Source organism: Podarcis pityusensis, assembly GCF_964106645.2.
Source record: "Podarcis pityusensis genome assembly, chromosome: 6".
In the NCBI taxonomy this organism is placed as follows: domain Eukaryota; kingdom Metazoa; phylum Chordata; class Lepidosauria; order Squamata; family Lacertidae; genus Podarcis; species Podarcis pityusensis.
Genome location: NC_138030.1, coordinates 39,006,330 through 39,069,414, shown reverse-complemented (window position 1 = coordinate 39,069,414; position 63,085 = coordinate 39,006,330). Strand labels below are relative to the sequence as shown.

Below are 63,085 nucleotides of genomic sequence, written 5' to 3'. Positions count from 1 at the left end.
CCGCCTGGGATTTCTAGCGGGTCCCCACCTTCGCCGCGGCGGGAAGACCCAGTTTCCACAGAGCCCGTTCCTCCGAATGGAGGAACTCTGCCATTCACCGATGGCGCTGACCCGGAAGTCTCTGATTTTTTTTTGGTTCATTACAATGGTACCCATGCTCAGTGCCTCAATTATAAAACAAATCATTATGACATCTGATAATCATTCAGTAGATACATACTGCAGACCCTCCAAGTGTCCATATTTTCCAGGGACAGTTCCAGATTTACAGAGGCCGTCCCGGTTTCTGATTTGATCCCGGAATGTCCCGCTTTTCCTTAGAACATCCCTATTTTTATCGGAGAAATGTTGGAGGGTATGGAGTTATGTGACCCCCGAGACAAGCAGATAAGTAACTCTGCAAGCTTTAGAAGACATCTGAAGGCAGCCCTGTATAGGGAGGTTTGTTAATGTTTTATTATGTTTTTATATATGTTGGAAGCCACCCAGCATGGCCGGGGCAACCCGGTCAGGTGAGGGGGGTATAAACAATAAAATTATTATTATCATGGAATAGGGTGTCCCTATTTTCATCGGAGAAATATTGGAGGGTATGATACTGTCACCCCATTGCATGACTTACCAAAGCTGTTGTTGTCTTTGTGCCCTTAACTGTACAACTAGGCTGTAGTCTAGTACACATGCTCAAGAAAACATCCCATTTTATCTTAAACAGTAGCTTCTAAGATAGGTTGGATAATGAGCATGGCTCAGTCAGAGAACTTGGCACTACCCCAGGCTTCTTGATTGATTCACTTTTCCAGATAGAGAAGGTTCTTTTCTGTCAGAAGAGACCAGTTGACTGAGCACATGGAAAGCTTAACTCTTCCAATGCAGGAATAGATCCTTCCTTTCAGGGAGGAGCCCAGTTATCATCTAGTAGAGTCTCTGGTTATCTAGCCCCTCTGGCCAGCTTTAAAGTGGGCCTACTACTACTACTACTACTACTACTACTACTACTATAATACTACTACTATTTATAATAATAATAAATTTAATATTTATACCCCGTCTATCTGGCTGGGTTTCCCCAGCGACTCTGGGCATCTCCCAACAGAATATTAAAAAACCGATAAAACATCAAACATTAAAAACTTCCCTAAACAGAACTGCCTTCAGATGTCTTCTAAATGTCAGATAGTTGTTTATTTCCTTGACATCTGATGGGAGGGCATTCCACAGAACAGGCGCCACTACCAAGAAGGCCCTCTGCCTGGTTCCCTGTAACCTCACTTTTTGCAGTGAGGGAACCGCCAGAAGGCCCTCGGCGCTGGACCTCAGTGTCTGGGCTGAACGATGGGGGTGGAGACGCTCCTTCAGGTATACTGGGCCGAGGCCGTTTAGGACTTTAAAGATCAGCACCACCGCTTTGAATTGTGCTTAGAAACGTACTGGGAGCCAATTTCAGAGCAGTGTGCCCTGACACAGAGCAGGGGTTTTGTTTCACAGCAGCCTATAGCAGATGTAACAATATACTGTAGCTTTATATGTGAGAATTCAATTCAATGGGGCTTATTGCCTTCAGCTTGGACTGTTTTAATGCCACTGAGCAGGCAATGCAATCCAAATTCAGGTTTGTAACTGAAATGTTCAGTTTCATCTTCAGACAGATCACCATTGGCTACAACAGAATATAAGGCATTCGGTCACACAAATACACACTGGAATGAATGTAACAGTTTGAGTGTTAGGAGTTTGCCACACAGCATTCCATAGATTGCACACCAAATATTATACAATATACTAGTTCCAAACAGACATGAAAGCACAGATGTTGGAGCTGTAGTATATGGGAATGATAAAGAATAGAAAGTAATTGTCAATGGCCCAAAGTAAGTGAGGAGTTGGTTATACATACCACAGTTTTGTCCATATTAGATTAGTAGCTAAATGTGACTTATCTTCTCTTTTTATTACCCAAAGCTCTGCACATAGCAATAATTTTAAAAATGAAATCTGATTGATCTATATGCTTTATGAAAGAGTAATTATTGCACTGTTATGCACTTTAGTAAGTAAATAGAAGCATGCCTTGTCCTTGCATGTTCCTATTAGTAGAACATAGATATGTTTTGTTTTTTAAATACATCTTCAGTTAAGCAGGTCAGAATTAGTTCAGACCCTGAAAAAAGGACATGCATGAGTGTGTGAAATAGGCTAAACTGGTAGGTTTAAGTGAAGAACTGGCAAACATTTGCCTTCAAATTCTTTATTTGAGGGGGAAATGCCTAGAATTTCTTTCATGTTGCTGTCCAGGTTAAATAGTACAATGCTGGAATCTCATGTTCCAAGGTATTTGCACAATGTTTTTTGATTTGTGAAGTATAATAAAAGCATTCCACTAATGTAACCTTGTTTCTCCCTGTTACTTTCCTGCAATTGTTCATCAAACTGATCTGTTAGAAGGATTCAAGAGCTGCTGCTTTGTTTGCCTTCCATGCCACGCTTCTCCAAACTTGCTCAAATGGAAACACAGGTAGTGGCAGGAGCTGTGAAGCACTGCTTAAATGCTGATAGCAGCTTCATGAAAAGCAGGATGCTGAAGGGAAAGTAGCAGGGAACTAATAAGTAAAAGGGAACAGAGGATGAAGGAATCAAAAGAAGAAAAATTTAACAGGAGGAAAAATGACAGTGAAGGTAGGAGAAAAGCCGGATTGGCTGCAAGTAGAACTAGAGGGAAGAGCAATTCTGGATTGTTAAGCCCTGTGGGTGAGCCAGAAAGAGGCATTATAGTATAGCGTAGGTGGGTGAAAGGAACGACGCTACCGGAAAGGCAATATGACGTGTCTAAGTAGTATGTAACTACACTGCAGAATATAAGACAGAAAAGGGGTCCTGTGATGAAAAAAAAAGATGTCCAAGCCCCAGGGCCAGATTTAGGCTTGATGAGGCCCTCAGCTACTGAAGGTAATGGGGCCCTTTATATGTCCAGCTGTCTTTTGTCAAGAACAAATTGTCACTTTTGTGTGTGTGTTGAATATATGCTATATGGTAATTTATGGACCTAATAGGTATCTAAAGCCATTTTTTATTTGCGCATAACAAATAGGAGCCTACACAACACAAAACACTGTTGCTGTATGTAGGTTTTATTTTATTGTTTTTATCTCATATTTTGGAAATGTACATCCAGGTTTTTTTCCCTTTAATTTTTTTGGGGGCCCCCAAGAGAGTGGGGCCCTAAGCTATAGCTTGCTTAGCTTATACGTAAATCCGGCACTGTCAAGCCCTAGTATTGTGTATGGAACTAAGCATAGGTCCTGGGTGCCTGAGCATCCACAAAATTCCCCATGAAGGGGCCGGGGATCCACGAATCTTGGCGCCAGGGCCATTCACGCTGCATGGCACCCACGGCCCCTGGCACCCAGGTTGCCGGGCCATGTTGGCACTCCTGCAACTAAGGCTGCCATTCCATGTTCGCCTACTGTGGAGCGAATTCAACGATCCATCGCATTCCCTGAGCACATCCAGGACGCCAGAGCGCAAGGCAAGTTGGTTGTTGCAACTGCTAGGAGAGCTCCTGTGAGCAACTTGCTCTGATGAGGGCTAGAATTTTAGGTGGAGAACCGTCGGTCAGCGCTGCTCCTCCCCACACCACCCGCGGGTGACCGCGTCCCAGCGGGGGCTCGCGATCTCTTCCCCCGCGTGATACCGAGCGCACTACGCGGCTCTTCTACTTACGTTTCCCACCAGCCAATCCCGAACGCGCGCCTTTGCCGCCGCCTCCAACCGGCATGCGCGCGGCTCTGGGGCGGTAAGGCCGGGAACCGATAACGGCGGAGACGGCTCCCTCTCTTCGCCCTCCTCCTAGAGTACCTTACCTGAAACCACGCTAGTGCTCACGCCCCTTGGCTGAAAAAAGCGCCGCCGCTCCCTTCCCCTCGAGTTGCTTCCCGGGCCCGCCACGTCGCCTTGCTTTTCCGTTGTGGTGCTTTCTGTTTTTCTGACTCTGGGTTCTCCTTGTTGTGCGATGGCGCCTCTTACAAGTTACTCCAGCGGGCCTTTGTTGTTGGCGTCGCCGCTGATGCTGTTACTGCTGCTGTTTCTCTCGTTTTCCAGAGTTCGAGGTGGGGTGGGGTGTGAGGTAGGGTGAGGGGATTCAATGCATTTCGGTAGTACCCCGCCTTGTTCAGACTGTTGGCATATCTGCCAGATGAGCTGCCGGCCTCTTGTGTTGTTTTGGAAAGCTAAGCGCAAGAAAGCCACTTTCTGTGTATGGACTGAGAGGCCAGTTACTTCAAAACCTGTAAATTTCGCTAAAAGTTAAGGGTGTCCTTTTCTTGTTGCCTTCAAAACTTCATAAAACAGCAAACTGTCAAACGCTGAGGGTAAATGTGGTTGTTGCATATAACCTATCTTCAGATAAGAGGATTATACTTTAATTCTTGAAAAACTGAAGGTCATGGTATGGCAATAATAAATAGTTGTTGGGACCAACCAAAAGGTTACCGGCAAGGTTTCAAATGAGCTAGGATATTTGTTGGGGATGTGCCATGAATGCAATCCAGATTGGAGGAAGACAACATGGACTTTGTATGAATCTGCAAAATTATTTATTAGTTTCATCTACTCAAGTTCCCTCAAGAATACAACACATTCACACAGGCTCTGCAGGGATATAATTATAAAAGGTAGTTGCTCTAACTAGATGGCCAGTCTGCTCACACAAAGGAATGGATAGAGCTGGCCAATGATGGAAGATTCACATTGCTCCTTGGCCTTCTGAACTTTTTGCCCCCAAATGGCCCTACGATTTTTATACTTTAAGAATATTGCCTCTTGGTAACATGCCATATTGGTTCATCTTCCAGCCTTACTTTAAGTAAATAGACATAACTGTCCTAAAATATGGTATTATTCCAAGGAAAGTTCGGCAGTGTCATCTTTCTGGGAATGCTCCTTAATCTGCTATTTTAAATCCTGTTTATTTAAAATAGCCACCATTAATTGGACCTGTTCCCTCTTTGCATCCTTTGCACAGAGCTCCCTCTGTCTCCTGTTAGTCATTAGATGGTGGTAGCAGGTGTGCCACCCATATGGTTCTCACAAGTCTGTTTAGATGAAAAGGCAACCACTTGCGGTATTTTCCATGTGAGTAGCAGGTGGTAAATAAGGCTTCCATCTGAACCTCACTTACCTACAAGCAAGCCCTTTAAAATTTGAGAGAGCTTACATCTGAAGAGACATAGTTATGATTACTCTATAAGTCTTACTGCTGCCAGTCTTCTTCCAGCTGTCCTCTGCACATGAACTCCCAAAATCAATTGGAACATGGTCCTATAGATCCCAGTAGAGGAAAATGTCATAAAGATTTATGAATTATCCAGAGTTCTGCACTACATTGAACCTTGTTTTCTCTCCCATAGCTTCAGAACTTCCTCTGAATTTTTATTTCCAGGTGATTGCTCCTATCTGCATGTAACCAATGCTAGTGTAAGGACTGGGAGTCCAAGAGACAGCTATCCTACTGGGACTGTTTTGCAGTACCGTTGTATCCCAGGTTATGAGCCTATTCCTGGAGAGACTCTTTCTATTACATGTCTTGCCGATTCAAAATGGTCAGTAGAAAATCCTAGGTTTTGTCAAGGTAAGTTTCACTTAATTTTCTGAATATCTAAAACTGTTGAACAGCCACCTTAGATCAGACCAGTTATGTCAGTAACTTGCTTATGAACTGGAGGAGGTCCAAACATTGCAGAAAGTTAGGAAATAATAAAGGAGGCTTTTCTTTTGTAGAACATTGGAGACTTAAATCAGGGAAATGGAATATTCTGAGCATCACGCCCTTGGGTCTGTAGATACAAGGTGCTTCTAAGAAACAAGAAAGAGCAATAACATGTTTGAATGAACCCCAAAGTTTGCAGAAGTACCAGATATTTAAAAGGGAACTAAGGGGGCAAAAACAGCCCAGTGAAGCTTCGCTGCCTTAAACCTTAGGCAGGAGCTCCAGCTGGTCTTGCTGCACCCCCACACACAGGCATGACGTGGCAGCTCCCATAAGCTCTTGGGCAAGAGTGGCGTCCAGCACACTTCCCTGTGCCTCTGAGCCTTCAGACTTCTTCCTGGCTCCAAGCAGAGTATCGCAGCAGTGGTGTGTGCCTTGTGTAGGTGCAATAAATCACAGTACATACGCAACCTTCTTTCTAATCTTAAGAGGCTTTAATGAACAGCATAGCTGGGAGATCGAGCAGCCATCCTCCCGGTTCATCAGCCAAGCCACACCTTAGTAGGCTAGACAATACACAAAACTGTTTAACCCTGTAAGTTCTGATTCTCCTCGCAGAACATAGCTGATGTCCTTCCTGGGAGGTTTTTAAGCAGAGGTTGGATGGCCATCTGTCATGTATGATATAGTTGAGATTCCTGCATTTTAGGGTGTTGGACTTGATGACCCTTAAGTCACACTATACACTATAATATTGTGAAGGTGAGAGGTACCAACACTGTCACCTCTTCTCCAAAAGTAGGTGAGGAGGATGTATTGGAGGTTCTCACCTTAAATAATGACTAGAAGCTGCCCCAGCCTGATTTTTCTCCACCATGGCAGATGAATAGTATGCTTACAAAACTACTGTACTTAAAAGTATAACTGTCTTAAAATTATTTGAACAAATATACCTTTGTTTTACCTATTGTAAAACATACAGGGGTGTGGGAGTACTATTACAACTTTATAGTAAACAAAATAGAGTTTTTAATGATCTCAGATGTCAACTTTTTGATACTGGATAGTGTCAGCAGCAACAGTCCAAAAACTTTGAACATCTATATGCCAGAGGCAACAAAGAAATAAGTGTACATAAAGCAAGAAATGGTCTCTCAACTGCTTTCAACTCATGAAGGAAAAAAGAAAGAACACTTAACGTCTGCATCCATCCCCAAAGATCACATTTTTGTGAACCACCAGTAAAACTGGATATTGAATTATCCTTTAATGAATATAGTATTTCCAAGGACACTTTCAGACTGTCTCTATATTGTAGGAGGGATTCAATTAAATACCAACAAATTCAGGTAGCACAGTTGACATGTATTTGGTTCTCTTGTGCACCAAATCTGATTTAAAAAAAAAAATTGGACATTTTGCAGTAAAGAATGTGACAGGGAATTGCACTGGAGATACTGAGATAATTTTTTTGATACAATGTCGTATAACCTCTCCCCAAACAAATCAGGATGACTGCTCAAACAGATCATCTGGAAGTGGCCTTGGTGTCTGTAGTGTACCCTTTTTATTTTATTTTTAAAGAAATCAAGGCTGCATGTGCTAATGCTTGTTTTGATTTTCCTGTTAGGAAGGCGATGTCCTACTATAAATTTAGAGAATGGCAGAATATTAAAATCAAGCGATATGCGGCTAGGTGATGAAATAACTCTAGGCTGTAATGAGGGGTGAGTTGTAGGTTGCCTTGTACCTACTTGGCTTTGTTTAGAACTCCTGGGAGGGGCTCGTGACAGATACATATTAATTGTTAAAATATTAGGCTAGATTTTTGATGTTAATTCTTATCTAGTTGTGTTGTTATTATACTCCAAATAAATTAATAAACACAAATAAGCAGCACCTAAGAACAGGTCTACCATTTCTGGTTGATTTGGTAACTGAGCAATGGCAACCTCTGGCTTCTGAGAAATGTGTATTCAGGTCTTTCATTTGGTTATTTCTCAGTGTGTAGAACTGTCTTTCAATGCTGGCATCTGGATGTTTTTCCACTCACTGATGAAATCCCCAGTTCTTTCCCTGGCTCCTTTTACTCCTTGCAGCTCTTAATTAAGTGCACTGCTGCTTCAAGCAAGTTCACAGTTCTCTGTTCATTTCTCATAAAATAAAATAAATATGCTAGAATAACTATATTAGAGGGTTTTCATATGCCCCTCTAACTTCCCGTTCTCTCCAGCAAAATATACATAATAATATTTTGCAGAGTTCATGTGATCCACACTTTCTCAACCACAGCTCTGCCCCCTATGATATGGTGTGATAATCATGGATTTTATCTACAATTGTGTTCTACAATCCCTTCTCTCCAGCAAAGTAGACACAATAATATTTTGTGTAATCCACACTCTCTCAGCCAGACACCCTGCGATATGGTGTAATAATAGTGGATTTTGTTTATAATCTCTTTGGGAAAGTAATTTTCTTAATGGCAATAAACTCAAGTGGGGTGGGATGGCATTTTTAATGACATAAGGTCTGTTGGGAAGATCATGAATTCCTGCCTTTACTGCTCCCCTTTGTTTTTGAGGTCACACACTACTCCCCATCATAGCTGAATGTCAGTCCTGGATTAGATACTTGAATTGTGTTTCAAGTACTTCACCTTGAATCGAGGAAGTCCACTACGATGAAATTTGAAAGCCTAGGTTGCTGCTTACAAAGGCACTATGTCCAAGCTACTGGCGTTTTTATGTTGGTGTGACTTTTTATGGACACTCTTTAACAAAGAGATAATTCCTGTATCTGGAATTAAATTAAATTGCTAGCTTGTCTCAACCTCGACTGAGAGCACCCAGAGAAAGGGCTTTTTCAGTTGCCCCACCTTTAGAATCCTCTCCTCAGGAAGTTTCCCCTGGTCTCATTTTCACATTGTTTTAGCAGCAAGGGAAGACCGCTTTACCAGGTCTCATTCAGTGTTGTTTGAACTGGCTTCAATCCTACTGTTATTATATTCTTGCTGCTGTGTTGTTTGCAACTGCTTTTGAACTGGTGGTGGTTGATTTTATTTTTTTTCTGTTTATGTCAACTAGCACAGTGGTGACTCTGTAGAATGGGATATAGTCTAAATAAAGCAAGTGTACTAGATAAGAAATATGCTCTATCTGCACACTTTATGTCCCGTGCATTAAAATACAAGATTTGTCTTTCTCTTTAGGTACAGAATGGTAGGCGTAAATACTCTTCGATGTAGGCTTATAAACAACAATGTTAATTGGAATAGAGACCTTCCACTTTGCCAACGTAAGATGAGCTAGTTTGAATTTATTAAGTGTGAGCTCAATGTGTTACTGTGTTACTTTGTTTATTGCAAAAGTGTAACCAATATACAGAGTTCAAGATATTTTCTGATCATGTACCATATACACACCGTCATGGTTGTTGCCAACTAGCTGACTTCACCTACAGCTTTCCCCAGAGCAGGAAATTGGTGCTCTGAAATAACCCATTTGTTTGCAAAATCACACATAAATGGGAACTGATGGAATTGGTATTAGATCAAGGAGAAGTCGTGTGCATAAGGAATTGCTGAAGTCATTCAAACCGTTGCCATTCCCTACAAATGGATATATTGTTAATCAGGAACCCTACAGAGCCTGTCCATTAAGCCACTTTTCAACGTTTCTTGGAACAGAAACGATTTCTTCCATTTAATTTAGCATTTAAGTTTTAGTGGAAGCATCTTTGCTTCATTGTTCTTATTCAGACAAGAGAATCTAAGGGAGTAAAGCAGTGCAAATAGAACGTGTGCATTGCACTAATCCCACATTGTGCTCACTGAGCCACTGGTGAAAGGGGTTAGTTTGGGGAGCACCAGAAGGTCATAATCTCTGTGGTTTTTCATATGGGAGCAGGGGAGAGAATCATGTATACCACCTTGAACTCATTGGAGGAAAGGTGAGACAAAAATATAATATAATATGAAATGAAATGAATTAAAAAATTAAAAATTAATTTGGCTACAGCAGATTCCATAATGCTTCAACATTTTTTACCTATTTTTTTGGGCTCACCTTTTGGCCTGAGTGCTTAACACTTAACCATGGCCTCTGAGGAGCCTGAATTTGAATCATCCATTGGTTGCCCTATATAACTTGTGGGGACTTACATACTCTTGGAATTAGAGTTTCACCTGTGGGTGGATTGGGGAGCAATTGGGTCAGATCCCCCTGAATTACTGGAAACCTCCTGGAACATCATTTGCCTTTTCATCTAAAGCAGTCTCTTCTGGGCCTCTTTACATACCTTTCAAGTGGTTTTCTGCATGCGGAGGTTCTCTCCCCGCTCCCAGTGGTTTTCAGGGGTTCATCCTTTATTACATCATTTAAAAATACTTTTTATTAATTAAAAAAACTATGGAATTCAGCAAATTTATTTGACCTACAAGCAAATATGGTTGCTAAAGTGAATTAGGGCATTCACATACTCTCATTGCTTTCCCTTGGTATAATAGGGTCCTTGTTTTTGTAACCTTTCCTTGTCTGACCATTCTGTCTATGGTCTATACAGTTTTAGTCACTTCCTTTCATGCATTCACATACCTGTGGTTTATCTATTTTGGTTTTATGTCATGTATGAATTTGTTCGAGAGCGATATGAAATTGTATATGGACTATGTATATTGTCATTAAATCCCATTTGATACCCTGCATTTTGGGGTCAGCCTTTATTATTTTTCTGTGCACAGCTGTGACGGCAGCCCTGTCTCCATAGGCATGCATGAGGGGAAATAAAGGCTAATAGTAAGGAAGCTGAGGCCACAGCCCCCGCCCCCGAGCATTCCTTGCTCTGAAGGTGGCACTGGGGCTTTGACAGCTCCCTCTGTGAAGCTTCAAGGCTAGCTTGCTTCACAGAAGATCTAGTTTGCTTTTGAGGAGGTTGTAATACCTACACACCTAATACCTAAAGTCCACTTTAGTTCAGTGTTTGGGTGACAGCTAAAATGGATGCTCAGGCCTTGAATTATGAGAAGATTACTTCATAAAGTGGAACATCTTTTCCATGAAAATAACTTTAGTCCAAATGCAATGCTAACAGAGATGCTTTTACAGTTGTCGTCCTACTGAACAGTTAATGTTGATTTTGATCCCCAGGAATCCCCTGTTTTCCCCCTCCTAAGATTGCCAATGGTCAACACAGTGAATCAGTCGATGGACATTATGACTATGGCACAACAGTGACGTACACTTGTAATGCTTATTACTCACTTATTGGAAGCCGTACTATTACATGTTTAGTGGCTGCAGATGGTGTAAACGGAGAGTGGCGTCCAGCTGCACCTGAATGTAAAGGTGATGGAAACTAATGTTTGGTACCTTTCCTGTACTATGTTAATGTCCTTTGTGAACAGTGGCAGGAAAAAGTAAATCCTTCTTGGAATTTGCTAACTTTGCAGTCTGCTAAGCACTGTGCTGCTGCTGTTCAGCCTGTGAGGTTTTCAGTGGGATTGCAAGTGATTCAGTGTGGGAGATGCCCACACTGCACTGCCCCCTCAATGAGTTGCTTGTTTTAACCTGAGTCATTTTCAGAGGAGCTTATGGTCTGGTCCAATTAAAATAATCACTATTATGTCCCACTGAGAACAAAGGAACCTAGATTTGGTTGTGAGCTATGTATTTGATTAATTTCATTTGGACTTGATCATTGCCTTTAGGTTGTTTTGCTCAGGGTGCTAGGAAGAATAAAAACAATATAAATATAATGTTTCCTGCAACAAATGGAGGAGTATTAAGTAGTAATTGTTATCCTTTATAGTTTTAGATTTGTTTGGCTTTCTACATTCTAAGAGCTATCTGCGCAGGAATTTTGATAATGCCTGTCTCTGAAGTAGTTTATAGACCTGTAGAAATTTAGTTGGATTGAAATTATATATTTTAATCGGCTTAATTAGTTATTTGAAGTCACCAGAAGTGTGTTCACCTATCCATAAAATAAAATAAAATAAATCCCAAACAGGTGTGCTAAGAATTTACTTCCAAACCACCCCTTAATGGTTCATGCCTAGGTGAAGAAATAACACCTTAAAGCAAAATGCAACCAAGAGAGCTATACAAGCTCAGCATCTGGTAGGGACCCAGTTTATTAGAGGAACCATTGCAGTAGGGAAGCCTCTCTAAACCAGAACCACCAGTTAGGAGAACTGCTTCAAAGGCACATTCTACCAAAGCTTTTACAAGATTTTCCAAACACAATACATTATTAGCCAATAACACTCATACGTAAAGAGAGGTCACAGGTCTTGCTCCTCTATATTATCTTCTTTCATTCATTATCTTGAGTACCCCCATACTCTGGAGCCTCAGGAATCATATTTCATCCACTTATCGTCCATCTTCCATGACAACCAGACCATTAAAATGTCCTTAACATACCATTCCTGTAGCTTCCCATGTTTTGGAAGACTCAAGGTAAGAGCAGCCTATATTCTAAACATCCTAAACATTTGTGCTGATAAACTATGCAAACAATTTTTGAGAGAGAACTATATAGGAAATTTGTAGTTCAGAGGTTCACATAAGGTATCAAGAATACAGGAATTGAACCATTCATTGATACATAGCTTTTACATAGAGAATAAATGCAAAATAAACATACAGTGGTACCTTGGTTCTCAAACTTAATCCGTTCTGGAAGTCTGTTCCAAAACCAAGGCACACTTTCCCATAGAAAGTAATGCAAAATGGATTAATCCGTTCCAGACTTTTAAAAACAACCCCTAAAACAGCAATTTAACATGAATTTTACTATCTAACGAATCCATTGATCCATAAAATGAAAGCAATAATCAACGTACTGTACTATAAAATAAATAAGGCAGTACAGTGGTACCTCGGGTTACATACGCTTCAGGTTATATACGCTTCAGGTTACAGACTCCGCTAACCCAGAAATAGTGCTTCAGATTAAGACCTTTGCTTCAGGATGAGAACAGAAATCGTGCTCCGGCGGAAGCGGGAGGCCCCATTAGCTAAAGTGGTGCTTCAGGTTAAGAACAGTTTCAAGTTAAGTACGGACCTCCGGAACGAATTAAGTACTTAACCTGAGGTACCACTGTATTGTAGATGATAAAAAAAATGTTTTTTAAAAAAATTCTTACCTGCACTGATGATAGTCATTGTTTGGATGGGGGGGGTTATCCATTTCCACAGTCACACAATCAATTAGTAGCTAAACTGGGTTCCACACAATCACAAAAACAAATTAACCGAAAAAGCCACAACAAAAACACAAAATAAATAGCAAAAACAAAAGCGCCTAATTTAATCCGTTTTGGAAGTCCATTTGACTGGTTTGCATAGAACACTAGCCCATGATACAACAAACCACAAGTAAAATTCGAATTTTTCCACAGACAAATAAGCAAACCTTTGTTTTGTTTTCCGGGCGCTGTTCCTTCCTATCTTTGCAGTTTGGCGACTGTCTGAGGTGGGATGGCTAAACAAGCCACGGTTAAGAAAAGGGTGCTGGGTGCACCTGTAATGCAAATCCACAATTTAAATTTTATATGCTAACATCAGACTGTAGTTTATTGGCAATAGTTAAGTCCTTGTGCAAGCTTTAGCAAGCCATAGTTTAAATAACAAGTATATTTCTAAATGCTGTTCTTTTCAGTGGTCGTATGCCGTAGACCTGACATAAAAAATGGAAGAATAACAACTGCATATAAGCCTGCGTACACCTATGGAGATCGTATAATATCTGCATGTAATCGTGGATACACTCTGGTGGGGAATGACAGTAGTGTATGTGGGGCTAACAATGCCTGGCAACCTCCTATTCCAACATGTGTTAGGCGTAAGTATCTTCCTACACTTAAATAGGTTCCTTGGGAAGAATCACAGGGTATAAATTCAATAAATAAATGTCCATAGAAAACGGGAGATACGTAGCCGCTCCAGCAACATATCTCTATTTCCTCACATCCAGAAACGCAAGAAGGGCTTTTACTCTTGCTAGAAGCTCGGTCTTGCCCTCACCAGTTCTGGAAGGCTTCTATAGAAGAATCCTGTACGCACAGAGACTTTGCGCCTGCCCATTAGGGGAAATAGGAAGCCCTGAACATATATTTTTTTAGATGTCCTTTTTATGTTGAGATCTGTAGAGACACCATTGATCCATTGCTGAAGAGGCTCGCCGATCTTTCAGACAAGTCTAAACTTAATTCTCTCCTCTTAGGCAAAGATCACAAGACAACCTGGCTGGTAGCCAGATTCTGTGCCCAGATTTGTAGGCACAGATCATCCTCTAGAATAAAATAGCTCACTAGGGAAATGCTGAAGTTGCCCTTTGGGTCAATTTTTTTATGGTAGTTGTATGGGTGTATGTATATATCTCAATTTTAACTCATGAGTTATTGCTGCAATCTGCTCCGATTGTATATTTTATCTTTATGAACGCTGTTTTTATTGTGTTATGTTACGGGAGCTGGTCTTTGACTGTAATAAAATCTAATCCAATAAATAAATGTCAGAGCTATTGTGTTGCACTTTAAAGCAGATCATCCTTATTTCTTTGCCCCCTCTCTTTTCTGCTAGAATCCACCACCACTGTTGCCACCATCCGTCCAGGTGGAAGTACCAAAAAAACAACTGCTAGCAGACGTGAGTTAGAAAAATGTGACTTAAATATGAGATATTAAATTCAGGATTAGCTTACTCCATGTATGCTAATAGGATATATAAGATTTCATAATTAAACCTCTTGGTGGCAGCATGGATGGGGTTCTGTTGTTTTCCTGACTTCTTGGGTCACAGCCACTTACCAAGATGGGGGAGGAGTGAGGAGAGGGGATTACTGCATCTGGTGGACCTCACACCTCCTCATCCAGTAACAATCCATGATATTGGTTAGTAATTTCGCCCTTTCACCACCTGCTCCACCTGTCTGGGCCAGTGACTCACTCGTTGTTCCTGCTGGGGCCGCCTGCCACCAGGGGGCAGGAAGACCAAGGGGCAGAAGGAGTTTTCTCCTTCATCCCCACCCCCTGCCATATTGACCCACAAAAGAAAGCCCAAGTTTTGAAGTGCAATCTTCCTTCTTTTGGTGGTGGCAGCAATGTGGGCATGGCAGTGACTTCTTCCTGGGCCACTTGCTTGCTTTGCTCACTTCACCAGCCTACTCAGACATTTCTCTCTTTTGTTCTGTCCTGTCTTCCGCATCAGTGGTAGCATCAGTAATGGTAATCCTTGACTGCCCACGTGCACTCTGTTACCTGCCCAATGATGGACAAGTACTAGAGGAAAAATGCAGATAAAATGAGATGTTGAAGAAAAGTTGGCCTATAAAAAATTCAAAATATAAGTAACATCAGATTATTATTATTATTATTTTAAAAAACTATTTTAACTTTCTAAAGCTGATTCCAGAGACTGAGACCATAGAGGACCTGGTGTCCTGAGACCATATGGCACCCTATACGGACCTTTCTGACTCCTAATTCTGAAAGAACACATAAATGCAGAGCAATCAGCACTTGAAAGTTGATATAAATCTCTTTACACAGCTCGTCCAACCACTGGAGGTGGAGGTGGTGGTGGTGGAGGAGGAGGAGGAGGAGGAGGAGGAGGAGATGAAGGAGGAGGAGGAGATGGAGGAGGAGGAGTAGATGATGGAGGAGGAGGAGATGGAGGAGGAGGAGTAGATGATGGAGGAGGAGGAGGAGACGATGGCCTAAACCCAGAAAACGGTAAACAATTGCTTTTCACTGTTATGAGTTGATGTGGAGAGTGACCAAGGAGTAAGCTTATGGATAGAACCAGAGTGGAGGAAATGGACCCTTGTCAAGAACTGGGGGGGCGGGGGCTGGTGCTGTGGTGTTTGTTATTGTAATTATCTGTATTTTTAATAGGTCTCTCTCTCTCTCTCTCTCTCTCTCTCACACACACACACACAGAGAGAGAGAGAATTTAATTGTTTTTACATGACTTTTTAAAGCTGTTACCATTTTATCTATAAGCTGCCTTGACTCCCTGTCTGGGAAAAAAGCATGATATAAATAAATATAAAAATAACAATCCCCCCCCTCTTTTGTATAGGACCTACAAACAAACGACTGACAACTCCCCTCTTTTTTTATAGGACCAGGTCCACAGACAACGCTTCCTCCAGACGATATAGGTACAGCGGAAAGGTGGTAGTGACAGCAAATTTATAAGCTTGTTTTTAGATTCGGTATAACACTTCTAATGAGTGTGGTAGCTTTTTAAAAACAGGAAATGGTTTTGAGCTGAGAATGGGAAGTTGCCTTCCACCCAGACAGTTGGTAGCTTGCTCATTATTGTCAACTCAGACTGGTAGCAAGTCTCCAGGTTTTCAGACAGGGGACATCCTGGGCGCTACCTGGAGATGCTGGGCAGTGAACCTGGGACCTTCCATATATAAATATTCATTCTTATGTATTTATCTGTCTTGTGACTACCCTTCCTCTGCATTGGGGAGGACTCATTAATCTGATCCGCCCCCCTGAGACTTAATGGAATTTGATGGGTTCTTCTGGGGCATTTTGTAGTAGGCAGCCAACAGTCCTCCTGAGACCTTAATCTCACATTGGAATAGGAAGATGCAGCGGGCTTTCAACATAATTGCCCCTGTATGCCTTCTCTGGCACTGTTGAGCCCACTTTGCTGCCTGGCTTTCTGCGGTACTTGCAGCAGTGAAGCAGGCTGGATGACAACTAGAGTGCAGGAGATGTAAGGCTCCATATGAAGTTAACCATTCACATGTTGGGAGTGTATGGCAGTGAAAGCTACAAAGGCTTATTTTTCTGTCTTGTTATTGGCATGTACAGCCCTGAACAACTTGGAACCAGGGAACACCTTACCTTGTATACTGCTGCCTGGACACTTTGACCCTCAGGAGATACACTCTCAGTAGTGCCATGTTCTGCTGAGGTTCATCTTATGTCTAATAAGACCAGGGGCTTTAGTGTGGCAGCACCTGCCCTTTGGATTGCGCTTCAAATGAACATCAGGCAGCCATCTTGTCATTTAGGCAGCTGCTTAAAGCTTGCCTATTCACTCAGCCTTTCCTTGGAAGGTGATTCAGCTGTGTTGCTATATTAACTTTGTCTACAGATTTGTGATACATTTTGTATTTGTTTTATGGGTGTAAGACACTTAAAAATACATTTGTATGCTCAGACTTTTCTGACTAAATATTATTCTACTTAAATTTTATATATATCTCTGACATTGTTTATTGTTTGCTGCTGATTTTATTTTAGTTTGTTTATATTTTAATACCTACTAAAATGTTTAACATGTTTAACATTTTAGTATTGAATTTTATTCTATAAACTGCTTTGGGATGTTTGGAAGGGAAGAGGCTTAAATAAGTAATTAGAATGTGTGTGAATTATTTAAAAGTGGGATACCCATTTCTTGGTTCCAGCGAAATACCTCTATATTCAGTCTTCCATTGTGTACTGGAGTAGATTATTTCCAGTTATTAGTTGTACTATATTTTATTCAGTGTGTGACACACACAAATGCATACTGGCATAGAAAGAGAGAGAGCACACTACGATCTGCCACAATTACATTGCTTCAAATTTTAGCTCACACTTTTTATTTACTTCTTTTCTAGAATCTGACAACACCGCAACAATTATTATCGGTAAGCAATTACAGAGCAAGTTACTTCGCTGCTATTGTACTTTCATGCCTTGTAGTAATGTGTGTTTCCTTTACCTTTTACTCCAGTTTTGGTTTAAATGTTGAAGACTCCTACTTGGAGAAGATGTTGATTCTTTTTCAAATATGCTTAGGGTGCAAACTTTTCTCCAAGATCTGCTGTTTATTTATTTATTTGGTGAGGCCAGCTCTGCTTCCTCCCCTATCTTTGCTCCTGTAATGTACATAGCTGTCTCTAAATTCAGCCCAGACTTCCCCCATGCTGTGACTTCTAATGTTCTTGCACCTGGGTGTGACTGGGGCTTTTAAAAAAATCCTCAGGAGTAAGGGTGTCTTGAGCTCAGGCATGCCAACTCCAGGGGGCCTAGTGTTGAGGTGGCTGTGTATGTGAGACACATCACAGGGCTAATGTGCCAGCTCCTTCAGAGTGCTTGGTCTCCTCCGCTGCACATGCATGACAGGCGATACGTGTGACATCACACACATGCTGGGCCCCCTCAATCTTGGGGGCAACCTGGTGACTCTGCTTCAGCTTTACACACTGCTTGGGTTGGAGAGTTGCTCTTTGATTGTCATTAGGGCCACTAAGTCTGCAGACATCTGTTAGGGGCAGGAAGAACTCTTTGCTGCAATCAATCTCTGAGGACAACGGCACATCTGCCCCAAAAGGGGGTAACTGCAGATGTACAGTGGACTCGCTGCTCAAGGTATATATGTGCCGAGTAACTCATCCACCTGAGTGGCTTTAATGTCCATTGAGCATTACAAGGGAAGAAGAAGAAGAAGAAGAAGAAGAAGAAGAAGAAGAAGAAGAAGAGGAGGAGGAGTTTGGATTTGATATCCCGCCTTTCACTCCCTTTAAGGAGTCTCAAAGCGGTTAATATTCTCCTTTCCCTTCCTCCCCCACAACAAACACTCTGTGAGGTGAGTGGGGCTGAGAGACTTCAAAGAAGTGTGACTAGCCCAAGGTCACCCAGCAGTTGCATGTGGAGGAGTGGAGCCGCGAACCCGGTTCCCCAGATTACGTGTCTATCGCTCTTAACCACTACACCACACTGGCTCTCAACAACTTGTCTTGTGACTTCTATTGATACTATTGCTTTTCCTCAACACAAAAATAATTACTTTGTCTTATTAATTGGTACTACGGCATATCACTGGATTTATTTCTTTTTTCCCTTCAAGGATTGGTCCTGGCTATTTTAGTTGTGCCTTGTCTAATTGTTGCATTTTGGAAATACAGATCGTCCATGAAAACTAGGTGAGCCAGCCCAAGAGCAGCTGTCCCTGATTCTCTGTTGCCTTCTTGGTTGCTGAGTGAGCTACCATATGCTTCTTGACTTCACTTTGCCTTCTACTTTGCTCACACTTTCCGCATACATGTGCTTAGTGTTCAGAAAGGGCTTGCACATTTTTTGTTGAACAGTTGCACTAATCTGCTACCACAGAATAAAAGCACAGTAATTTTTCTAGAATGGGTAGTCAGTATTTTATCCCATTTGGTGTTCTGATGTGACAGAAATGTTCTGTCTCCATTTACATCAGCTGTCCATCCTAATGCTGACTTCACAATGACTATTCTGGCCCTGAAAATCTTGAAATCTGCTATTAAATAAAGTTTTAAAACATTCTGTATTCTACTGGGGCCACCAAGGGTACTTGCAGTTTGCGGTTATTACTTTCAGAAATAGTAAGCAGAGGCGGAGCTAGCTGCTCCAGGACCCGGAGTGGCCCGCAGGGGTGGGGCTAGCCGCCTGCGGAGTTGCGCCTACAGCGGGGAGCGTCCCAGGGGGGTACGCTAGCAGCAGTGCGCGTCCCATGGGGGCGCCACTCATGGCGATGTCACCCCCCTCAGGGATGACACCAGGGGTGGGCTGTACCCACCTTTCTCCGCTACCGATAGTAAGAAAATGGATTTGTTGAATAGTTCTGTCTAAAGGCAGTAATGTTTTTTATTTATTTTCCCCCTAGAAGAATCTACGCCAATGCTATAATCATTCTAAACCAACAATTTGCAGCAATAACTTATTCTGCACATTTCTCTCGCATGGCTTTTTTTCTTTATTTGTATCCAGGGCTTTCCATTTTGTTGTAGCATTGTATGCATGATTTTACTGTTTAGATATGATGCATATATTTTCCCATTGCTTTGTGAGTGCTAATTAAGCTGTTTCCATAGATTAATACAGAAATTATTTACTCATTATGAATATCCAGTGCAATAATTTCTGTCCCAGGTAGGTTACATGTCTTTTAAGTCTTCTGTGGGATTCAGATTTGATACCAAAGCATGCTGATTGTTGTGTCAAAGGCAAGAGTTCTGTTTTATGCAGAGGCAATATCAACCCCAGTAGAGAAAAGGGCAGGCTCATCTAAGAGGAATCTGTTAGTAGTTACTATTTTCTATAGTTAGTGTGTTAGTCTCCCACTCTTATATCTGTTTTGCTTATATAATCCTAATTCACATCATCTGCTTTACTTCTAATATCCTGCAGTTGCCAACAATCAGTGCATTACTTCTGAAACTTCTGAAATTTATTTTCCTGCCCAAGAAGCAACAGCATGGCTACTGTTTCAATGTGAAAGTTACTTACAATACTTTTAAAATTTGAATAACATGAAGTGGAATGTAGATGTATTTGTGTGTTGCTTTTTTCCTTCCTGACAGGAAAACAAAACAAAATGATAGAATGTTTGGAACATAGGTATTAATTTTAAATATTTTATTTTATTTTTACAGAGTACCCGAAGCTCCTTCTAGTCCTGCTCAATTTGACAAGTCGGTATCAAAATCTGGATTGGAAGCCAAAGGTTCTCAATTGAACAAGGTTTCTTCAGTAAACCTGTAATCCAGCACCCTTCCAGTTGATCATTAATTCCTAACAGTTCTAATTTTTATAACAGGAAATGAGAATTAAGGGAAGGACTATGTGAAAAGTCAAAGCCTTTTTCATTAAGAACTGGCCATCCAGCTACTTGAAGCATGAAGCAGTACTGGGCCCCAACACAACTCTCATCATTTGCTCTTACCTTTGCATAGAACTGGGTTCCAGCTTCCCTTGAAGAATGTCTCTTAAATGCCTTAATCAAATACAGAGCCAAGCAGAAATGATTGTGTATCTACCCTGGCAAGGTGCATTATTATTTCTTCAAACCTTGTAAAGATGTAATGGGTTCTGTGTAGGAAATGTGAAATGTTACCATTTGTTTCCTAGAATCTTGTTCATCTCATGAAACGGAGGGGGCAAGTGTAGTTGTTAAAATTTACCAAACTTTTGACTTCCTCAAGACTTTCTCATGCATAATTCTAAAAGCTGCCTTGATTTCCTTACAGGATTTTCAAAAGTGTAAACAACAGTAATATATGCCTAATATGATATGTGCCTGTGTGTGTGTGTGTGTGTGTGTGTGTGTCTACACACACACACACACACACACACACACACACACATATGGTCATAGGCAAACAAAAGCTCTGCATCCTTAACCGAAATATCCAGGAACACTTTTACAACACTTTTACAACACCTTAATTTCAGTGGGAACAAGTTAAGTAAAATAACTCTCCCATTAAAATCAATTAGAGTGAAAAGTGCAGTGCTTCAGATAGCTGAATTAAAGCTTGCTATATTCATGAAGGTATTTTGTTTGTTATACACTGTTTTTAAAAATCTAATTGTGCATCTTTATTTATTTAAATTGATTAAATATGTATAGAGAAGAAAAGTTGTTTATCTTAGAATGCGTGCAAATAAATTTAAATGTTGAATAAAAGACATTAAGTATTATCACTAGCATTTCTACTCCCAATGTGATTATGCAGTACAGCTTGGGTTGATATAGCTAATGCTACATAGCTGTTTCAAATTGATTTCTGGCTACGCATAGATACACAATGCAGTGAAGATACAGTGGTACCTCAAGTTAAAGACACTTCAGGTTACAGACTCCGCTAACCCAGAATTCGTACCTCAGGTTCAGAACTTTGCTTCAGGATGAGAACAGAAATTGTGCGGCGGCAGCGGCGCAGCAGCAGGAGGCCCCATTAGCTAAAATGGTAACTCAGGTTAAGAACAGTTTCAAGTTAAAAATGGACTTCCAGAACGAATTAAGTTCTTAACCCGAGGTACCACTGTAGATGTTTGTGGGCGGGTATTTAACTTCTCCTTTACAGCACCTAGCCAAGCATTTTGTGCACTCTTTTTTCTTATGCAAAGCCTCACGAGATGGTGCCTCGAACAGAAGTGAGTGTTTTCAGTATCTCAGGTGGGCCCTAGTATCTCAAGTGTTGCTGCTGATCAATGCTAGGTCGGTGAATGGCAAAACAGCCATCGAGGAGTTGATCTGGGATGAGCATACTGGCCTGCCTTGTGTTACAGAGACCTGGTTGGATGAACTGGCAGGTAAGTAACCTCTCAGCTTTGGCCACTAGAATTATCTGTACAGCAGGAGGCAAAATCAGTGCGGTGGGGAAGCAGAGCTGCAACCGTCTATCATGATTGAATCTCCCCTGACCAAGTGCCCTTTCTCCCAGTTTGTTGGGTTTAATTGTATGCATCTGAAGATGGGTGGCTGGGACAAAATAGGGATTCTGCTGCTGTACCCTGGGGCTCACAGTCTCCCTCAGCTAGCCAAGGAGGTCTTGGGGTTGGTGCTGGAGTCCCCCAAGGTTGTGCTAGGGAACTTTCATTCATGCGTAGATACCTCTGTCAGAAGCCCGACTCTGTCCCAAGTAATTTCTGGCCCTACTCATGCATCTGGGCGCACTCTGGACTTGGTATTCTGTGAAGAATTGGATGGTGGTGGTCTTAGAGTGCAGGAACATTCTATAGCTCCATTGTCATGGCTGGATCACTACTTTACGGAGTTCAGACTCGCTGAAACTGGATACATTTCAATTTGTACAGCCTAGAGACGTACACAGGATCCTTGAAAATGTGAGAGCTACCACGTGTACCTGTGGTGGGGAACATGTTGTGCACCTTCTGGGATATTTGCCTACCTTTGGTTCCCACTCTGCCCTCAGCTTTCATCTGTGGTTCCTAGAAGCTATCAGCATGTGACATCTACACACCAGGAAATGGCTTCAGCTAGCTGGCTAAACCAGGTGCTTAGGGACTTACCCTGCATCGGAATACAGGCTCTGGCAGATTGAGTGGACAAGACTAATAGTGGTCCAGTGATCAATAAAGCAGTTTCTCCACGTGTTGTAGAAGGAACCTGGGTAGGTAGCCCATCTTAGGATGATTAAATCTGAATCTAACTCTCTCGTTGCCTTGTAAGACTTTGGGAGAAGAAAAGGCCTTTTGTAACCCTACACAAATTCAGAATAGAATCCCAAAGATGGTTGGATGGCTCCTTTCGGCAGCTGCTGCAGCTCAGCTGGAGCCAAACGTATTGCTCTACTTTCCACATCAAAGTGGCCGAAAGGGGTCTTGCCATGCGCAGATCCCGCGATCTCTCCCCTCGGGCGGTGCAGAGAGCAGACCAGGCACCACGCGGCTCTTCTCCCCACGTTTCCCACCCGCCAATCCTGAGCGCGCGCCCTTGCCGCCACCTCCAACCGGCATGCGCGCGGCTCTGGGACGTTAAGGCCGGGAACCGATAACGGCGGAGACGGCTCCCTCTCTTCACCCTCCTCCTGGAGCTCCTGAGCTCAAACCACTAGTGCTCACGCCCCTTGTCTGAAAAAAGCGCCGCCGCTCCCTTCCCCTCGAGTTGCTTCCCGGGCCCGCCACGTCGCGTTGCCTTTCCGTTGTGCTGCTTTCTGTTTTTCTGACTTGCCCCAAAGGGTTCTCCTTTTTGTGCTGCCGCGATGGCCCCTCTCACCTGCTCCTTTGGCGGGCCTTCTTTGTCGCCGTCGCCGCTGCTGCTCCTGCTGCTGTTTCTCTCGTTGTCCAGAGTTCTAGGTGAGGCGGGGTGTGAGGTAGGAATTCCTTTCGGTCATGCCTTGCCTTGCCTAAAAGACGGAAAATCTGGCACCTTAAATGTTGTCTGAGGGCTAAGCAAGGCTTTCTCAGGGATGGGGAGAAGTCCAACTCCTCCCACCACTCAGTGTAGGGCAGTGATGGCCAAACTTGGGACTACAACTCCCATCAATCCTAGCTAACTGGACCAGGGGTCAGGGATGATGGGAATGGTAGTCCCAAAACAGCTGGCGGGTCAGATTTGGCAGCTGCTATCATTATCTATCAGATGAGCTGCCGGCCTCTTGTGTTGTTTTGGAGAGCTTAAGCGCAAGAAAGCCACTTTCTGTGTATAGACTGAGAGGCCAGTTACTTCAAAACATGTAAATTTAGGGCATCAAAATTCACTAAAAGTTAAGGGTGTCCTTTTCTTGTTGCCTTCAAAACTTCCTAAAAGAGTAAAGTGTGCAGCACTGAGGGTAAATGTGGTTGTTGTATATACCACCTATCTTCAGATATGAGGATTATACTTTAATTCTTGAAAAGCTGAAGGCCGTAATATGGCAAAATATACATTTGTTAGGGCCAACCAAAAGGTCACCAGCAAGGTTTCAAATGAGCCAGGATATTTGTTGGGGATTTGTCATGAATGCAACCCAGGATTGGAGGAAGAAAACATGGACTTCATATGAATCTGCAAAATTATACATTAGTTTCATCTACTCAAGATCCCTCAAGAATACAACACATTCAAAACAGGCTCTGCGGGGATATAGTTATAAAAAGTAGTTGCTATAACTAGATGGCCAGTCTGCTCACACAGAGGAATGGATAGAACTGGCCAGTGCTCCTTCGTTTTCCAAGGTTTTTGCCCCAAAATTGCCTGTTCCTATGATTTTTGTACTTTGGGTCTGACTCTTGATAACATGGGATGTTGGATCACCTTCCAGCCTTACTCGGGTGCATTTAAGCAAACGGGTACAACTGTCCTTAAAAATGGTATTCTTCCAAAGAAAGCTGTTCTGCAATGTCATCTTTCTGGGAATGCTCTCTTACTTACTCTGCTATTTTAAGTCCCATTTATTTAAGATAGCCACCATTAATTGGACCTGTTCCCTCCTTGCATCCTTTGCACAGAGCTCACATTTATTCAAAATTTATAGTTATTCAGACAGTTTTGAACTGGTTACATCACAAATAATAATATTGTGTGATAGTTCCATCCATATGTTCCTTCCTTCCATTTTTTTGGGCAACGATCATTTGGGCAGCTGTGGTAGCATACATAAATCGTTTTTTTTCCTGTTCAGTAGGTACTTCTCCACCAATTATACCTTAAAGAATAGCTGCTGTTTTGTTTTTGTTTTTTGCAAAGTGTGATTAAAAAAATAATAATCAAGGATAGAGATGCAGTTTTGTTCTTCATCACTTCTGGGTTTCTAACACAGCTCAAAGAAGAGTAATGTAACCATCATAGATGTCCTATGAAACATACGATTCTCAAGCAAAATGTTTTTTTTTGTTTGTTTTTCATCTTTTCCACGCTAATGGTAGAAGGCTAGATCTCCCTTTGTCTTGGATGTGACACACGGAGATTTGCCTTTGTGTGCAGAAATTGAAAGTTGCTTTGTTGAGGATTTTGGATTACAACAGGAAAATAAAGAGAAGAAAATTAAAAATATTTCGCACAGAAGCACAATGGACTAACCCACTTGCTAAACTAATTCAGAGACTGAGGGAGGTGAGCCTCCATTATCTTATTTTGATATACCGGTACTTTACATTTGCTGTTTTATTCGGCAAATCTCTCCTGAAAGACTGATGTTTGAAATGCAAGCGGGATTGAAAGAATATCTTGTTATTGTCATCGTCATGGTTTAACCACAAAATTGACTGTGAAATTTTGACTTTGATTCTGGCAACAATCCTCAATGGAATGATAAAAAGAATTATTGATGGGAGTTATGGTGTTTTGCTGAGGCATCAGCTTGTTAGCAGCTGGAACGAGATCACGGAAGGGAATTTTGGATATCTGACCGGTGTTAATGGTGGAAGGCTAGACCTCCCTTTGTCTTGGATGTGATGCGCTGAGATTTGCTGTTGTGTGAAGAAACCGAAAGTGAGTAGCTGAGGACTTTTGATTATAACAGGAAAATAAAGAATTCACATAGAACTACAATAGACTAATCCACTTGCTAAACTAATTTGGAGGCTGTTAAAAAAAAAAAAAGGATCAACATTGGAAATGTTTTATTTGGACTATTTGGACTAATTAAGAAATGCAGTATGAGATTAGATCATCACCCCCTGAACTTCAGAGCATGGGAAGCCACCCAAAAGATATAATTTGGCATTGAATATTTGGTTTTTTTGATTGTATTATAATTTGGAATGTTTTAATGTGGTTTTTATTGGATTGTTAAAATGGAAAAATTAATAAATATTATTTTTAAAAAATAGAATTACATGTAATGGTAGGCAGCTGTGTCCTATGCATTCTTTTGTCTTATGGTTTTCCCCCTTATGTTTTGTACTGCCTTGGCTAAATCTCTCCAAAGTAAATCTTTTTATATATGTATGTAAATTTTATATATTGTACACCAAATATGATTAAAACAAAACAACTTGGACATTTTGCAGTAAAGAACGTGATAGGAAATTATCTTTGATACAGTGTCGTATAGCTTCTCCCCAAACAAATCAGGATGAATGCTCAAAAAGGGCCGGAAATGGCCTTGGTGTCCGATTCCTTTCATTTTAAAGTATGAAGGCTGCATGTGCTAATGCTTGTTCTGACTTTCCTGTTAGGAAGGCGATGTCCTACAATAAGTTTAGAGAATGGCAGAATCGTAAAATCAAAGGACTTGCAGCTAGGTGATGAAATAACTCTAGGCTGTAAGAAGGGGTGAGTTGTACCCCTTCTTTTGGACCTACTTGGCTTTGTTTATAGAGGTAAAGGACCCCTGACAGTTAAGTCCAGTTGCAGATGACTCTGGGGTTGCGGCGCTCATCTCACTTTACAGGCTGAGGGAGCTGGTGTTTGTCCGCAGACAGTTTTTCCGGGTCATGTGGCTAGCATGACTAAGCCGCTTCTGGTGCAACGGAACACCGAAACCAGAGCAGCACATGGAAACACCATTTACCTTCCTGCTGGAGCGGTACCTATTTATCTACTTGCACCTTTTGGCATGCTTTCAAACTGTTAGGTTGGCAGGAGCTAGGACCGAGCAACGGGAGCTCACCCCGTTGCGGGGATTTGAACCGCCAAACTTCTGATCAGCAAGCCCAAGAGACTCAGTGGTTTAGACCAAAGCGCCACCCACGTCCCTTGGCTTTGTTTAGAACTGAAATAAAAAATGGAAGAGTGACTGTGGTCCAGCCCGTGAACACATACAGTATAACAGTTGTGTAAAGTTTGTATGTGATCCTGCATACACTCTGGTGGGGAGTAGCAGTAGTAAATGTGGGGCTGACAATGCCTGGCAACCTCCTGCTCCAGAATGTGTTAAGAGTAAGTATCTTACTACTACACTTATATGGGTTCCTTGGGAGGAAGCACAAGGTATAAATTCATAAATAAATGTCAGAGCTATTGTGTTGCAGAATCCTTATTTCTTTGCTCTCTTTTCTGCCAGCTACCACACCAACTGCCCCAACAGCTGCCCCCACCATCAAACCCAGAAACACAACTCTTACCCCAGGTGAGTTAGAAAATGTGACTTTAATATCTCAGATTTAAGTCAGGATTATCTTACTCCATGTATGCTAATAGGATATATAAGATTTCATAATTGGTGGCAGCATGGATGGGGCTCTGTTGTTTTCCTGACTTCTTGGGTCACAGCCACTTACCAAGAAGGGGGAGGAGTGAGGAGAGGGGATCACTGCATCTGGTGGACCTCACTCCTCCTCCTCCAGTAGCAACCCATGATATTGGTTAGTGATTTCGCCCTTTCACCACCTGCTCCACCTGCCCGGGCCAGTGACTCACTCATTGTTCCTGCTGGGGCCGCCTGCCATATTGTTTTGTACTAGGTACTAGGACCCTCGTACCTACGGGACCGCCTCTCCTGGTATGCCCCACAGAGAAACCTACGGTCTGCAAATAATAACATCCTCAAGGTCCCAGGCCTCAGAGAGGTTAGGCTGGCCTCAACTAGAGCCAGGGCCTTCTCGGCTGCGGCTCCAATCTGGTGGAATGCTCTGTCACAAGAGACTAGGGCCCTGCGGGATTTGACATCTTTCCGCAGGGCCTGCAAGACAGAGTTGTTCCGCCAGGCCTTTGATCAGGGCGCAGCCTGACTCCCTCCTCTGGCAACCTGCACAGAACTTTGCTTAATTGGTTGCCATCAATTTGATTTAATTAATTTTTATAATGAAATATTTTTAGATTGTGTGATTATTTGATTTTTTGATTATTTGATTGTTGTTAGCCGCCCTGAGCCCGGCTTCGGCTGGGGAGGGCGGGATATAAATAAAATTTATTATTATTATTATTATTATTTTTCTCCTTCATCCACACCCCCTGCCATATTGACCCACAAAAGAAAGCCTGCAGTTTTGAAGTGCAGTCTTCCTTCTTTTGGTGGTGGCAGCAATGTGGGCATGGTAGTGATTTCTTCTTTGGGCCACTTGCTGGCTTTGCTCACTCCACCAGCCTACTCAGAGTTTTCTCTCCTTCATTCTGTCCTGTCTCCTGCATCCACACTGCTAGTGGCGGCAGCAGTAATGGTCATCCTTGAAGGGAAACTCCCCAGCAAAGTAGAAATCTTATATCAAATAGATGGAAAGCTTTTTAATCTGAGTAGGCTGAAAGCAAAGAGTTAGGTTACCGTAACTTCCTTGACTGCCCACGTGCACTCAGTCACCAGCTGGATGATGGACAAATCCAATATAGTATTAGAGAGAAAATACAGATAAAATCAGATGTTGAAATAAACTTGGACTATCAAAAAATTCAAAATATAAATAACAACAGCAATTTATTTTTCATTTAAAAAACTATTTTAACTTCCTAAAGCTGAGTCCAAAGACAGTGTCCTGAGACCATGTGGCACCTTATATGGACTTTCCTGGTTCTTAATTTTGAGAGAAGGAGTAAGGGCAGTTGTAGTCAGCACTTCAAAATCTCTTTACACAGGTGGTCCAAAACCACCAACTACTGAAGACGGAGGAGAGGGCGCCGTAGACCCCGGACCAGGTAAGCATTTGCTTTTCACTGTTATTGGTGGATGCATTTTAAGAAGGGGGGGGGGGGGAGCAAGAATTGAGTTTATGGATAGAACCAGAGTGGAGGAAATGGACTCTTGTCAATATTTACAGAGATATGTCAGCAAAGAGAGGATTAATTTTATTAGAAGAATATCATGAGGAGACTTGGGTACATGGTAGTGCTGTAGTAGTTTTGAGACACTGGAATTATACACCGTAAGAGCAACCTGTAACAGAATGTTGTGATGTGTGGCCTTCCTTCTGAACTGTGCCTATTCAGAATTTAGCAAGCTATTTCCCCCAGTCAGTGCATTCCATTTCCTTTGCCTGATCCCACATTCTGTTTTTGTTTTCGAACTGTCACACTGTTCAGCTATTCAGCAAGGCCAAAATTGTCTATTTATTGAAATTTCAAACCCTCATAACTCAAAAATAAGAGGAGATTTTAAAAAAGATTTAAACTTAGTTTTGATCATTCGATAAGTGTACAAAATATGAAGCAAATTGGATGACATGAGGTAAAGAAGTTGGATCACTTGATATGAAATGACCCTTAAAAAATAATTGTGATAGAGGGTCTGGTCTTTATTCTCTTTTCTTTTTCTTCTTCTTTTTCTTAATTTTCTTCATTTACTTATTCTTACTACTTTCCTATTTGTGGGGCTTTTTGCTGTTTTAGATGCTAGAGAGTCCTTAAGCTCTGCCTGGCTTTCTATTAATTGTGTAACTTATGGAATGCTATTCTTTGTACTAAGACATGTCTTTTATTGTATAAGTATTCAGACTAGCTTTCCAGTTTTCTTTGCTTTCTTTTAAAATTTTCTAAATTGCTTTTCATAAATTCCAATGCAATGTTTTATGAACTGGTGGGGCTGGTGCTGTGATTTTTTTTATTATTATCTATATTTCAATAGCTGTCTCTCAGAGACAGTTATATTAGTGTTAATTGTTTTTACATGACTTTTTTTAGCTGTTACTATTTTATCTGTAAGTTGCCTAGACTCCCTGTCTGGGGGAAAAAGCATGACATAAATAAATATAAAATTAACAAACCCCCCCTCTTTTTATAGGACCAGGTCCACAGACAACGCTTCCTCCAGACGATATAGGTACAGTTGAAAAGTGGTAGTGACAGCAAATTTATAAGCTTGTTTTTAGATTCGGTATTGCACTTCTAATGAATATGGCAGCTTTTTGAAAATAGGAAATGGTTTTGAGCTGAGAATGGGAAGTTGCCTTCCACCCAGACAGCTGGTAGCTTGCTCAGTATTATCAACTCAGACTGGTAGCAAGTCTCCAGGTTTTCAGACAGGGGACATCCTGGGCGCTACCTGGAGATGCTGGGCAGTGAACCTGGGACCTTCCATATATAAATATTCATTCTTATGTATTTATCTGTCTTGTGACTACCCTTCCTCTGCATTGGGGAGGACTCATTAATCTGATCCACCCCCCTGAGACTTAATGGAATTTGATGGATTCCTCTGGGGCATTTTGTAGTAGGCAGCCAACAGTCCTCCTAAGACCTTAATCTCACATTGGAATAGGAAGATGCAGCGGGCTTTTCACATGATTGCCCCTGTATACCTTCTCTGTCACTGTTGAGCCCACTTTGCTCCCTGGTTTTCTGCAGTACTTGCAGCACTGAAGCAGGCTGGAGTGCAAGAGATGTAAGGCTCCATATGAAGTTAACCAGACACATGTTGGAGTGTATGGCAGTGAAAGCTACAAAGGCTTTTTTTGCTGTTTCCATGGCATCCTTAAATAATTGTTCAGAGCTTTTTGGAGTGTTGTAGGAATAACTGTCATATATTGCAGTTGGAGAACGGCTGAGACAAATTTGCAAAGCATTTTGAGAAGAAAGCCACCTGTATTTTTGCTGCCTTGAATGCTACTATTACTGAAGTACCAAATGAGGTGATCAGTGCCCAGTCTTAACCCAGTTTTATGGGACCAGTTTTATTTTTGTGGCCTGAGGACATGGACCAGATACTTGTAGCTGTCCAACTCACAACCTGATTTATCAACCCTTGCTCATTATGGTTTATTTGAGCTAGCTGAGAGGTACAATAGAGTATGTTCGGGGCCTGGTGAATCCATCTCTGCATAAGCTGGTAATGCAACCACATTAAGAAAATCCTGGACCTGGTATCACATCTCAGTCATTCCTGGATTCAACTTCAGGTAGTTTGCCCTCATCCAAACCATCACTGCCTCCAGACAATGAGTACTCCTTTTGGCATTATCATTAGCATTAGAAGAAAAAACCCTTTGGTTGCTAGCAAGCACCTTTCACTAGTTTGGGCTAGTGCCCCAACTATGCTCTTACATGGACAGGATCTTACCTCTGTGGATCGCACATTGGCAACCTCACATCTGGAGTGCTGTCATATGCTTTGTGTGGGCTTTCCCTTGGGATTGCTCTGGAAGTGGCAACTAGTGCGAAACACAGCAGCAAGAGCACTGAGTGAAGTAGCCTGTTGTGCAAACGTTATACCTGTGTGAGCAACTCCTTGGATGGCAAGTGGCAAGGGTCTGTAGACACAATCTCTTCGGAGTGTTCCAAACAATGCTATGGAGCTCCCTGGTACTGTGGTGACCTGTGGACTAGGAAACAGGACTGCAAATAACTGGAGATAAATTTCACTCCAAGTCCTCCTGAGCACAGGTAACCACACATAATTTCTGCATGTACTGCAAACTCAAGCCACCAACCAACAGAACTCTTCAGGCAGAGGATACTTTGTGACCAACAGTTGACAACATAAAAGATAGGAGAGTGTGGATAATGAGGTAAAGGAATTTATGTATATGCAGTTAAGCAAGAAGTAAAAAGAACTGTCTTGGAGTGCTGGTAACAGGACTACTGTATAAAAATAGAAAATGATGTAATTGAAATGATGTAACTGAAAACTTAAAAAAAAAAAAAGGATTGATACCATCAAACTTGATATCCTCCTGGATTGGTTCCATAGGATGGGTATGGGGCACAGTTTTACAGTGGCTCCAATCCTATCTCCCAGGCCTGTTCCAAAGAGTAGCACTGGGGAAGTACCCTTCAGCCCCCTGGCACCTGTGGAGTTTTATGGGGCATGATTTTATCCCCAGTGCCTGGCACAGTGGTGAACTCGATGATGGCTAATAAACTGAACATGAAACCTGGTAAGATGGCAAGTCTGCAGGTGAACAGATCCTGAGACTGGGAAACAGTTCAGTTGCTTGTTCTGAATGGGGTTGGACTCCCTCTAAAGAAGCAGGTATGGAGCTTGGGGTGCTATAGGGGTGCTATTTGTGTAACCAGGGGGCCAAATGGGTTCGGTGGCTAGGAGTGCCCTTCTCTTGACTTCAGCTGGATACAGTTCTTGGGTAATTTAGTATGGTACATCAGGCAACATGCTCTGTATGGTGTTTCCTTTTTAAATATTTTTAATAAAGTTTTCTTGGTTTACAAAGGTATGCGCAATGTCTCTTTAATATTGGGTTTAGAAGCTGTAGCTAGTAAAGAATGCTGCTATAAAGCTGCTGAAGGAGGTGCCCATGGACAGTACCTAACGTCTGTGCTGAAAGCTGCACTGACTACCAGTATGCTGCTGAGCCAGGTTTAAAGTCTTGTTATTGGCATGTACAGCCCTGAACAATGTGGAACCAGGAAACCCCTTACCTTGTATATTACTGCCTGGACATTTTGACCCTCAGGAGATGCACTCTCAGTAATGCCATGTCCTCCTGAGGTTCATCTTACGTCCAGTAAGACCAGGGACTTTAGTGTGGCAGCGCCTGCCCTTTCGATTCTGCTTCAAGTGAACATCAGGCAGGCTCCAGCTTTCTTGTCATTTAGGCACTTGCTTAAAGCTTGCCTATTCACTTGGCCTTTGCTTGGGAGGTGATTCAGCTGTGTTGCTATATTAACTTTATCTACTGATTTTGAATATATTTTACAATTGTTTTATGGCTGTAAGACACTTAAAGATACATTTGTATGTGTAGGCTTTCCTGACTAGATATTACTCTATTTCAGATTCTGTGTATATCTCTGACATAGTTTATTGTTTGCTGTTGATTTTATAAATGTATATTTTAATACTTACATTACTTGATATGTTTCTAACATTTCCATAAACTGCTTTGGGATGATTTGAATCACTAAAGTAAGTGATTTAGAGGAACAAATTTGGAATGTACAGTTGTACCTTATTTTATGACCGGGATCTGTTCCGGAGTCCCGGATGCTAGACAAAAAGTATGCACGACAAAGCGCCACTCTGCACACACACAGGGAGCGTTTGCACTTCTGTGCATGCACAATTTAGTACTTCTGTGAATGCGCGAGTGGCAAACCCGGAAGTAACCCATTCCAGTACTTCCGGGTTTGCCGCGGACGTTTGACGCAACGGACGCTCAATGAGGCAGACAAAACGAGGTACCACTATATGTGAAATTTTTAAAAGTGGGAAACCCATTTCTTGGTTCCAGTGAAATTCAGTCTTCTGTTGTGTACTGGAGTAGATTAACTCCAGTTATTAGTTGTACTATATTTTATTCAGTGTGTGACACACACAAATGCATACATGTATAGAAAGAGAGAGAGCACGCTACAATCTGTAACAATTACGATACATCACTTCAAATTTTAGCTCACTTTTTATTTACTTATTTTCTAGAATCTGACAATACCGCAATTATTGTTGGTAAGTAATTACAGAGCAAGTTACTTCAGTGTACAATCGCTGCTATTGTACTTTTCATGCCTTGTGGTGTTCATTCTTTTTCAAATATGCTTAGGGTGCAAACTTTTCTCCAAGATCTGCTGTTTATTTATTTATTTGGTGAGGCCAGCTCTGCTTCCTCCACTGTCTTTGCTCCTGTAATGTACATAGCTGTCTCCAAATTCAGCCCAGACTTCCCCCATGCTGTGACTTCTAATGTTCTTGCACCTGGGTGTTACTGATGCTTTAAAAAAATCCTCAGGAGTAAGGGTGTCTTGAGCTCAAGCATGCCAACTCCAGGAGGCCTAGTGTTGAGGTGGCTGTGTGTGTGAGACACATCGCAGGGCTAATGGCCAGCTCCTTCAGAGTGCTTGGTCTCCTCCGCTGCACGTGCATGACAGGCGATACGTGTGACATCACACGCATGTTGGGCCCCCTCAATCTTGGGGGCAACCTGGTGACTCTGCTTCAGCTTCACACACTGCTTGGATTGGAGAGTTGCTCTTTGATTGTCATTAGGGCCACTCAGTCTGCAGAGTTGACATCTGTTAGGGGCAGGAAGAACTCTTTGCTGCAATCAATCTCTGAGGACAACGGCACATCTGCCCCAAAAGGGGGTGACTACAGATGTACAGTGGATTTGCTGCTTGAGGTACGTATGTGTCTAGAGACTTACAGTACCCAGCAGCACATGAACTTATCCACCTGAGTGACTTTAATGTCAATAGAGCATTGCAAGGTAACAACCTGTCTTGTGACTTCTATTGATACTATTGCTTTTCCTCAACAGAAAAACAATTACTTTGTCTTATTAATTAGTACTACGGTATATCATTCTCTTTTTTCCCTTCAAGGATGTATCCTGGCTGTTTTAGTTGTGCTTGCTCTACTTGCTGTATTTTGGAAATACCGATCTTCTGTGAAAACTGGGTGAGTCAGCCCAAGAGAAGCTGTCCCTGATTCTCTGTAGCCTTCTTGGTTGCTGAGTGGAGCTTCCATACGCTTCTTGACTTCTACTTTGCTCACACTTTCCGCATACATGTGCTTAGTGTTCAGAAAGGGCTTGCACATTTTTTGTTGAACAGTTGTACTAATCTGCTAGAACAGAATAATAGCTAACTAAAGCACAGTAATTATTCTAGAACGGCTAGTCAGTATTTTATCCCATTTCCAGCATTGGTGTTCAGATGTGACAGAAATGGTATTTCTCAGTTTACATCAGCTGTCTATGCCAATGCTGACTTCACAATGACTATTCTTTCCCTGAAAATCTTGAAATCTACTATTAAATAGTTATAAAACATTATTGTCTCTTTTACAAATGTGTACTTGCAGTCTGTGATTTTTGCTTTCAGACATAGTAAGAAAATTGATTTGTTGAACAGTTCTGTCTAAAGGCAGTGATGTTTTGGTTTGGTTTTTTCCCTAGAAGAATCTAGGCCAGTGCTGTGCTGTAATCTAAACCAACAATTTGCAACAATAACTTATTCTGCACATTTCTCTTGCATGGCTTTTCTTTCTATTTTTTTACCCAGAGCTGTCCATTTTTGTTGTAGCTTTGTATGCATGATTTTACTGTTTTGATATGACGCATATATTTTCCCATAGTTTGTGAACACTAATTAAGCTGTTTCCATGAATTAATTCAGTAATTATTTACTCGTTATCAATATTCAGTGCAATGATTTCTGTCACAGTTTGGTTACATATCTTTTAACACTTTTGTGGGATTCAGATTGGATACCCAAATCATACTTATTGTTTTGTCAGAGGCAAGAGTTTTGTTTGATTCAGAGGCAATAACAACCCCAGTGGAGAGAAGGGCAGGCTCTCTAAGAGGAATCTGTTAGGAGTCACTATTTTTCTATAGTTAGGCTGTGTGTCTCCCATAGGCCTGGGTGATATATTGATATCAGGAGTGAACCATAATGTCACCTTCACTCAGCAGTATATCGCTTGTGAGACTGCCACCGCTCTTGAGTCCCTCTGCTAGCAGCGCTCGCTGAGTGAAACCACCATCCCACTCTGCCCTCATATGGTACAAAGGGAGAAACAAGCTGCATAGTTCCTCCCTCTGCATCTTTAAACTGCTCGGCTCAGGAGTGTGTGGCTGCCCTTGCCTCAGTTGAGCAGTTTGATGGAGCATCTGATCCCACCATTGGCTCACATTATCCAGTGGGGGTGGGGGCTCCGTGAAACTGCTTGGCAGCGGAGTGCAGTTGACACTCCCCTCAGCTGAGCAGTTAAAGGATCCCCCAGCCCAGCATTGGCTCTTGCAAGCCAGCAACGTGGTGGGGGATCCTTTAACTGCTCAGCTGTGGGACGCATGGTTGGCTCCCCTCAGCTGAGGGGAGGTGGAAGAGAGGCTTCTTCCATCCCGCAACTGAGCAAAGCCCGATGCTGCTGAGGGATCGGTGGTCGCTCAGTTGGGGGGTGGGAGCCCTTCTGCCCCCAACTAAGCAGGGAGCGGAGGCCAGCTGCATTGACCCCAGCCTGTAAGGCGCTAGGGTGAAAGGGCCTCAGCTTCTGCAGTGAGAACTGCCTCAGTTTCACCATACGTCTCGCCGGCTGGGGCAGTGCAGCTTGTTTCAGCATCGCAGTGTATCACCAAACTGTGATGTTTCCTGGTGATATAGTGAGATGCTGAAAACTTAACATCAGCCAGCCCTAGTCTCCCACTCTTATATCTATTGTGTTTATATAATCTGCTTCACTTCTAATGTCCTGCAGTTGCTAACAATCAGTGCATTACATCTTTTTCTGTAGCTTCTGGAATTGATTTTCCTGCTCAAGAAGCAACAGCATTGCTACAGCTTAAGTGTGACAGTTACTTGCATTACTTTTAAAAAATGAATAACATGAAGTGGAATGCAGATGTATTTGTGTGTTGCTTTTCTCCTTCCTGACAGGAAAAGTAAACAAAATGATGTAATGGTCAAAATATAGGTGTTAATTTTAAATATTTTATTTTATTTTTACAGAGAACCTGAAGCTCCTGCTGGCCCTGCTGAATTTGACGCGTCAGAATTGGAACCCAAAGGTTCCAACTTGGAGTAGCCTTCTGCAGTAAAGCTGTGCTCCAGCACCCTTCCAGCTGATTGTTATTTCCTAACAGTTCTCATTTGGAACTGTTACTCTACAACTGGAAATGAGAATTGAAGGAAGAACTATGTGGAAAGCCAAAGCAATTTTCATTAAAACTGGCCATCCAGGCTATCCAGCTACTTGAAGCATGAAGCAGTACTGGGCCCCAACAAAACTCTCTCCATTTGCTCTTTCTTTTGCATAGAACTGGGTTCCAACTTCCCTTGAAGAATGTCTCTTAAGTGACGCAATCATATACAGAGCCAAGCAGAACTGATTGTATATTTACCCTGGCAAGGTGCATTATTCTTCCTTCAAACCATGGAAAGATGTAATGGGTTCTGTGTAGGAAATGTGAAATATTACAATTTGTTTCCTAGAATCTTGTCTATCTCACGAAACAGAGGGAGCAAGTGTAGCTGTTAAAATTTACCAACCTTTTGACTTCCTCAAGCCTTTCTAATGCAGAATTCTAAAAGCTGCCTTGATTTACTTACAGGATTTTCAAAAGTGTAAACAACAGTAATATATGCCTAATTATATGTTATATATATATATATATATATATATATATATATGATTATGAGAGTCATAGGCAAACAAAAGCTCTACATCCTTAACCAAAAAATCAAGAACACTTTTACAACACCTTAATTTCAGTGGGAACAAGTTAAGTAAAATAACTCTCCCATTAAAATCAATTAGAGTGAAAAGTGCAGTGCTTCATATGGTTTGAATTAAAGCTTGCTATATTCATGAAGGCATTCTGTTTGTTATACACTGTTTTTAGAATCTAAATTGTTCATATTTATTTATTTAAATTGATTAAATATGTATAGAGAAGAAATGTTGTTTATCTTAGAATGTGTGCAAATAAATTGAAATGTTGAATAAAAGCCACTAAGTATTATCACTAGTTTTTCTACTCCCAAATGATCAAAGCAGCTGATTATACACTGCAGTTTGGGTTGATACAGCTAATGCCACATAGCTGTTTCCAATCGCTTTCTGGCTATGCATGATGCATAGAAGCATGATGCAGTGAAGATAGAAGTTTGTGGGCAGGTACTTAACTTCTCGATTAGAGCACCTAGCCAGGCATTCTGTGTACTCTTTTATCTTATGCAAAGCCTCACGAGATGGTGCCTTGAACAGAAGTGTGTGTTCTCAGTATCTCTAGAGGGCCCAATAGCTCAAGTATTGCTGCTGATCAATGCCAGGTCCATGAATGGCAAAACAACAGCCATCCCAGACTTGATCTGGGATGAGCATACTGACCTGGGTTGTATTACAGAGACCTGGTTGGATGAACTGGCGGGTGAGTAACCTCTCAGCTTTGGCCACTGGAATTATCTGTACAGCAGGAGACAAGATCAGTGCAGTGGGGAGGCAGAGCTGCAGTGGTCTATCATGATTGCATCTCCCCTGACCAGGTGCCCTTTCTCCCAGTCTGTTGGGTTTGAATTTGTGTATCTGAAGATGGGTGACTGGGACAAAATAGGGATTCTGTTGCTAAAGGCCCAAGGAGGTCTTGGGGTTTGTGCTGGTCTCCTCCCAGCTTGTACTGGTGGACTTTTAACATTCATGCTGAGGCCCCCCTGTCAGATACATGAGTCTGTCCCAAATAATTTCTGGCTCTACTCATGCATCTGGGCGCACTCTGGATTTGGTTTTCTGTGAAGGATTGGATGATGGTGATCTTAGAGTGGAGGAATTTTCTATAGCTGCATTGTCATGGTCAGATCACTACTTGGTGGAGTTCAGACTTGCTGAAACTGGATACATTTCAATTTGTACAGCCCAAAGATGTGGACAGAATCCTTGGAAATGTGAGAGCCACCACATGTGTACTAGATCCTTGCTCTTTCTGGCTCATCAAAAAGTCCAATGGGTGAACTTGCTGGGTGGGTGAAGGGAATGGTCAGTGCCGCCTTACAACAAAGTTCTAACATGCCTAAGGGAGACAGTTAAAAGACCTCTATTGAAAAGGCCGTCCTTGTATTGGATAATTATTGGCCAGTTTCTAATATCGCAGGTGTGGTGGCATTTTGTCTCCAAGAGTTTCTGGAAGAGTTACCCAGGTCTATTTCAATCAGGTTACAGGCCTGGTCATAGGAGAGAGACGTCTTTGATCGCCTTGGTGTGGATTACTTACACCAGGAAGTGGACCATGGAGCGTGACCCTCTTCAAGATTAATATTGGGAGGGAGAGGCTGTACTGTAATTACTCTAGGGGCCAAGGCAGGGCGGTAGAGGATTGGGGTAATTTGTACATGCTTGAACTTTTATGGGGTGTTATGGGAGTGTTGATACCTGTGGTGGGGGACATGTTGTGAACCTTCTGGGGTATTTGTCCACATTTGGTCCCCACTCTGCATTTAGCTCTCACCTGTGGCTCCTAGAAGGTATCCGCATGTGACAACATCCACAATCCAGGAAATGGATTTAGCTGGATGGCTATACCAGGTGAGGGTGGCTGATGAGTCTCAAACCCTCAGTGTGTTAGGGATTTGTCTTGCATGCAAAGACAGGCTCTGGCAGATTGACTGGACAAGACCAATAGTGGGTCCAGTGATCAATAAGGCAGTTTCTGCACCTGCTGTAGAAGGGAAGGTAGCCCATCTGGGAGAAGGAAGTCTCTGATCCTAAACCTCCCCTGCATTGTAGAATGTCTTTAGGAAGAAAAGGCCATTTGTAACTACACAAATCTGGAGTGTAGTCCCTAAGATAGTTGGATAGCTCCTTTCAGCAGCTGCTGCAGCCCAATTGGTGCCCTGCCTTCCTTTGGGCCACATCAGTGAGGCTGAGAAAGGGGTCTTGCTGTCTAGGCCATAGAAGCTTGCACCCCAGGGAGGTCACCAGTGCTGCTAACACTGCTGTTTGACTATACCCCTGGAGACACATGCCATTGTCTCTCGAGACAGATGGGTGCAGACAACAGCAGAACTTGTGTGTATGTGTTTGCAGAGATAGTGCTGGTGGATGGATGGTGGCAGTCAGCACTGCCCAATCCTCTTCTAAGCTAAACTAATGAAGAGTACAGGAGAACTGCAAAACCTTGGCATACCTGCTGCATTGAAACGGCAGTAATTCTTGGCCTATTTGGTATTGATACCAGATGCCCAATGTTGCATTGTTCACTTAATTCCTATCTGTACTGTACACTTAAAGCAGTATCCTATCAACTTCATCTGCCCCAGCTACAACAAAACATGTCTCTACTGCATCATACTCTACAGTCTAGGCAGGCGCTGCAACCTTCCAACAGTTTGACTTCACCACTAAGGCAGATGGATGCCAACAAATAATATGTCAAACAGTCATGGGATATGTAGTTGGTAAGGGTGTTGAGACTTCGGGGGCTCTTATTTCCCTCCCAGTGCTAATTTGCATTGAGAGTGTCTTTAAACTACTTTTGTTGTCCACTGACGTTATCTTACCATTCTTAATTTGGGAACAGTAGTTGCTTTGGAAAACGATAATCAAGCATCTCTGAATGACATGACCAGTCCAACGAAGCTGATGTTGAAGAATCATTACTTTGACACTGGTGATCTTTGCTTTTTCCTGTATACTGACATTTGTTCGCCTGTCTTCCCAAGTGACATGTAAAATTTTCTGGAAACACCGTGGATGGAATCTTTCAAGGAGGTGATGTCATTTATAAGTGGTCCATGTTTCACAAGCATGCAGTAAAGTTAGTAGTACAATAGTTTTGTAAGCGAGCATTTTGCTTGTTGTGAATGTCTGAGTCCTTAATCAAGAGAAAGCTACACTCACAGCCCTCAGGCAATGCTGGGTTTCGGTATCACTGTTGGCCGTTGTTGAAAGATAACTGCCTTGGTAGGAAAAATTATTGATATTTGCCAACATCATTAAGTTGGATTTGTGGCACTGGGGGGGGGGGGTTATTTTGTGCTCGCTTGTTGGCACAGCACTTTGGTTTTTTGGATGTTGAGCAATAGGCCAGGCTTTCCATAAGCTTGTTAAGATATTTAGGATGGTTTGGAGGTCATCTTCTGAGTGTGCACACACTACATGCTTTGAGCCTACTTTGCTTTGAGCTTTCCATTTGTTTGATATATGATTTCTACACCGGTGGGGAGTTTCTCTTTTACAGTATGTAGGGTCATGGTGATGAAAATAGTAGGGGTTATTTATTATCTTAGGAAGTGGGATGGGTTGTTAAACCGTTCTGAGAGCAGAATAAAGGGTCTTTTTCTGTGGGAATGAATTCGGGTCCCTCGAGGTCCCCCAGTCCCAACACCAGGAGCAGCTGGACACGCCCCAGCTTGGGCTGCCATGCGCGGACCCCGTTATCTGTTCCCCTCAGGGGTCCAGACAGCAGACCCACCACACGGCTTTTATCCTAAACAACAGGGCGCCTTTCCCCCTCAGTTATGGTTTCGCCCACATTTTCCACCCGCCAATCCCGAGCGCGCTTTTGCCCGCAACCTCCAACCAGCACGCGCGCGGCAGCCTTGGGGCGTTAGCTAATATCGGGAACCGATAACGGCGGAGGGGGTTCCACGTGTGGCTCCCCCCCCCCCACCGCCTTCCTCTCGGCGGAGCCTCGGAGGCAACGCCGCTGCTCACGCCCCTTGGCCGGAAAAGCGCGCCGCCGCCTCTCCCTTCCCGTCGAGTCGTTTCCTGGGCCCGCTCCGTCGCTTTGCTTTTCAGCTGCGGAGGGAGCTGCGGCGGCGCTTTATCTCTTTCTGACTCCGGGCTCTCTCTGTCGTGCGATGGCGCCTCTTCCTGGCGGGGGGCGGTTTCCGTTAGTGCTGCTGCCGCTGTTTTCCTCGCTGTCCAGAGTTCAAGGTGAGGCGGGGGGGGGGCTTCGGGATGCCCGTCGGTTCTTCTCTCAAATGGGAGGCGCCCCGCCTCCCTCCAGAGACGGATCATGTCCGAGGGCGAAGCAAGGCTTTCTCGGGGATGGTGAAGGCAGTTCCCGCGTCCAGGGCAGGAGGGAACTAGGAGCCTGTCTATGTTTACCTGAAGTTTGCTCTCTTTCCCTTCCCACGTGTTCGTTCTTATTCTGCTCCGCCTTCGGCTGTGACAGAACTTCAGATATTTGGAAATAGCCTTAACGTCTCCTCTTCAATCTTGCATCTTCCAAGGCTAAGCATCCTCTTTCTATTGCGCTTCATAAGACCTTTAACCATAGTTTCTCCCACACAGATTCTTTCTCAAAGTAATGGCTCCGTCATGGGGAAGGAGACGATCCTTCAGTTGCTGGTGTTGTTTGTAGCTTTCTCCCTCTGTCTCCTGTTAGTCATTAGATGGTGGCAGCAGGTGTGCCACCCATGTGGTTCTCACAAGTTTGTTTAGATGAAAAGGCAACCACTCAATCCATGTGAGTAGCAGGTGGTAGATAAGGCTCCCATCTGAGCCTCACTTATCTGTGAACAAGCCCCTTAAAATTCAAGAGAGCTTACATCTGAAGAGACATAGTTATGATTACTCTATAAGTCTTACTGCTGCCCATCTGGATCCAGCTGTGCTCTGCAAATGAACTCCCAGAGTCTATTTGAACATGGTCCTATAGATCCCAGTAGAGGAAATGTCATAGAGATTTATGAATTATCTACTACACTCCAATGAACCTTGCCTTCTCTCCTATAGCTTCAGAACTTCCTCTGAATTTTTATTTCCAAGTGATTGCACCCATCCACATGTAGCCAATGCTACCCTAAGGAGCGGGGATCCGAAAGACAGTTATCCTGCTGGGACTGTTTTGCCCTACCGTTGCATTGCAGGTTATGAGTCTATTCCTGGAGACACTCTTTCTCTTACATGTCTTGACACTTCAAAATGGTCAATAGAAAATCCTAGGTTTTGTCAAGGTAAGTTTCACTTAATTAGCTGAATATCTAATACTGTTGAACTTCCATCTTAGATCAGATATCTTGTTTGAGGACTGGAAGAGGCCCAGAGACTAATAATAATAAAGGAGGCTTTTCTTTTATAGAACATTGGAGACTTAAATTGAGGAGATGTAATATTCTGAACATCACTCCTCCTAATGATGGACTCAAGTGGTGAATTCCCTTGGGTCTGTAGACACACAGTGCTTTTAAGAAACAAGAAGAGAGCAATAGCATGTTTGGAGGAAATATTACAACATTGTAGTAAACAAAATAGAGTTTTTCATTATCTCAGCTGTCGTCTTTTTGATACTGGATAGTGTCAGCAGTAGCAGTCCAAAAACTTTGGACATCTAAATGCCAGAGGTAACAAAGAGATAAGTGTACATGAAGCAAGAAATGGTCTCTCAACTGCTTTCAACTCATGAAGGAGAAAAGAAAGAACACTAACTTCTGCATCCATCCCTAAAAATGACATTATTGTGAACCACCAGTAAAACTGGTTATTGAATTATCCTTTAGTGAATATAGTATTTCCAAGAACACTTTCAGACTGTGTCTATATTGCAGGAGGGAGTCAATTAAATACCAACAAATTCAGGTAGCACAGTTGAAGTGTATTTGGTTCTCTTGTGCATCAAATCTGATTTTTTAAAAATAAAAAAATCTGGACATTTTGCAGTAAAGAATGTGATGGGGAATTGCACAGGAGATACTAAGATAACTTTTTTGGACACAATGCCGTATAACCTCTCCCCAAACAAACAGGTCACCTGGAAGTGGCCTTGGTGTTTGTAGTGTACCCTTTTTATTTTCTTTTTAAAGAAATCAAGGCTACATGTGCTAATGCTTGTTTTGATTTTCCTGTTAGGAAGTCGATGTCCTACTATAAATTTAGAGAATGGCAGAATAGTAAAATCAAGCGATATGCGGCTAGGTGATGAAATAACTCTAGGCTGTAATGAGGGGTGAGTTGTAGGTTGCCTTGTACCTACTTTGCTTTGTTTAGAACTCCTGGGAGGGGCTCGTGACAGACATATATTAATTGTTAAAATATTAGGCTAGATTTTTGACATTCTTGTTTAGTCTGTGTTATAGTTATAATTATGGGTGTCCAGGGAAAGGGTGAGGTGGGGAGTAAATACTCCAAATAAATTAATAAACAACTTAGCAGCACCAGAGAACAGGTCTACCATTTCTGGTTGGTTTAGTAACTGAACAGTGGCAAGCTCCGGCTTCTGAGAAATGTGTATTCAGGTCTTTCATTTGGTTATTTCTCAGTGTGTAGAACTGTCTTTCAATGCTGGCATCTGGATGTGTTTCCACTCACTGATGAAATCCCCAGTTCTTTCCCTGGCTCCTTTTACTCCTTGCAGCCCTTAATTAAGTGCACTGCTGCTTCAAGCAAGTCCACGGTTCTCTGTGCATTTCTCGAAAAATAAAATAAATATGACAGAATAATGATATTAGACCACACTTGAAGGTTTTCAGATGCCCCCCTAACTTCCCCTTCTCTCCAGCAAAATAAACATAATAATATTTTGCAGAGTTCATGTGTTCCATACTTTCTCAATCACAGCTCTGTCCCCTATGATATGGTGTGATAATCATGGATTTTATCTACAATTGCTTTGGCAAAACAATTTTCTAAATCATTATAAACTCAAGTGGGGTGTTATGACATTTTTAATGAAATAATATCTGTTGGGAAGATCATGAATTCCTGCCTTTACTGCTCCCCTTTGTTTTTGAGGTCACACACTACTCCCCATCATAGCTGAATGTCAGTCCTGGATTAGATACCTGAATTGTATTTCAAGTACTTCACCTTGAATTGAGGAAGTCCACTATGATGAAATTTGAAAGCCTAGGTTGCTGCTTACAAAGGCACTATGTCCAAGCTACTGGCGTTTTTATGTTGGTGTGACTTTTTCTGGGCACTCTTTAACAAAGAGATAATTCCTGTACAGTGGTACCTCGGGTTACAAACTCTTCGGGTTACAAACTCCACTAACCCAGAAGTAGTACCTCGGGTTATAAATTTTGCCTCAGGATGAGAACAACAATTGTGCGCCGGCGGCAGCGGGAGGCCCCATTAGCAAAAGTGTGCCTCAGGTTAAGAACGGTTTCAGGTTCAGAACGGACCTTCGGAATGAATTAAGTTTGTAACCTGAGGTACCACTGTATCTGGAATTAAATTAAATAGGTAGCTTGTCTCAACCTAGACTGACAGCACCCAGAGAAAGGGCTTTTTCAGTTGCACTGCCCCACCTATAGAATCCTCTCCCCAGGAAGTTTCCCCTGGTCTCATTTTCACATTGTTTTAGCAGCAAGTGAAGACCGCTTTACCAGGTGTCATTCAGTGTTGTTTGAACTGGCTTCAATCCTACTTTTATTATATTCTTGCTGCTGTGTTGTTTCTAACTGCTTTTGAACTGGTGGTGGTTGGTTTTATTTTTTTCCGTTTCTGTCAGCTAGCAGAGTGGTGACTCTGTAGGATGGGATATAAATAATCTAAATAAACCAAGTATACTGTATTTAAAAATATGCTGTATTCACATACTTTTTAATGCCCAATTCACTAAAATAAAAGATTTCTCTTTCCCTTTAGGTACAGATTGATAGGCGAAAAGACTCTTCGATGTGTGCTTGTAGGCGACAAATTGGAGTGGCATACAGGACCTCCATTTTGCCATCGTAAGATGAATTGTTAATTTGAATTTAATTTAATATAAACTCAATGTGCTATTGTGTGACTCGATTTATTGCAGAAGTGTAAGTGTCCTCAACCAATATTCAGAGTTCAGGATGCTTTCTGATCATGCTGAATATACTCACCCACCCACCCACCCCCGCCGAGCATTCCTTGATCTGAAGGCGGCACTGGGGCTTTGACAGCTCCCTCTGTGAAGTTTCAAGTCCAGCTTGCTTCACAGAAGATCCAATTTGCTTTTGAGGAGGTTGCAATACCTTCACAGCAGTCCACTTTGGTTCAGTGTTTGGGTGACAGTTAAAATGGATGATCAGGCCTTGAATTATCAAAAGATTACTTCATAAAGTGGAACATCATTTAAGTGAAAATAACTTTAGTCCAAATACATTCCTAACAGAGATGCTTTTGCAATTGTAGTCCTGCTGAACTGTTAATGTTTCTTTTGATTCCCAGCAATCCGATGTTACCCCCCTGAAAACATTCCCTTTGGCTCACACAGTGGTCGACCTTTTGAAGAGTTTCATTATGGCTCATCAGTGACATACACTTGTAGAGAAGGTTTCTCCCTTATTGGAAGCCCGATTAGTACATGTTCAACTTCTGCAGATGGTACTCGTGGAGAGTGGAGCCCTTCTCCGCCTAAATGTAAAGGTGATGGAGATTATGTTTAGTATTTTTGATGTACTATGTTAATGTAATTTGTGTGCAATGGCTGGTGAATGGAATTCTTGTTAGAAGGAGCTAACTTTGCAGTCTGCTAAGCACTGTATTGCTGCTGTTCAACCTGTGAGATATTCAGTGGGACTGCAAATTATTCAGTGTAGGAGATGCAATAGTATTGCCCCCTCAATGAGTTGCTTGTTGTAATCTGAGTCAGTTTGAAAGTTTATCCAGGCACATCCAACTCCCAAGAGACTGTGATCTACTCCCAGTATAAAAAAACTGGCAGTTGGAGGGAGGAGGAGGGAGGGAGGAGCGTGCATGGGGTGGGTGGATTGCCCAGAATTGTTGAGCATTTTTTAGGAGGGAAGTGCCCAGAGTTGCTGAGCTTTTTTGGGGAGGATTGCACATAGTTTTTTGTACCTCCCCCCCCCCATAACTTTTTGTACATAAGGATCCTGTGATCTACCAGGATCAGCTGGGGATCTACTGGTTGGACATCCCTGGCCTCTAATCCAATCAAAATAACCACTATTGTGTCTCATTGAGAACAAAGGAAATTAGATTTAGTTGTGAGCAATTTATTTGATTAATTTCATTTGGACTTGGTTTGGCTTTCTACATGCCAAGGGCTCTCTGTGCAGTATCTATACTAAACAAATCTTGCATTCAGATGAAGTAATCAGTGTATAATGACCTAACTTTACCAATAGTATACTGGCATAATACTATATGCCATATATCAGCCTCATTAGGAATAGCCTGCATAGATGTGGTGGTTGTTTAAGAAAAATATTCAGTGGGTCACGAATACTTTAGTGAAATAACTTCAGCAGACTGTCTGAGGGCAGATGATGCAGTCATCTTTCTGTAACTAAGCAGATCTAGGAAGGCAGGTTCTGAATGTACTAAGTAGATCCACACCATTTAACATCAAAATCTGAGGCATTGGGAAACCTGATCCAAAAATTGTATAGGGCTTTAATTAGTTCTTAGCAAGTTCCAGAAAGCTTCCCCTGAAGTCCGACTCAGCCTATTTTAATTTTATACTTGCTGGAATGATGTTATTGTTTCTAGAGGTTAGTGTTTTGTATCTTATCTGATTTTATCTCCTTGTACATAACTTTGATAGTTCCTATCTCTGAAGTGGTTTACAGACTTGTAGAATAAATAATTCAATTTAATTGAGATTGTATGCTTAAATGGTTCAGTTAATTAATTTAAGCCAGCAGGAATTGAATCAGTTTTTGTGTGCCCACCTCCAATTTCTCCTAAGCAGCTTATTCCCCCAAACCCCCAAAACGGTGTGGTAAGAATTTACTTCCAAACCACCTCTTAATGGTTCATGCCCACATGTGGGAATAACACCTTAAAGAAAATGCAACCAAGAGACCTATACAAGCACAGCATCTGGTAGAGACCCAGTTTGTTAGAGGAGCTACTGCTGTAAGGCAGCCTCTCCAAACCAGTGGCAGCTTCTCCTAACAAACCACAAGTAAAGTTTAAATTCTCCCACAGACAAATAAGCAAACCTTTGCTTGTTTTTCTGAAGTTTGCTTAGTTTTCCCGCTGCTCTTCTTTCTTGCCTTTGCAACTTGGTGAGTGTCTGAGGTGGGATAGACAAACAAGCCACAGTTAGATAAAAAGGTGCTGGCCGCACCTCCAGTGCCAATCTACAATTGCAACAAACTGAAGTTTATATGCTAATAACATCAGACTGTAGTTTATTTGCAGTAGATAAACCATAGTTAAGTCCTTGTGCAGAGTTTAATCAGCCATGGTTTAATTAACAGGTAGATTTCTAAATATTGCTCTTCTCTTTTCAGTGGTCCGTTGCCGTGATCCTGAAATAGAAAATGGAAGAGTGACAACAAAGCCTCAGCGTTTTTACACATATGGAGATCGTGCAGATTTTGAATGTAATCCAGGATACGCTATGGTGGGGAGTAGCACTTGTACATGCGGGCCTGACCATGCATGGATTCCTCTTTTTCCAAAATGCTTTAAGGGTAAGTATCTTACTACACCTAATTGGGTTCCTTGGAAGGAAGCATAGGGTATAAATTCAATAAATAAATGTCAGAGCTATTGTGTTGCACTTTACTGCAGAACATACTTATTTCTTTGCCCCCTCTGTTTTCTGCCACCAATGTTGCCACCATCCATCCAGATGGAGGTCCCCAAAAAACAACTTCTAGCACAGATGAGTTAATAAAAAGCAGGGTGGATTTGATTTAAATCACCAGTCAGTAAGACTTGATTTAAATCTTCTTCTTCTTTTTTTTTTTTACAGAAAGACTCATTCTTGCTGGTATAATCTTAATATTTACAACCAGATGAAGGTTTCATTTTTGGAATAATAAATTTTCAGAGTAGTTCTTACCATTATATCAAAAATTACTGATTTGGTTATACTATTAGAAATACATAGACAGATAATTATAAAATTATTGTGAGGTTTAATAAGTTAGCTGTTTCTATTTGGACAACTTTTCTGCTGTACTTCATTGGAAGGAGAAAAATAAAAAATAACATTTCCTTAATAGCAATTTAAACATTTTAACTAAAACAATAACATTATGGCGTATGTACCAATGTTTGTTAACTGATGTGGTTAGAGACTTTATCGTTTGGACAATGTCAGGCGAGCCCTGGGAAGAAGGGCTGGGAACCAGTGAACTCTTTATCAGTTGACTGGCAAGCACTTCAAGGTCTCGCCAAGGACTTACAGATCCAGTTACTATTTCCACCACCACCACCCCTTTGGATTTGCTTCTACATTCAGGTGCCTATTCTGTACAGTTAAGTGTTAGTGCAGTTGTTGGAACCCAGTGGGATTGAGAAGAGGTTGCCAGCCCTAAAGTGCCTTCAGCACTTGCCTGAAGTCTGAGTTGCACAGACATGCAACTGACTTGCACAATTATTACACCTCAGGACTTGTGGAGTATTCTGCTCACAAGGTTGCACTTTCATTTGTACTGTTTCACACTTAGCTACTTGTGCAGATCTATTCCATTCCAAGCAATGTACTCAATGAACCTCTTGGAACTTAGCATTTAAGAGGTAACAGGTTGATTGCGTGTATATAAATGTGCAAAAGAACAAGGTTTTTACTCAACTCTGTATGTTCATTTTATAACATTTTTCCTATGAAGAAAAGGCATGTTATCTCTGCAGACACAAATTCACACTTTTGAGAACTGCAGAAACGAGCATCTGTGATAATATATTCTCATTAGAAAAACTGCCCCAAATAATCTTACAGAAACCTCTGGAAGAGCATGACATTGTGAATGGATTAATGGAATTCATTTACCAAAAAATTTAAACATTGCATATAAAGCCTCATGCTACATAATTAAAAACAAATCCTTATTTCCTGATGAATAGCCTTTGGACTATAATGTTACTTAAATAGAAAAACTATCTTTAGAAAGATTTATCCTCCAAAATATTTTATTTTTAAAATCCAATTAATATTTTTTTAAAAAATCCATTTTTTAAAGAAAAATCATTGATTTTTATCCACCCTGGAAAACAAATGACTTTAATATCTCAAATCGAAGTCAGGATTATTTTACCCCATATACACTAATAGGATATATAAGATTTCATAATTAAACCTCTAGGTGGCAGCATGGATGGGGCTCTGTTGTTTTCCTGACTTCTTGGGTCACAGCCACTTACCAAGATGGGGGAGGAGTGAGGAGAGGGGATCACTGTGTCTGGTGGACCTCACTCCTCCTCCTCCAGTAACAACCAGTAACAACTCCTCCAGTAACAACTATTGGTTAGTGATTTTGCCCTTTCACCACCTGCTCCACCTGCCTGGCCAGTGACTCACTCGTTGTTCCTGCTGGGGCCGCCTGCCACCAGGGGGCAGGAAGACCAAAGGGCAGAAGGAGTTTTCTCCTTCATCCCCACCCCTGCCATCTTGACTCACAAAAGAAAGCCTGCAGTTTTGAAGTGCAGTCTTCCTTCTTTTGTTGGTGGCAGCAATGTGGGCATGGCAGTGATTTCTTCTTTGGGCCACTTGCTGGCTTTGCTCACTCCACCAGCCTACTCAGACATTTCTCTCTTTCATTCTGTCCCATCTCCTGCACCCTCCCAGCTAGTGGCGGCAGCAGTAATGGTCATCCTTGAAGGGAAACTCCCCAGCAAAGTAGAAATCTTATATCAAATAGATGGAAAGCTTTTTAATCTGAGTAGGCTGAAAGCAAAGAGTTAGGTTACCGTAACTTCCGTCATAGGGCTTCAGCATGCTGATGACAACGTACTGTGTGAACACTCAGAGGATGACCTCCAAACCATCCTAAATGTCTTCACAGGAGCTTATGAAAAGCTTGGCCTGTTGCTCAACATCCAAAAAACCAAAGTGCTTCACCAACAAGCACAAAACAACCCCTCTGCAGCACCACAAATCCAACTCAATGGTGTAACGTTGGAAAGTGTCAGTCACTTCTCCTGCCTGGGCAGTTATCTTTCCACAAGGGCCAACATTGATGCTGAAATCTAGCATCGCCTGATCTCTGCGAGTGCCGCTTTCTCCTGATTAAAGTGCACAGTGTTTGAGGACTGGGACATTCTGAGGGAAACCAAAATTCTTGTTTAAAAAATTATTGTACTACCAACTTTACTGCATGCTTGTGAAACATGGACCACTTATAAACGCCATCTCCAACTCCTCAAAAGATTCCATCCACTGTGTTTCTGGAAAATTTTACACATCACTTGGGATGACAGGCAAACAAATGTCAGTGTACTGGAAGAAGCAAAGATCACCAGTGTCGAAGCAATGATTCTTCAGCATCAACTTTGTTGGACTGGTCATGTTGTGTGGATGCCTGACTATCGTCTTCCAAAGCAACTATTCTATTCAGAACTTAAAAATTGAATGTGTAATGCCAGTGGTCAACAAACAAGGTGTAAAGACTCTCTCAAGACAAATCTAAAAAAATGTAGTATAAACACTGACAACTGGGAAACACTGGCCTGCGAGCGCTGAAATTGGAGAACAGCCTTTACCTACGGCTGTTGGAAAAGGACTTTGAAGACACTTGAACTCGGGATGAAAGAGAGAAATGTGCTAAGAGGAAGGCACGTTTAGCAAACCTTCACCATGATCAACTCCAATCCAGAAACCTATGTCCCCACTGTGGAAAGATGTGTGGATCCAGAATTGGCCTCCACAGTCACTTACAAACTCATTGTTAAGACTGTGTTTATGGAAGACAATCTTACTCGGCTATGAGTGATCACCAAAGAAGAAGAAGGTCATCCTTGACTAGCTATGTGCTCTCAGTTGCCAGCCTCGTGATGGACAAGTACAATATAGTATTAAAGAAAAATGCAGATAATATCAGACACTGAAAAAGAAAGTTGGCTTATTAAGAAATGAAAATATAAGTAACATCTGATTTATTTATTTATTTATTTATTTAAAATTATTTTAATTTCCTAAAGCTGATTCCAAAGAGGACCTGGTGTCCTGAGACCATATGGCACCCTATATGGGCTAATTTTGAAAGAAGGCATTAATGCAGAGCAGTCAGCACTTGAAAGTTGATATCAGTCTCTTTATGCCACAGCAGGAACGCCTGGAGGAGGAGGAGGAGATGACAACCCAGGCCCTGGAAATGGTAAACATTTGCTTTTCACTGTTATTGGTGGATGCATTTTAAGAAGTGGGGGGGGGGGGGGGTGAGCAAGAATTGAGTTTATGGATAGAACCAGAGTGGAGGAAATGGACTCTTGTCAATATTTACAGAGATAAGTCAGCAGAGAGAGGATTAATTTTATTAGAAGAATATCATGAGGAGACTTGGGTACATGGTAGTGCAGTAGTTTTGAGATACTGGAATTACACACCATAAGAAGAACCTGCAACAGAATGTTGTGGTGTGTGGCCTTCCTTCTGAACTGTGCCAATAATAATAATAATAATAATAATAATAATAATAATAATAATATCTTTATTGACATTGCCCCCTTCGGGGACAACGAAATTACTTGACTGCTCCATAAAAACACTAATTAAACAATACAGTATAATACAGCAAGGGAGATTAGATGACTATTCAGAATTTAGCAAGCTATTTCCCCCAGTCAGTGCATTCCATTTCCCTTGTCCCGACCCATGTTCTGTTTTTCTTTTCCAGCTGTCACTCTGTTCAACCGCTGTTTGGTCTGCTCTTTCTTCATTAGTCTATGTTTTGAAGGGGTTGCCTCTTTAGGTTTTCTTTTCCCAAGCATGCAAATCTCCTCATTGTTTCACAGTTGATATTCTGGCTGCAGTTCAATAGGCACTCAACCATCCGGGTTTGCATTTAGGTTAAGGCAAACTAGGTGGTTAAAGTTCAAAGATAGCATGATCTGCCAGCTAATTAGTACCCAGAGAGCTGGCAGGTTGCTGGGGACCCAAAAAGCACTGGTTAACAGGCTAGAAAATAAATAAATAAATAAATAAATAAATAAATAAATAAATATAAATAAATAAATAAATAAATAAATAAATAAATAAATAAATAAATGCAAGCTAGCTAGCTTAAAGGAATTACTTGACTTCGAAAGAATACAACTGATAAGATAAACTCTGAACCTTCAGTTTATACTGCCTGTAAATCTCCATCTTGCACATGTTGTGTTTGCGGCGAAAACAAAAATGAATTCTGTCTATGTGAGAAAGGAATCGGAATCAAATGAAAGGAATTGGAAGACCATCTTTTTCTTTATTTTTCTTCTTAGCTCGCTTCTCTATTATCTTTAATTCTTGTTTTCTCTCTGCTAAGTTTATCTATCTAGCTATATGCTTTTTGAAGTTTCCTATCTTGGATTGATGAAGATACACACGGGAAGGTGATGGATGGAAGATGAAGGGCCCTGCTTAAGGGGCAGAGGAGAGGATCTCCCAGGGTGGGAGGCTGCGGGAAGAGGAAGAAAGTCCCACCCACGTGAGAGCTGGGAGGGTTCACTTCTGTGTGTGGAATAAAGGTTAAGGTATAACTGTGATAGAGGACCTGGTATTTCTTTTCTTCTGCTACTTTATTATTCATTATTTTCTTTATTATTCATTATCTTCTTATTTTGGTTATTCTTGCTTCTCTCCTATTTATCTTCTTTAGATTAGTTCAGCTTTTATTGTATTTTATGTCGAAAACTCTTAATAAAAAAGGATAGCAGGGGAAACTGAAATGAGAAAATGTCAGTGGGAAAGCTAATGTACAGAAATTGTGAGAACCTGTCTTGTGGTAAAATGTAAGGGAGAAGTGGAAGCATTTGTTCTGTTGTGTCAATAGATGTAAATTTTATAAATAGGACATATGCTCCTTATTTTTTTGTTTTTGTTTTGGTACAAAGTTTTATTGAGAGAAACTAATCTACAAGAAATAACATTAAAGGAACTAAAAAGGAAGAAAAGAGCAAGAGAACTACACCATCCTTTCTCACCACTGTATCTTAAATATTATCCTATTATCTAATGCTTCTTGGGTATCTCAGATACTTTCTGACTGTTTGGTCAGTTTGGTCAACTCCCAAATCCACTAGTGTCTGAAATACTTTTTTTAATGCTGAATTTTCCCATGGAAAAATCACTCAGAAATTTTGAGGAGTAACTGCTCTGAGGGTTTTTCCCTTTCCACTTTAGTTCTTTGTGGGGCTTTTTAGATGCTAGAGAGTCCTTTAGCTCTGTCTGGCTTTCTGCAAATTGTATAACTTATGGAATGTTTTTCTTTGTACAAAGACATCTCTTTTATTGTATAGAAAATCCAGGCAAAGCTTTCCAGTTTACTTTCCTTTATTTTAAAATTTTCTAAACTGCTTTTCATAAATTCCAAAGCAGAACTGTTTGGGCTGGTGCTGTGATGTTTTTTATTGTAATTATCTGTATTTTAATAAGTCAGTCTCTCTCTCTCACCCCCCCCCCCAGTGTTTAATTGTTTTTACATGACTTTTTTAGCCATTTCCATTTTATCTGTAAGCTGCCTTTACTCCCTGTCTGGGAAAAGGCATGATATAAATAAATATAAAAATAACAACCCCCTCTTTTTTTATAGGAGCAGATCCAGAGACAGTGCCTCCTGGAGACAATACAGGTACAGCTGAAAAGTTGTAGTGACAGCAAATTTATAAGCTTTACAGTTTTCTTTGCTTTAATTTAAAATTTCCTATACTACTTTTATGAACTGGTGAGGCTTTTTATTGTAATTATCCTTATTTTTAATAGGTCACACACACAATATTGGTGTTTAATTGTTTTTACATGATTTTTTAAAGCTGTTTCCATTTTATCTGTAAGCTGTCTTGATTCCCTGTCTGGAAAAAAGGTGGGATATAAATAAATTTAAGAATAACAACCCCCTCTTTTGTATAGGACCGACGCACAATCCAGAGACGCCTCCTGGAGATGACACAGGTAAAGCTCTATGCTGGAGATATGGCAAGGACAATGCCTACTTGAAACATAAGTTTGTACAGTGTTGTATACGCACTATGCTTTGGGAGGAAGTGCTGGACTGTATAACTATGACTATGCAGAAAAAGCAAAAGCTTTCAGCAAAGAATATTCTTTTGAACTGTATACCTATTCTTTTGAACTATATACCTATATGGAAATTAACAACCGGACAATGAAAATGGATTCTATTTGCCCGAATGGTGGCCAAGAGACTGATGAATTGGAAGAATAAAGATAAGATTCCTTTCAATCAATGGATTGACAATATGACAACACTCGTGACTTATGAATGGACTGCTTATAGACATAGACTTTGTTTGGAAAAAAATGACAACAATTGAACTGAGTTTATACAGAATGTAGCATTAATACCCACATATTTATTAGGATTATAACATATCTTATTTATATAAGTATGCATGGGAGTACATTACATTGCAACTTTGTATATTGATTCTTTTGACACATATTTATTCTTTTTTTTCTTATCTCACCTTTCCTTTTTTTGTCTGTATTACTTTATTTCTTTATAACTGGAATTCCTTCAATAAAATATTAATACATACAGCAGAGAGAGAGAGCCACAATCTGTCAGAATTAAATTGCTTCAAATTTTAGCTCACACTTTTAATTTTCTTCTATTCTAGAATCTAAAAACATCACAGCAATTGTTATTGGTAAGTAATTACAGAGCAAGTTACTTCAGTGTACAATTGCTGCTATTGTATTTTAATGCCTTGTGCATTTCACTAACTTTTTTCTCAAATTTGTGGTTTAAATGTTAAAGACTCCTACTTGGAGGGGAAAAATGATTCTTTATCAAATATTCTTAGGGTACAGACGGATATACTTTGTCTGTTTGTTTATTTGGTGAGGCCAGCTCTGCTTCCTCCCCTATCTTTGCTCCTGTAATGTACATAGCTGTCTCTAAATTCAGCACAGACTTCCCCCATGCTGTGACTTCTAATGTTCTTGCACCTGGGTGTGACTGGGGCTTTTAAAAAAATCCTCAGGAGTAACAGTGTCTTGAACTCAAGCATGCCAACTCTAGGGGGCCTAGTGTTGAGGTGGCTGTGTATGTGAGACACATCACAGGGCTAATGGCCAGCTCCTTCAGAGTGCTTGGTCTCCTCCGCTGCACGTGCATGACACGCGATACGTGTGACATCACACGCATGTTGGGCCCCCTCAATCTTGGGGGCAACCTGGTGACTCTGCTTCAGCTTCACACAGTGCTTGGGTTGGAGAGTTGCTCTTTGATTGTCATTAGGGCCTCTCAGTCTGCAGAGTTGACATCTGTTAGGGGCAGAATGACTCGTAGCTGCAATCAATCTCTGAGGACAACGGCACATCTGCCCCAAAAGGGGATAACTTCAGATGTACAGTGGACTCGCTGCTCAAGGTATTTGTCTAGAGACTTTGCCCAGTAACACCTGACTGGCTTTAATGTCCATTGAGTATAGCAAGGTAACAACTTGTCTTGTGACTTCTATTGATACTATTGCTTTTCCTCAACAGAAAAACAACTACTTTGTCTTATTTATTGGTACTACGGTATATCTTTCTCTTTTTTCCCTTCAAGGATGTCTCGTGGCTCTTGTAGTTGTGCTTGCTCTAGTTGCTGGACTTTGGAAATACAGATCTTACAAGAAAACTGAGTGAGTCAGCCCAAGAGAAGCTGTCCCTGGTTCTCTGTAGCCTTCTTGGTTGCTGAGTGAGCTTCCGTATGCTTCTTGACTTCTACAGTGGTGCCTCGCAAGACGAAATTAATCCGTTCCGCGAGAGTCTTCGTCTAGCGGTTTTTTCGTCTTGCGAAGCAACCCTATTAGCGGCTTAACGGATTAGCGCTATTAGCGGTTTAGCGGCTATTAAAGGCTTAAAGGCTTAGGGGATTAGCTGCTAAAAGGCTATTAAAGGCTATTAAAGGCTTAGCAGATTAGATAAAGGGGGGGGGAAAGCGAAAAAAAAATCTCTAGACTCGCAAGACATTTTCGTCTTGCGAAGCAAGCCCATAGGGAAATTCGTCCTGCGAAGCAACTCAAAAACAGAAAACCCTTTCGTCTAGCGGGTTTTCCGTCTTGCGAGGCATTCGTCTTGCGGGGCACCACTGTACTTTGCTCACACTTTCCGCATATGTGTGCTTAGTGTTCAGAAAGGGCTTGCACATTTCTTGTTGAACAGTTGCACTAATCTCCTAGCACAGATAAAAGCTAACTAAAGCACAGTAATTATTCTAGAACAGCTAGTCAGTATTTTATCCCATTTCCAGCATTGGTGTTCTGATGTGACAGAAATGGTATTTCTCAGTTTACATCAGCTGTCTATCCCAATGCTGACTTCACAATGACTATTCTGGCCCTGAAAATCTTGAAATCTGCTATTAAATAAAGTTTTAAAACATTCTGTATTCTACTGGGGCCACCAAGGGTACTTGCAGTTTGTGGTTATTACTTTCAGAAATAGTAAGCAGAGGCGGAGCTAGCTGCTCCAGGACCCGGAGTGGCCCACAGGAGTGGGGCTAGCCGCCCGCGGAGTTGCGCCTACAGGGGGGAGCGTCCCAGGGGGGTACGCTAGCAGCAGTGCGCGTCCCATGGGGGCGCCACCCATGGCGATGTCACCCCCCTCAGGGATGACACCAGGGGTGGGCTGTACCCACCTTTCTCCGCTACCGATAGTAAGAAAATGGATTTGTTGAATAGTTCTTTCTAAAGGCAGTGATGTTTTGTTTTGTTTTCCCCCCTAGAATAATCTAGGCCAGTGCTGTAATCTAAACCAACAATTTGCAACAATAACTTATTCTGCACATTTCTCTTGCATGGCTTTTCTTTCTATTTTTTTATCCAGGGCTGTTCCATTTTTGTTGTAGCTTTGTATGCATGATTTTACTGTTTTGGTACCATGCATATATTCTCCCATAGTTTGTGAGCACTAATTAAGCTGTTTCCCTGGATTAATTCAGTAATTATTTACTCATTATGAATATCCAGTGCAATAATTTCTGTCCCAGGTAGGTTACATGTCTTTTAAGTCTTTTGTGGAATTTAGATTTGATACCAAAGCATGCTGATTGTTTTGTCAAAGGCAAGAGTTTTGTTTGATTCAGAGGCAATAACAACCCCAGTGGAGAGAAGGGCAAGCTCTCTAAGAGGAATCTATTAGGAATCACTATTTTTTCTATACTTAGGCTATGTGTCTCCTACCCTTATATCTATTGTGCTTATGTAATCCTAATTCACTTTATCTGCTTTACTTCTAATATCCTGCAGTTGCTAACAATCTGTGCAGTACTTCTGCTTCTGCAACTTCTGAAATTGATTTTCCTGCCCAAGAAGCAACAGCATGGCTACTGCTTCAGTGTGAAAGTTACTTACATTACTTTTAAAATTTGAATAACATGAAGTGGAATGCAGATGTATTTGTGTGTTGCTTTTTTTCCTTCCTGACAGGAAAACAAAACAAAATGGTGTAATGTTTGGAACATAGGTATTAATTTTAAATATTTTATTTTATTTTTCACAGAGTACCCGAAGCTCCTTCTAGTCCTGCTCAATTTGGCAAGTTGGTAACAAAATCTGGATTGGAAGCCAAAGGTTCTCAATTGAACAAGGTTTCTTCAGTAAACCTGTAATCCAGCACCCTTCCAGTTGATCATTAATTCCTAACAGTTCTAATTTTTATAACTGGAAATGAGAATTGAGGGAAGGACTATGTGAAAAGTCAAAGCAATTTTCATTAAGAACTGACCATCCAGCTACTTGAAGCATGAAGCAGTACTGGGCCCCAACACAACTCTCATCATTTGCTCTTACCTTTGCGTAGAACTGGGTTCCAGCTTCCCTTGAAGAATGTCTCTTTAAGTGCCTTAATCAAATACAGAGCCAAGCAGAACTGACTGTGTATCTACACTGGCAAGGTGTTTTACTATTTCTTCAAACCTTGTAAAGATGTAATGGGTTCTGTGTAGGAAATGTGAAATGTTACCATTTGTTTTCTAGAATCTTGTTCATCTCATGAAATGGAAGGGGGCAAGTGTAGCTATTAAAAATTACCAACCTTTTGACTTCCTCAAGCCTTTCTCATGCAGAATTTTAAAAGCTGCCTTTATTTCCTTACAGGATTTTCAAAAGTGTAAACAACAGTAATATGTGCCTAATAGAAAATATTCTTTTTAAAAAATCACCATAGGCAAACAAATGTTCTGTATGCTTAGCCGAAAAAGCAAGGAACACTTTTGAGACACCTTAATTTCTGTAGGAAAAAGTTAAATAAAATAACTCTCCCATTAAAATCAATTAGAGTGAAAACTGCAGTGCTTCAAATGTACTGAATTAAACTTGTTACATTCATGAAGGTATTTTTTTTACCGTGCTTTTAGACTCTAAATTGCGCATCTTTATTTATTCAAATTGATTAAATATTTATAGGAAAGAAAAGTTGTTTATTTTAGAATGTGTGCAAATAAATTGAAATGTTGAATAAAAGTCACTAAGTATTATCACTAGCTTTTCTACTCTCAAACTGATTGTGCAGTGTAGCTTGGGTTGATACAGCTATCACCACATAGCAGTTTCAAAGTTCTCCTTTACAGCACCTGGCCAAGCATTCTGTGCACTATTCTATCTTATACAAAGCCTCATGGGATGCTTTTATTGAAATATATTTGGAAGCCAAATGTGGCATTACAGTAACTGTAAAATAGGTTTTTACAGTTTCTCTTCCTCAGCTAGCCATGGTGGTCTTGGGGTTGGTGCTTGTTCTCGGGGACTTTGAAGCTCCCCTGTCAGAAGCATGAGTCTGTTCCCTGTTTCTGGTCCTACTCATGTAGCTGGGCACATTCTGGGCTAGGTTTTCTGTGCTGGATTGGATGACGGTGATCTTAGAGTGGATAAACTTTCTATAGTTCCATTTTAATGGTCAGACCACTTCTTGATAGAGTTTAGAATTACTGAAACTTCTGCAGAGGTGGGGGACCTACTAAGATGGTCCACCCCAGGTGGCTGATGGCTCTTGGGGAGTTTCCTGTTGCCTTGGAAGGTGATTCTGTTGAAGCACTGGTGGACTTCTGGAACAGAGAAATAACCAAGGTGGTGGACACGATCGCTCATGAGTATCTTACTGAGTGGAGCAAAACCCGCCCCCTGGTTCTCTAGAAACACGTGATGATGAAACACATGAGACAGCAACTAGTGATGTTGGCAGAAAACACAGAATGAGTCCAACCAAACACAGGCTAGAGCCTATTTGAATAACTATTCTGTAGCAGTGAGCACAGCAACAATCTCTCTGCCTGCATTGCATCAGCAAGGAGCCATCCAGTGGAGCTGTTTTGAGTGGTCCGATATCTTTTACACTCTGACCCATGGGAAAATTTATAGAGTACTCAACAGCCTGCCCAGCACTTCACTGACAAAATCACTCAGATCCATTCTGACTTGGACACTGTAGTTGATATGTGTCAGGTGGAGGTAACTTTGGCCTCTGCTTGTCCAGTGTTAATGAATACTTTTCAATTTGTACAGCCCGAGAATGTGGGCAGGATCCTTGGAAACGTGAGAGCTACCACAGGTGTACTAGATCCTTGCTCTTCCTGCCTCATCAAAAAAGCCAGTGGGGAACTGCCTGGATGTGTGAAGAGAGTGGTCAGTGCCACCTTACAACAAGGCAAGGATCCTGCAAGCCTAAGGAGACAGTTAAAAGACCTCTATTGAAAAGGCCCTCCTTGAATCCCACCATATTGATTAATTATTGGCCAGTTTCTAATATCCCAGGGTATAATGGCATCTCAGCTCCAGGAATTTCTGGAGCGGATGGAGTATTTAGATCCATTTCAATCTGGTTACAGACCTAGTTATGGGACAAAGATGGCTTTGGTAGCTTTGATGAATTCCTTATGTCAGGAACTGGACAGGGGTAGTGTGGCTCTATTGGTTCTGCTGGACCTCTTGGCAGCTTTTGATACCATCAACCATGGTATCCTTCTGGGCTGCCTCACTGAGATGGGACAAGGAGACACTGTTTTTCACTGACTCTCTTCCTTCCTGGAGGGACAAACCCAGAAAGTGGTGGTGGAGAACTCATGTTTGGCCTGCAGGGTTCCTCAGGATTCTGTTCTGTCTCCCATGTGATTTATTGTTTACAGGAAACCACTAGGAGAGCTGGTCTAGAGTTTCAGGGTTCATTGTTACAAGTATGCTGATGACACCCAGCTTTAAATCCTTTCTACCTAAATCGAAAGAAGTTGCCTCAGTTCTAAACTGGTGTCTGTCACATGTAACAGACTGCATGAGGGTGAAGAAATGGAAACTTAATCCAGACAAGACAGATGTGCTCTTGGTCAGTTGCGAGGCAGAACAGGGAATAGGGATTCAGCCGGTGCTGGATGGAATGTAACACTCTCCCTGAATACACAGGACCACAATTTGGGTGTTCTCTTGCACCCAGCCCTGATGGATGCTCATGTTCTTCAGTGGCCAGAAGTGTATTTGCACAGTTAAAGCTAGTGTGCCAGCCGTGCCTGTTCCTTGAGGTTTGACACACCTTAGTTACATCTTGTTTGGATTACTGTAATGTGCTCTACATGGGGCCTTGTCAATGTTCTCTTGTGTATACACACAGAGAAATGAATCTGACACCGATGAAGCTGTGCTGATCTGAACAGCTAGAGGGGAAAGAGCTGGGAAACACACTGGGAAGCGGGGGACAGACTGTGTTCTAAGGCAGCAATGTGAACACACCCTGAGTTCACCTAACTCAGCCCAACCAAGGATATGAGGTTGATGATCTTGTAATAGATCAATATCATTATTGTTTTCTATCTGTCTTCTGGGCTCTGTATGCACGAAATTGGTATCTGAAGAAGTGTGCATGCATACGAAAGCTTATACCAAGAAGAAACTTAGTTGGTCTCTAAGGTGCTACTGGACAATTTTTTAGTTTTTTATTAATTGCTATAGTATAGGTAAAGAAAAAATATAGCATATAAAGTGAATCATACCAGTAAATAATAATTTCATATTCATATATATATTCAGGTACAGAATAAGCTGTCTGCCACCTCATCCACCATGACACTATGGCACTGTTACTATGAATATTCAGTAGTAACAAATACATGTGCACAAGCATGCAAAAGATAAAAGCTGCAACAACCTATTAAATCAATGGCTGCTTTGATCATGCATGCCCTTTTTAAACACATTTTTGTTCTAGCTGCATTTGCTTTCATTTGCCATCTGTTTGGCATGCTTCTCTTTTGCTGAGCTACCCAATCATGAAGAAGTTCTGTACTTGGCAAGACAGTTTTAATGTGAGATAAGCCGACTTTGCTACTATCAGATGACTCCAGGCATATTTGAGTCTAGAATATAGATTGCATGCATGTGACTAGCTGAGCTAATGGCCCCTCCAGACGTCCTTTTCATTACACATTCCTGATGCTTTGTGCTTATTCTGCTTTCAATACAATAAATATTTATTGCTTGTAGCAAATACAATAAAATACACAATAATAAAGGATACATAACTATACTTGCCATAAATAAAATAAAACCAGAATCAAAATTAAAATCAATTATAAACTTTTTTGAAGGTAGTTCTAAATTTTAACTTTCTCAAATTAACAAGTTTCCTTTACAAATCCATTGATGCTTGGCTCAAAATTCGTGCTCAGGTTTTATTCGCTGCAGTTGCAAACAGTGCAATTTGATAGACTAATACAGTGTATGTGCTCACATTCATCAGATAACAATACTGTTTTATCCTGCAAAAGCTTTGAGGTGGTCACACTGCTTCATTCCCAATCAGTGCATCTCCCATAGCTCCCTGCTGAAATCCCGTAAATATTTATACCACAAATGTACTGGTTTATTTTCATCCTGCTTTTGTTGTGCTGTAGCCCTTCTGGACAGCAACAGCGGGATAGCATTGGGATAACATTGCAGAAGAATCTAATGCAGGATAAATACACCACTAATGCACTTTCCCACAAGTCAAGAGCAAAGATACATAGAAGACAATGTGTTAAAGCACTAGTCTGGATGGGCCATAACATCTCATTCTTGATCTGTAAACATGCACATTATGCATATTATAAAACACAAGGCATGAGATTTCCAGCAGACTGACCACAGTTTTTGCAGTGGCAAGAGTAATGCCTCAGATGGAGGGAGTTTCCGTACAATGGTAAATCAGAAAGATATTTCAAACTTACGTCAGGTTCAAATTCCACTGGGAAGGGAATAACTTTATTGGGAAGGCTGAAGTTTTGCAGTGAGTTTTCAAGCCTGATATCCGAGCTAAAACAGAACTGTCAGGGGTTGTTTATTCATATATCTTCACCCCTGCCTTCTTAATTCCTGGCAAGAGTCTTATGTATTTTTCTCCCAGCCTGACTCCAATAGTGAAAGTGAGCTGCTCAGGGAGAAAAGTATCTAAAGCAATGGAATGCAAAGAGGAAGAGCAGAGAAGGAAGAGGATTAATGTTGTTTTTGATGTTGACATTGAACTGCAGCCACCCTCTACTCCACCCTGCTGTACACATGAACAGAGCAGACATTTGAAAAACAGATGCAGAGGCCGCCATCAGGTCCACTTTACCTATTGAATAAACATAGCAAAAGGACAACAAAAAGGACAACAACCCCAGTTCAACAAATGAATCCCATCAGCAGAAGCCCCGTGCAAGGACTTTGGTTTGGGCAGTGGTGCTTTCTGCCCTCTCTTCCCCTGTGTCCATCAAAATGGGCTTGGGGGTGTCACGAGAAACTCCAGAACAATGCAGCAGGGAGAGGGGGATTTTTCTGTCTGGCAAGCTAAAATGCTTGCCCAGATACAATGAGCATTGTAGAGCAACACTGAATTTCTCACAGTATCTTTTAAGGGCATGTGTCATTGCGTCTTTTGTTTACATCAAAAAACTGATAGCATTATTGTCAACACATAGGACTCGGCTACATTCGTCACAATACTTTTTGAATGCGTTATAAACATGCAACACCAGATGGCATCAAAGAGCAAAAAGGAATTTATATGGATTTTTACATAGGCCTTTTTATCTTTTGTTGTAACCATTTAATTTCTGACTTATTTATAGCATTTTT

General features: G+C 41.5%; 2 protein-coding genes and 3 long non-coding RNA genes across 10 annotated transcripts; 4 read left to right on the top strand and 1 right to left on the bottom strand.

Annotated features, from left to right (window-relative positions):
* The first annotated feature begins 3,976 nt into the window (after positions 1-3,976).
* LOC308478909 (membrane cofactor protein-like) lies at positions 3,977-21,164 on the top strand. Of its 6 annotated transcripts, none has more exons than XM_081009096.1 (12): positions 3,977-4,106; positions 5,438-5,626; positions 7,335-7,431; positions 8,916-9,001; positions 10,852-11,049; positions 13,370-13,552; positions 14,293-14,358; positions 15,261-15,443; positions 15,836-15,874; positions 17,342-17,371; positions 18,574-18,649; positions 20,129-21,164. In XM_081009096.1, exons 1-12 carry the CDS (start codon positions 4,010-4,012, stop codon positions 20,235-20,237), a joined length of 1,353 nt encoding a protein of 450 aa, XP_080865222.1. In that variant the 5' UTR covers positions 3,977-4,009; the 3' UTR covers positions 20,238-21,164. The 6 variants fall into 6 exon arrangements, 5 of the variants coding, with proteins under 5 accessions (XP_080865222.1, XP_080865223.1, XP_080865221.1 ...); XR_013987357.1 differs by lacking the exon at positions 3,977-4,106 and adding an exon at positions 4,136-4,670 and having other exon boundaries at positions 15,836-15,887; positions 20,129-20,147; XM_081009095.1 differs by lacking the exon at positions 3,977-4,106 and adding an exon at positions 4,138-4,670.
* LOC308478943 lies at positions 14,364-22,609 on the bottom strand. The gene is made up of 2 exons (XR_013987392.1): positions 22,093-22,609; positions 14,364-14,990 (listed from the first exon to the last, which is right to left on the bottom strand). It is a non-coding gene; the product is annotated as an uncharacterized lncRNA (long non-coding RNA).
* A 570-nt stretch (positions 22,610-23,179) lies between these two features.
* On the top strand, positions 23,180-28,495 carry LOC308478932. The gene is made up of 3 exons (XR_013987376.1): positions 23,180-23,314; positions 26,930-26,995; positions 28,435-28,495. It is a non-coding gene; the product is annotated as an uncharacterized lncRNA (long non-coding RNA).
* Positions 28,496-40,980: 12,485 nt separating this feature from the next.
* LOC308478917 (membrane cofactor protein-like) lies at positions 40,981-58,333 on the top strand. The gene is made up of 12 exons (XM_081009110.1): positions 40,981-41,113; positions 41,918-42,138; positions 43,031-43,127; positions 44,771-44,856; positions 45,326-45,523; positions 47,359-47,541; positions 51,121-51,171; positions 53,587-53,625; positions 53,904-53,945; positions 54,635-54,664; positions 55,570-55,645; positions 57,507-58,333. The coding sequence occupies exons 3-12, from the start codon at positions 43,087-43,089 to the stop codon at positions 57,613-57,615; spliced, it is 855 nt and encodes a 284-aa protein (XP_080865236.1). The 5' UTR covers positions 40,981-41,113; positions 41,918-42,138; positions 43,031-43,086; the 3' UTR covers positions 57,616-58,333.
* Positions 51,178-52,017, top strand: LOC308478937. The gene is made up of 2 exons (XR_013987382.1): positions 51,178-51,453; positions 51,602-52,017. It is a non-coding gene; the product is annotated as an uncharacterized lncRNA (long non-coding RNA).
* Positions 58,334-63,085: the final 4,752 nt, after the last annotated feature.

What these genes read in the sequence shown, in the direction of transcription:
- LOC308478909 (XM_081009095.1), top strand. Translation starts at nt 4,526, where the DNA reads ATGTGCCATGAATGCAATCCAGATTGGAGGAAGACAACATGGACTTTG. An exon ending in TATTCCAACATGTGTTAGGC is followed by an intron (nt 13,553 to 14,292) that starts GTAAGTATCTTC and finishes CTTTTCTGCTAG; the next exon opens with AATCCACCACCACTGTTGCC. An exon ending in TGGCCTAAACCCAGAAAACG is followed by an intron (nt 15,444 to 15,835) that starts GTAAACAATTGC and finishes CTTTTTTTATAG; the next exon opens with GACCAGGTCCACAGACAACG.
- LOC308478917 (XM_081009110.1), top strand. Translation starts at nt 43,087, where the DNA reads ATGCGGCTAGGTGATGAAATAACTCTAGGCTGTAATGAGGG. An exon ending in ACTCTAGGCTGTAATGAGGG is followed by an intron (nt 43,128 to 44,770) that starts GTGAGTTGTAGG and finishes CTTTCCCTTTAG; the next exon opens with GTACAGATTGATAGGCGAAA. An exon ending in TTCTCCGCCTAAATGTAAAG is followed by an intron (nt 45,524 to 47,358) that starts GTGATGGAGATT and finishes TTCTCTTTTCAG; the next exon opens with TGGTCCGTTGCCGTGATCCT.